Source organism: Elaeis guineensis, chromosome 4, assembly GCF_000442705.2.
Source record: "Elaeis guineensis isolate ETL-2024a chromosome 4, EG11, whole genome shotgun sequence".
In the NCBI taxonomy this organism is placed as follows: domain Eukaryota; kingdom Viridiplantae; phylum Streptophyta; class Magnoliopsida; order Arecales; family Arecaceae; genus Elaeis; species Elaeis guineensis.
The window spans coordinates 118,231,530-118,298,161 of NC_025996.2; the positions used below are offsets into that span (position 1 = coordinate 118,231,530).

General features: G+C 36.1%; 1 protein-coding gene across 3 annotated transcripts; it reads left to right on the forward strand.

Annotated features, from left to right (window-relative positions):
* The first annotated feature begins 24,146 nt into the window (after nt 1-24,146).
* On the forward strand, nt 24,147-50,483 carry LOC105042748 (serine/threonine-protein kinase/endoribonuclease IRE1). 3 transcript variants are annotated; one of them, XM_073256741.1, is made up of 7 exons: nt 24,147-24,788; nt 28,550-28,757; nt 28,845-30,508; nt 40,121-40,293; nt 40,398-40,653; nt 40,742-41,045; nt 50,155-50,483. In XM_073256741.1, exons 1-7 carry the CDS (start codon nt 24,487-24,489, stop codon nt 50,299-50,301), a joined length of 3,054 nt encoding a protein of 1,017 aa, XP_073112842.1. In that variant the 5' UTR covers nt 24,147-24,486; the 3' UTR covers nt 50,302-50,483. The 3 variants fall into 3 exon arrangements, with proteins under 3 accessions (XP_073112842.1, XP_073112843.1, XP_010918355.2); XM_073256742.1 differs by having other exon boundaries at nt 24,150-24,788; nt 28,497-28,757; nt 40,407-40,653; XM_010920053.4 differs by having other exon boundaries at nt 24,150-24,788; nt 40,407-40,653.
* Nucleotides 50,484-66,632: the final 16,149 nt, after the last annotated feature.

The following is a 66,632-nucleotide window of genomic DNA, read 5'->3' on the forward strand; positions in this document are numbered from 1 at the left end:
TGGCCTACAATGACCTATGCTCGATAGAAGCTGTTGTCCTTATTAACAGCTTATCATTTGGTCGTGAACAGTTTTAAGGACTAATCGATAAATCCTCTCTTTATCGAACTTAAATAGTCCTAAAGACTTCATCATAACAACAGAGTTTATTAGAAGATGAAAGTTTATGATGAAAATGCCAAAAATATATTTTATTTATTAACAAATCAATTACAATACTTGGTCGCTCAACCGTCAACAGCTTGACGATTGGCTTATGGGACATATTTTCCAACAATGGTCTCACTAGAAACCCATGCACATCCTAAGGTATTTTTACTTCATTCATGATATGATCATAAGGTGAGTTGATACAAAGAACTGCATAATGGACCTGTTCACTAAGCCTTATCACAATAGCAGTGTGATTGCCATCTTGATAGCATGGGCATCGGGTTCAGGGGTGATTGGCTTTAGTGCAAGTGGAAGATTGAAAGAATAGTATCCTGCAAGCTAATTATATGGGTGATGCGATGGGACTATTTTGTATAATTTTTTTATTCATTTGCATGACATTCATTATTTTATATTTATGAGATATTATATTTCATCATTTGCTGTATCATATTATTATATAATTATAATTATGATGAATCCCATAGATTAGGATAATAATTTTAGGGCCATGATGAGATCATGCCAGTGAGATTTAAAATCTTGATAGCTTCAATCTAAAATATTTTTAGTTGTAAGATTATTGAGTCGAAGATCAATGATGCTGATAAGACTGGTACATCCTTTGTATGCTCGATGGAGAGGGTAACTGATCTCACAATCACTTATGTGGTGACACTAATATAAGAATATAGGTGCTCATTAGAGAATGAGTTTACTGAACTGATCCACAAAGAGAATATCTGATGGAGCCTCACAGCATGTCAGAAGATGGTTCTCCAGTAGGAGTGGTGCAAGTGATCTTTAGACCTGAGATCATCATGGTACCTTATATATGTGAATCCATACTTTGGTTTATACCCTAACATGACTCTTCGAGACATATGTGAGATGTTCTGAGTTTGATGAAGTATGCATGAAAGTTGTGAGTGATCAATAAGGAATGGATCACTCCTTGTGAGAAGAGAGAATATCATATGTGATCTCATAGGATGATGACTCAGAGAGTCTCTGACTAGAGTAAAGATGAACAGCAGAAAATTTTTTATTGATTCATCAATCGAGTCATCGTCATCAGATCGAGATACATATAAATAGGTATTTAGGCTTGACATGATTCCATACCCATAGCCTGTCTGGGGTGTTGAATGATAGAAGGATTGAATTGCACGGTAACTCACCACAGAAGGATATTTTTGATATTTCTATCAAATTTCACGTCTTCTAGATAGTCATGATATATTGTGAGATATCAATTTTGACTTGCAAACTCATATGAATTAAAAGAGTTTAATTCAAAAATTAATTAAAAAATATTCTGATTAATTGATGCATTTAGGCTGACCTAATCTAATCAGATTGGTTTAGGTCATGAGCCTAAGTCCACTGCTGGTTAGATATGGAACCCAATGGGTCACACATATTAGGATTTAATCCTGATCTAATCTAATTAGATTTATTGTAAATTTTATGGGTTAATTAAATTACTAGTACAAGAATTAACCCAAGTTTCTAATTGGATTTGGTGCAAAGGTATTTGTGCTAACCCTAATCCTATTGCCTTGAACCTAATTAGACTAGGTTTGGTTTTTTGGTTTCTTATCTGATCACATGGAAGAGTTTCATGTGAACAAGAAGTCCTCCATGCCACCACCATTTATCTCACACCATTTATGGTTAACGCCTCATTTATTCTTGCGTTAAGAAGGAAGAGTCCTTGACTAAGACTCTTAGTTTCCCTCACCACATCATATCCCATGCCACTCTTTTTATTTTTTGCACCCTCAGATGGTGTTTTGGAATGTGTGGGCACAGAAGAGGAGTCCTTCTGTATGAAGGCTCTTCCACGCCCATTTAAATCACACAGTGAATTAAATCACTGCATGAGAAAGTCTAGTGCCATGGGTTGTTTTAGTGCCCCTTCCTTTCCTATTTAAAGGAGGTGCTACATTAGGTTGGCATGCACATTCCTTGGTTGCTTAGGTGTGGGATCATGTAAGGAAAAGAAGGAAAAAAATCAAAAACAAAGGCAAGGAAAAAAGTGAGAAAAAAATAAAAAGAGGAAAGACAAGAGAGAAAAAGGAAAGGCAATTGTTGCTTGTCCTAGGGTTTAGAATATCCAAGAGTTGAGTTTTTAAATCATTCTTGGGTGGTGAGATCTTTTGAGAAAAGGTCTCTGGTGTGGCTTTTGTGGAGGATTGAAAGCAATTAGGTGGTGGTGCAAACCATTTTTGAAAAGGAAAATGTTAGCAGTGCAGTTGAGAATAAGGTTGTAGCACTACTTCATGTTAGGAAAGATCCTGATCAATCCTATGTGGATCATCATTAGAGAATGCCTACCTTGGTGTCTTGTGGAGATCGTTCTGTCACCAGATCATCATCTTTGGAAGGTATATTATCTGCCTTATTGCATGCTTAATTTGTTTGATTGAAGTCTACAAGGTGTTCCTAGGATTTGTGTTCCAGTTGTCTTATTTTAATATGCATGTAAATTTTTTTGAAAATCACTTTCCGCTACGTGATCGGAATCCAATAGGTTGCTCGTACCTATCCTCCCAATGTATAACCTCACCCATTGATGGAACTTGTACACTACTGAATTTCTGAGAGAGAATAGGTTATGTATAATCTATATTTACTCTTTATTTTTTACATTATCAGTATAGACTAAATATTTATACAAGATATGTCATATTGTTTATTTTATATGGTAGACATATTCCGATATTGGTAGAGCCGCACGATCCTCTCAGTTGATGCCCCACACATTGAGTTTCAAGAGTTGCGTGAGGTGCAAAACTGAATTTGTATATTACAAACTCCTAATACTTCTTAATGAAATTACATGTCATATACATAATAAGTCAATTGAGCCCAAATTCTGTCAATTGAAAAGACATAATGAGTTCAATATGAGCCCAAATTCTGTCAATTGAAAAGACATAATAAGTCAGCTAAAATTAGAATTCAACACTATTGAACTCATTATGTCTTATTATGACATAATAAGTTAGTCTTATTATGACTAACAGTTGTATTCCCATATATGCTATATCCTCTATTATAAGATCAGGCAGCTGACATAAATGAATAATCGCTGTTATTCATATTCACGTGCCAATGAGACATGAGAGGAGTATATCTACGTTGTGTGGACCAATATGTTGGTGGGAGGCAGGAGACATGCATTTAGAATGAACATACAACAGGCATGTACACTAAGCTGAATATAAAATGAGATCAGGAATAGATAAATTGAGTGCATGACATGAAGCTCAAGACTACAAGCACTGGGAGATAAGTGTTATATGATTAAGATGATCAAATTATAACCATTGACAACTGAAAGCAGACTCTGCATCATGCTACTTTCTAAGTTGAGCATTTTCAAAGAGGAGACAACTTGGAAAATCTAAATGGAGGTTGCAGTCTAGAATATGATGGAGATTGCCATGACTGTATTACTATGTAAATTATCTCTCTTTTCAATTGAATATATTTAATGACTTACAGAAATGGAATTCATCAGATAAATATCCTCAGGTTGGCATGATTGCAATATTACACTACTAGATATCATGCTGATTCTGCACTATGTGCTTGGATTTCAAAGTGAAATTTTTTCTCTAAATTTCAGCATTGGGATCAGAATTGGTGCTTAATTTTTTATTTTCTAGTAGTCAAGGGAGCTATAAAACTGATAGTGCCACCAATATGAATACACTATTGCTTGCCATGTTCTGGACTATGAGTTGGATTTGGTCATACTCTGATGAAGCTTCAGATTGAAATTCTGAATTAGATTAGAGATTCCAATGGCAAAAGATGGATTATGGGAAGATTCATATTGTTTAACATTATGTACTCAATAACTGTATTGATTGTCTCTGTCCTACACCTCTTTCGTTCTAATTAGACATATTAGTCAGTCTGTATGCAATTTAAATCTTTCACTTTCAGAGAAAAGTGCAACCCACATATGACAAAAGTAATTTACCCATTCCTATTAGTAATTTTTCCTTCTACAAGACCTCCGGCATCCATTGAATAAGTGCATGCTGCCATGGTGACCAGTAAATGTCCCAATGCTTAGGTGACGTTGGGTCACTGCCCAATTGGTGTAATTCGACATCCATTGAATATTTACCAGGTCCATTTTATCCAACTAAATCTTCTTTGAGATGTTTGTGGCATGGTCTTTCAGCCTCAACTTGACATTTTATAGATGAAACAGAGTTTAGCCCAATATATTAGTATATGAATCCTGAGTTTCGAAATTCCTAATGTTTTCTTGAGCGAAAAAAGTTCATTTTACATTCAAAAATATTTTTGAGTTAGAAGTTATAAAATTGTAAAGCTATAGTAGGTTTGTCAAAATAATAGACTTGAGCAAATTAAAAGAACTTCAGATATGAACAGCTTGATCACAACAATGTCATTTTCTATGAAAAGTCACTAAAAATTGTTAGAAGGATTAATAACAACCATTACATTGGAGTAACATGTCCATTCATAATACGTTTTTATGATATTTTGGGCTTTATAACTCTCCACCGCAACCATGATAACAATTTGTGGTGGCTGCTGGATATGGCAGTTTTATGCCATTCACAACTATTGTGATCCTACTGTTTAATCTAATCTTACGACTATTCAAATAGCAGGAACAACTGAAAAAGAGTTGATCATCTAAATTGACCTGCATCCATTTCTTAGTCATGAAAATTTAAGCAACAAGCTGCAGAGAGAGAGATGGAGAGTAGAGATAATTTAAAGTTTGTGTGATGTGGTTGATTTGGTGATTCAGTAAATTATTTTATCACAATCATTGTCTGCATTCCTTATGTGTTGACATATATATGTACCTGGTTGCTATTAAACTTTGTGGTGAGTGACATGCGAAGGATGACCGAGATGAAGGTATCAAAAAATTCATAGTAGACCTATTTCCCTAACATTTTTATGGACTACATTTCGGTAGCGTTGTACCTTGATTTTCCTTCATATTCATATTCTGCAGAAATTTTGTAACCATTTTAGTAGCGTTAACAGACAAAATTTCTTCTCTGTCAGTAATCAGTATGCTTTTGGTTTCACTCATAGCACAAACTTGGTCTTGTTTGTTTAAGGAGTTTCATTGCTCACACACTCCTTTAGTCATGTTGTTTTTGAACCTTAGCATCAGTTATTGTCCAGGACGGTACCAAATATTTAGCCTTTCCAGTTGGTTTGTAGCCAGCTTCTCATCCACATGAGTGTCTAAATATATTTCTCTGTGTCTGAAAAAGCTCCATTCTTATTGACCGCCCAGTATTACGGTCTGGTTTGCAATTTTTTAGCATACAATAATATAAAATTACTATCTAATATGTGTCTGTTTCTTTTTTTTCTTTTAACTTTTGAGAATGTGATATAATAAGTGTTGTGTTACAAATAACATAGATGAAACTGAATTGTATGGCATTATTTGTCAGAAAGATAATACAAAGAACTTAGATCTAGTTTCCTTATATCTTAATGTATAGTTATGCTTTCATCTATTAAGTTTTCAAGGACATTTCCATGAAGATAGTGTTTGTAGCTGAATGATATTTCTACATATTTGATAATAAAAGAATATAATGCATTAATACGCTGCAATGTGTATACTTTTTTCTGTAGATCATGTATAATGATATATCTTGTATCATATATCATATATGATGGACCATACATCATGTAACATATACATTTTTCTGTAGATAGAAGAGCATGGGAAGGAGCATGGTGAGGTTGAGTTATATAGGATAACTCATACCCACTAAGATGACGGCTTTGTACAAGAAGAGTCTAGAGATCTAATAGTATGTATTGATCTATTTGTTGAATGGTTTATATTATCATTTTTTAATCATTAATATGTAGGTCTTTTCTTAAATATATAGGATAAGGCAATAACATTTATTGCTGAGCATATCGGCGAGTCATAATCATCATTTGTGGAGTGCAGTTATGTTGAGGCTCAAGTTTTTATTGAGCTTATGGGACTAGAGTGTTATGGTCAAGTGAGAGGTTATACAGATAGAGTCACCCCTACTCAATTGTTTGTAGTAAACAAATACACTTAGAAGTGTAGACAAAGCAGCAGTATTACAGAGATTCATAGGTTAGAGACATTGGTACAAGACATGAGGCAAAGATATAAAATATAGTTACAAGAGATGAATTAGAGATATGATTTATAGATAGAGGAGATGAGGCAGAGCTATCAGATAGATATAGTGTTATTGAAGACTTAGGTTGATCAGATTACATGTTTTTTATGAGATTTTGTCTTGCATGAATTAGCTACATGAAATTTCTAGATTTTATATAGTTTTCATGTATATTTTTATTGTATAAGCTTTATGAGTTGTACATACTAATTTCTATATTCTCAACTTATAAACTTTTTTTCTATTTCTTATAGGATCCCAATACTTCTGGTGGTTGCTGAGATGATTATGATGATACCATGCACGAATGATAGCCCTCTCTTTTTTTGGTGTTTTATATATGATGTATCTTTTTGTATTTTCTTTATAACTTCCTTCAGCTGTAGTGGACATTCATTTATCTTACATAACTAGCACTCAACCTTCACATTGTGGGGATTTAATTGATAATAATAATAACATGTTATATTAAAGGTTGCTCTCACTAATTAATCTCATGATGAGATTAAAAGAGTCTCTGAAAATTCTTCTTTTTAAAGATAGCCTCCTAAACTAGTGAAGATTGCTGCATTTGGTATTTTTTTATCATACTATTTATATTTTTATTTCTTATTTAAAAAATATAAAAAATAAAATAAAATAAAATTTGATATGTGGTGTTGTGGGAGATTATCCTATAATCTTACGTATTAATACGGAATGCCATCCCTAATACCTGTATATTGCTTTACTATTATTATATAAATAGATAGATAGATTTAAAATATTCTTTATTTTTTATCATACTATTTATATTTTTATTTTTAATTTAAAAAATATAAAAAATAAAAAATAAAACTTGACACATGGTATTGTGGAAGATTATCCTATAATCTTACGTGTCAACATGGAATGCCACCCCTAATACCCATGTATCGCTACACTATTATTATATAGATATAGATAGATAGATTTAAAATATTCTTTATTTTTTTATCATACTATTTATGCTTTTATTTCTTATTTTAAAAATAAAAATAAAAAAACTTGACACATGGTATTGCAGGAAATTATTTTATAATCTTATGTGTCAATACGGAATACCATCCCTAATACCAATGTATTGCTTTACTATTATTATATAGATAGAAAAAAAACTTGTCACTTTGATATGCAATACAAATATTTTTTTTGAAGTTCCGATGTTGTGTATATGGGCGATTTTATTGTTTTTATATGATATATCTTAACATGAATTTTCTAAAGAAATGTTATGTTATTTTTCCAACAATGAGATAATGTAAAATAGATTCTTCTTTACTCGTATATTGGTCAACAGGATCATCAAAGCTTGTGAAAACATATTCCTTCACCGAGGAAGGAACTACTAATATAACTGGTACAACTATCAAGTGGCAGGAGGGAATGGTAAGCTAACGGTAATCTTTGGTGAGCATGGTTTTGTATCATTATATACCTGACCTTTTTTCTTGTTCTTTGTTTTTATTTTTTGATGCAGTTTCTTTAGTTGTTTTGGTGAAACTAAGCAAAACTGAGCTGAAAAATTTCTCAGATGGAGTAACAGATGATGTAATAATTCATAGTTACATTGGAAAGACTGATTATTTTGGAGTTTGGACTATTCCAAATCTTTCAAATCAACTTTTGTTCCAAAACTTGCTGGGACCAGTGATTTGTCAAGCAATTCCGAGAGAACGAAGAATGCAGATGATGCATCTGGAAGTGGCATCTCTAGTATTGGTAGTCAGCATCCAGATGAGCCGTTGGAACTTCTGGTGCAAGCAGACATCCGGCTTGGACGTGCAGAGCTTCTTCAGAGTCTATTGGGATCAGGAATTATTGCTCCTCTCGATGATATTGCTGATCAAGAATCTTCAGCCCGTCTACGTGACGGACTAATTTAGATGAGCAGTACAGGATGACTGCATATACTCATAAAAAGTGCAAGGTAGCTGTGCATTTTAACCAGGGTGAAACAGTCACATATTATTTTGTTCATGTTCTCCTGGTTGGTTTATGTAGTGAATAATTTTTCAATTTTCAGGTCGATGCTTTCCCCGTTTGGAATGCATGGGGTCATGTCTTGATTCGGATGGAACACTATGCTCAAGCTCGCATCAAATTCAAGTGGCCTTGCTCTCTTGCAGTCAATAGGACAGCTCCATCAGTTCTTTCAATTAAGTCAAAAGAGAAGTGTTCTTCCCAGGATAGAAGAAATCTGGAGGTTGGTAAAAGAAGTCCACTTTGTGCTGAAATTGCACACTGCAGGACCATCTTAGAGTTAGGTCGAATGTTTTTTTGTTCTATTAGCAGTGGATATACTTCTTGTTTCTTGATACTTGGCTTTCGGTTCACCCAAAGAACGAAACAAACGGTGTTTTGAATTCCACGCCTTCCTTCCAAACCATGTTCGCAGGCAAATTATGAAGCTTTTCATATTATGGACCGCCCAAACAAACCAGGAAGACTCTGCCGTTCAGAAATTCAGAAATAGGCTTTCAGAGTTACTTTAGCCTGGTGACTCTCCCTTAAATTTTGAGGCCAAATAATGATACCAAATTCATATGAAAGCAAGCATTCTAGAGTCTAGACCAGGAACAGAAAATCTCCCTAAAAAATTTGGAGATCAAAATCTGAAACAAGCCGAAACCAAGAGAACCTGTAAGGGTGCTTGGTCTGCAAACTATTTTATTACAGAGTCAGGAAACCTGTATGAAACTATCACGCCCCTAGCCCGAGATCGCGAGCAGGGGGTCGCAGCAACCACCGCATACTTATGAAAAACTCTCTCCATAAGCATGCAAGGCATCTCATCACGATATCAATGTATCACAGCGGAATAAATTCAAATAATTATTATTCAATTTTAATTCAAGTAATTAAAATAAATATCTTACATCCAATAAAAATTTTACTAAAAATAAAATAATAGATCTAGGTTCAATGAAGTTGACAATGTCAAATATCGCCTCTAAAAGCTCTGTCCCAATATTTCTTCCCACGCTCGAAATTAATTATCTGAATCTGAAAAATAGAAAGAAAGGTAATGAGCTAGACAGCCCAGTAAGTAACAAATATCTCAACTAGATATTTCAGATATTATATAAATTTTCAAGAACAATGTTGCAAATAAACATAAAAATATATTTCATGCTGATTTAATGCAAATCCAATATTTTCAAATATTCACATATAATATAATAATAAATCCGATTCGATTCAAAACACTCGTAACTCAACAGCCTCGACTATGACCAACTTTTAACCCCCATTGGCGGGGTCCATAGAATACCAGCGCACAACCTCCACTGGCAGGGTCCACTGAGTACCAATGAATAATCCCCATTGACAGGGCCCACTGAAACATAGTTAGGCTGAGAGCATAAATCCGATTCTGTATCAAACACTTTGTATCATAATATATTATAATTTTTCACTGAACGTGTGCATAATCGACATACTATAATATTTCAAAAGCACTTTTCTTTCAAAACATAATTTCATAAATCATGCATAATTTCAGAGAATAATTATTTATTTTCAGAATAAATATGAAATATCTCGAGAAGATGGTTCATTACTTACCTTTCACGGAGCACTGAATGAATGGATCGACTAACTTCTAGGAGATTCTTCAGTGCCTATTATCCAAAATTATATTTTTACATTAATTTTAATTCAAAATTAAATCTAAACAAGTCCTAAATCAAAACCTCACTTAAAATCAGACTCTTCCCTAAACTCGATCAAAATCATCAAATGAAGCCTTTCACTACGCTAATCTTAGAAGGATAACTTTAGAGAGAGACAAATCCATCAAGAGAGAGAAACAATCTAGAGAGAGAATTCTAGAGAGAGAAAGTGGAGAGAGAAAGTCCAATTTTAGAGAGAGAAAGTAAGGGTTCAGACTGAAAGAAGAGAGAGGAGAGAGAGAAACTCTCTCTCTCATCATTTTTTTTATTTTATTATTTATTTATTTATTTATATAATATATATATATATTTTTCTTTTCTTTTCTTTTCTCTTTTTTTTCTTCTTTTTCCTTTTTTTTTCTTTTCTTTTTCTTTTTTTTTTCTTCTTTTTCTTTTCTTTTCTTTTCTTTTCTTTTCTTTTCTTTTCTTTTCTTCTTTTTCTTCTTTTTCTCTTTTCTTTTTCTTCTTCTCTCGGGCTCCTTCCAGGCCGAACAGAGGACCGGTGGTTCTCCGGCCTTGACCGACCGTTCAGGCCGCGGCCGCCACGATGGAGGCCGGCAGCAGAGGGGGGCCACTCCCCCGGTCACGAAAGAACATGGCCGGTGGTCGATTGCGATCGCCGACGTCGGAAAATCCACGGGAAAAAGAGACCAAAACAGAGGTCCCTTTTTCCGACCGAAAATCGACGACTCCCGTCGCCGGCAGCCGCACACAAATGCACGGGAGGAAGGGGAAAGAAGAGAGGAAGAAGAGGAAGACTCACCTCGGCCTCCGGTGACCCTACCGGCGAGCAATCACAGTGAGAACGAAGCAAGGATCCGTGGCTCTAATTTGAGAAAATCGGAGAGGAAAAGAGGGAAAGAAGACCGATGATCGGCTTCAAGGGAGGGAAAGGTCCTTTTATAGAGAACCCTAGGACTCCGAGAGGTCCTAGGATTCCAATCTCTCTCGGGTCTCGCCGGGGAAGAAGACTCCTATCGGGAGTCTTCTTCCCGATTTTTCCTCTGTTTTTTTTTTTTTTTTTTGGGCTTGGGTCTCGACGGTATGGGCTTGGGCTTGGGCTAGGTTTTGGGCTATGACATTCTTCACCCCTAAAAAGAAATTTCGTCCTCGAAATTTTTCATACATGTCACCAGTGTATTGGAAACCTGTGCATTCTGTTGAGTAAACGCATAAACTCTTCTCTGGGTTTTAGAAATCTGTCCACCACCCTTATGTTGTCCTTCATGAGTTCTTTGACCAACTTGATTTTCAGTATTTAGCGGGCAGCTAGCAATTTTATGATCCATCTGACCACATTTGAAACAAGCACCTGTATTCCAATAGCAATCCTTGTCTGCATGATTTTTGCCACATCTGGAGCACGGCTAACCATCAATCTGTTGAGTCTTATTGTCTACTGCTCCCTTAGCTGATCTTTTGATGTTTTTATTATTCTGCCCTTGTGTATCATTTGATTTTGCTCTCTTTTTTTGCTTTCTTTCCCTTTCCATGCGTTCTTCATTAACTTCCCTTTCAATTATCAGTGCTTTGTTTACCACATCGGCATAAGTTGTCAATTCATATGGAACCACTTATTTTCGAATCTCAGTTCTCAGTCCCATCTCAAACTTGTGAACACGTTCTTGCTCACCATCCACTAATCTCGGAGCAAATTTTGCTAACTCTGTAAATTTTGCTTCATATTCAGTCATACTCATACCCTTTTGCTTCAAATAAATAAACTCTTGCTCTTTCTGGATCCTTATACTCCGAGAAAAATACTGATCATAGAATGCAATCCGAAATCTTTTCCAGGTAAGTATTTCGCCGTCTTGTTCATGCTTACGCTGTAGTCACTGACACCAGTTGTATGCTTCTCCTTGTAGTAAATAAGCTGCATATCGAATCTTTTCTTCATCAAGACACACTCTTGGACAGCGAAGGCCTTCTCCATCTCCATTATCCAGTTTTCAGCCTCCAAAGGTTCAGTAGTCCCTTTGAAAGCTGGAGGAGCAAGCTTTTTAAATTCTGAAATATTGTTCCGTTGTACTGGTTGCTCTCCATGTTGTGGTGGTGGATGCTGATGTTGTTGTGTATCTCGTTGTATCTGCTGTTGTTCAAATATTTGCTGCTGTATTTGTTGTTGTGCTTGTACCATTCTGATTAGGGTCTGCATTAACTGAGCCATATCTGGTTCTTGACGTGCTCTCGAAGTACTCCCATTAGGATCTACGACTCCCTCCTCCTGAGGGGTGCCACTGATCAGATGGGGAGTGCTACCATCCAGTGGTTGTGATGTCTCCCTTGCAATTCCTTGAGTAGTTCTTGTCTTTCTACGGGGAGGCATGATAACCTTGTAATAGTAAAACCTTATTAGATTCATTTATCTATTTGTTAGGATGGGTTTATTATGATGCTCATACTTTATCGTCCCAATATTTCTAATGTTTACCCACCTACACTCATACTATGTCTAATTCTATGTGTCTTAATTTATCCACTTATGCTCTGATACCATATTAATTGTCACGCCCCCGACCCGAGATCGCGAGCAGGGGGTCGCGGCAACTGCCGCATACTTATGAAAAACTCTCTCCATAAGCATGCAAGGCATCTCATCACGATATCAGTGCATCACAGCAGAATAAATTCAAATAATTATTATTCAACTTTAATTCAAGTAATTAAAATAAATATCTTACATCCAATAAAAATTTTACTAAAAATAAAATAATAGATCTAGGTTCAATGAAGTTGACAATGCCAAATCTCGCCTCTAAAAGCTCTGTCCTAATATTTCTTCTCACGCTCGAAATTAATTATCTGAATCTGAAAAATAGAAAGAAAGGTAATGAGCTAGACAGCCCAGTAAGTAACAAATATCTCAACTAGATATTTCAGATATTATATAAATTTTCAAGAACAATGTTGCAAATAAACATAAAAATATATTTCATGCTGATTTAATGCAAATCCAAAATTTTCAAATATTCACATATAATATAATAATAAATCCGATTCGATTCAAAACACTCGTAACTCAACAGCCTCGACTATGACCAACGTTTAACCCCCATTGGCGGGGTCCACAGAATACCAGCGCACAACCCCCACTGGAAGGGTCCACTGAGTACCAACGAATAATCTCTATTGACGGAGCCCACTGAAACATAGTTAGGCTGAGAGCATAAATCTGATTCTGTATCAAACACTTTGTATCATAATATATCATAATTTTTCACTGAACGTGTGCATAATCGACATACCATAATATTTCAAAAGCACTTTTCTTTCAAAACATAATTTCATAAATCATGCATAATTTCAGAGAATAATTATTTATTTTCAGAATAAATATGAAATATCTCGAGAAGATGGTTCATTACTTACCTTTCACGGAGCACTGAATGAATGGATCGACTAACTTCTAAGAGATTCTTCAGTGCCTATTATCCAAAATTATATTTTTACATTAATTTTAATTCAAAATTAAATCAAAACAAGTCCTAAATCAAAACCTCACTTAAAATCAGACTCTTCCCTAAACTCGATCAAAATCATCAAATGAAGCCTTCCACTACGCTAATCTTAGAAGAATAACTTTAGAGAGAGAGAAATCCATCAAGAGAGAGAAACAATCTAGAGAGAAAAAATTCTAGAGAGAGAAAGTGGAGAGAGAAAATCCAATTCTAGAGAGAGAAAGTAAGGGTTCAGATTGAAAGAAGAGAGAGGAGAGAGAGAAACTCTCTCTCTCATCATTTTTTTTATTTTATTATTTATTTATTTATTTATTTATTTATATATAATATATATATATTTTTTCTTTTCTTTTCTTTTCTCTTTTTTTTCTTCTTTTTCTTCTTTTTCCTTTTTTTTCTTTTCTTTTCTTTTTCTCTTTTTTTTTCTTCTTTTTCTTTTCTTTTCTTTTCTTTTCTTTTCTCTTTTTTTCTTCTTTTTCTTCTTTTTCTCTTTTCTTTTTCTTCTTCTCTCGGGCTCCTTCCAAGCCGAACAGAGGACCAGTGGTTCTCCGGCCTTGACCGGCCGTTCAGGCCGTGGCCGCCACGACGGAGGCCGGCGGCAGAGGGGGGCCACTCCCCCGATCATGAAAGAGCATGGCCGACGGTCGATTGCGATCGCCGGTGCCGGAAAATCCACGGGAAAAAGAGACCAAAACAGTGGTCCCTTTTTCCGATCGAAAATCGGCGACGGGGACTCCCGTCGCCGGCAACCGCGCACAAATGCATGGGAGGAAGGGGAAAGAAGAGAGGAAGAAGAGGAAGACTCACCTCGGCCTCCGGTGACCCTACCAGCGAGCAATCACGGTGAGAACGAAGCAAGGATCCGCGGCTCTAATTCGAAAAAATCGGAGAGGAAAAGAGGGAAAGAAGACCGATGATTGGCTTCAAGGGAGGGAAAGGTCCTTTTATAGAGAACCCTAGGACTCCGAGAGGTCCTAGGATTCCGATCTCTCCCGGGTCTCACCGGAGAAGAAGACTCCTATCGGAAGTCTTCTTCCCGATTTTTCTTCTATTTTTTTTTTTTTTTTTTGGGTTTGGGTCTCGACGGTATGGGCTTGGGCTTGGGCTAGGTTTTGGGCTATGACAGAAACCCATCCCCAAATCACAGTTTGAAGAAGAGAGGAAGCTTGTCTCATTGGCAGTCCATTACTATGTTAAAGATCATGACACTTCAGTGCAGGAGGCATGTGAGAAACTACTGGGAATGATTGAAGATGAATGGAAATTTCCGAACCAGGAGTGTACTTATATAGCTGCCAAGTACAGAAAGTATGATTCGTACACACACTCTCAAGCTACAACGAAAGATCCTATCACATCGCTGCTGGTCGAGCCTATTTCCTTCTGAAAAGGATATTTTAAAGATCATATCAGCTTTCTGCAATTAAAGTACAGTTCCTGTAAATCAGACTTGCAGACTCTGTTAACCAGAATACAGATTTCTGCAAACCGGAAAACTTTCTAATTACATTTGTAAACAGCTTCAATTCTCGAGCTCTTTTTCTAAATAATACAAAAAAAAAATTTATTTACAAAAATAATTTAAAACTTAACTTTTTTATCAAAGTAATGCAAAAGAAAAAAACACCATTTTGAATGACGTTTTCTCCCTTCCACGTCATCCCTATTTTTTTCCACGATGGCATCACCCGGATGAAAAAAAAAAAAAAAAAAAGAAACGCCATTTAGAATGGCGTTTTTAGAAATGCCATTCAAAATGGCGTTTCTAAAAACGCCATTTTGAATGGCGTATTTAAAAACGACATTCAAAATGGCGTTTTCTATTTTTCCCACCAAAAAAAAAAAAAAAAAAGAAAAGTATGGGAAAAAAATAATTTTTAAAATTTTAAATTAATAAATAAATTAAAATTTTAATTTTGATTGAAATTTAAAATATAAAAATTTGAATTTGTAATTCAAATAAAAAAATTAATTTAAGATGATTTTTTTTAGAATTATTGTTTTTTAAAAATGTCTAAAAAATTTTAAAAAATTAAAAAATTAAAAATATCATAGAGAAAGAAAAAAAAGAGAAAGAAATACGAAAGAAATAAAAATTTTAAATTTAATTGAAAAACATCATTTCAAATTCTTGTCCAAAAAATTCAAAAAATAAATTAAAAAAAATAGAAAGTGTCATTATAAAATCAAAATTTTAAATAAATCGAAAAAAATAAGAATTATAATTTGAAATTTAAAAAAAATAAAAATTTTAAAATTAATTGAAATAAAAATATCATTTCAAATTATTTTCCCAAATTAAAATTAATTTATTTAAAAAATATTCGAAAAACATAAAAAAAGTAAGTTGAAATGATTTTTTTTATTTCAATTAAAATTAGATTTTTTTTTTAAATTCAAAATTATTCCTTATATTTTTTTACCGACCTTCTGACACCGGTGGCCAACGAAAAAGAGGGAGAGAGAGAGAGTAAGAGGGAGAGAGAGGAGGCAGCTCACCGCCGTGCCGCTGTGCCGTCGGAGAGATGCTGGAAAAGAGAGAAGAGGGAGAAGAGGGAGAAGGGAGAAGGGAGAAGAGGGAGAAGGGGAGAAGAAGGGGGGGGAAGGAGAAAACGCCATTCCCTTCGGTGTTTTTTTTTTTTCTCTTTTTTTTAATTTTTTTAAATTTTTTCCATAATTTGTTTAATTATTTCTTTATAATTTTTTAATAAATAAATTTAATTAAAATTTATTTATTAAATTTTTTAATGATGATAGTAATTTGAATGATAATTTTTAATTTAAATTAAAGTTAATTTTTTTAATTTATAATTATAATTTCTATTTTATTACCATTTTTTCTCTTTTATTTACTTCTTTTATGATATTTTTTTTAAATTTAATTTATAATATTTATAATTTGAAATTATAATTTTACTTTTCTTCCATTTTTATCTTTTTGATATTCTATTACGTATTTTTTTTCTTTATTTAAAATATTTTTTAAACAATTATATTTAAATTAATTTACTTATTTAAAATATATTTTTTATTTCAATTAAAATTATAATTTTTATTTCTTAAAATTGAAAATTATAAATTTTGTTTTTCAATTAGAATTATAATTTCTATTTTTTTTCAATTCTATTTTTTTTCTTTTTTTCTTTTTTAGGGTATTTTTTATTTTTTTACAATATTTTTTTCTTTTTCTTGAGATAATTTTTTAAAAAATATTTTGAAATGGACAACGTAATTTGAAATTATATTTTTTATTTGAATTAAAGTTAAAATTATTATTTTTTAAAAAATTTAATTTTTAAATTTCTTTTTTTCACATTTTTTCCTTATTTTTTCACTTTTTTATGCATTTATATTTTTATCAAATTTTATTTCAAATTAAAAATTTATTTTTTTTATTCATATTTACAATTATATAACTTTTTTATTTTTTCATTTCTTTCTATTTTTATGAAATTTTTTTAGGCTTTTTTTATTTATTTCAAATATTTTTTAAATAAATTAATTTTAATTTGAGAAAGTAATTTGAAATGATATTTTTATTTTAATTAATTTTAAAAAATTTATTTCTTTTAAATTTCAAATTATAATTCTTATTTTTCTTGATTTTTTTAAAATTTTAATTTTTTAATGGCACTTTTTATTTTTAAAATTTTTTTCGATTTGTTATTAAAAACAATAATTCGAAAAAAAATCATCTTAAATTAATTTTTTTATATGAATTACAAATTCAAATTTTTATATTTTAAATTTCAATCAAAATTAAAATTTTAATTTATTTATTAATTTAAAATTTTAAAAATTATTTTTTTCCCATACTTTTTCGATTTTTTTCTTTTTTTTGGGTGGAAAAAATGGAAAACGCCATTTTGAATGGCGTTTTTAGAAACGCCAATTTGAATGGCATTTTTAGAAACGCCATTCAAAATGGCGTTTCTAAAAATGCCATTTTAAATGGTATTTTATTTTCTTTTTTTTTTTTTTGGACAATGCCATCGTGGAAAAAAATAGGAGTGACGTGGAAGGAGAAAACGTCATTTTGAATGGCGTTTTCTCCTTTTGCATTACTTTGGTAAAAAAAGTTAAGTTTTGAATTATTTTTGTAAATAAATTTTTTTTTTGTATTATTAAGAAAAAGAGCTCTTCAATTCTCATTCCCTACTTACTAATATGTCATCACATATTAATATATTAATGAAACTTTTGCTGAGTTAAACTTTCTTTAACTCAATTCCATCAAAATATATATATATATATATATATATATATATATATATATATATATATATATATATATATATATATATATATATATATATATATATATTTTGAATTAAAGATGCCTGGAAAAGGTGAATCATGCACTGCTGGCGTATTGGGTAGTCTGAAGAGTACCAAAGCAAAAAGTGAGGACAGAAGGAGCGAATATATTGAGGTAAAATAAGGACAAGTCTGGAAGTGACTGTGGAAAGGAAGTCTAGGATGTGCAATAGTAGTGACTGAAATATTCACACATGCAGAACGTAGGCAAAAGATGACAGTTATCATTATGTCTTGAAGCTACTCTGAAAGGACAAGCAAGGAATCCAAAAGAGTTTTGGTTTGAACTGTAATATCCCAGCCATTAAAACGATCAAAAGATCTGCACAGCTAAGCAGAGCAAAAAAAAAGAAAAGAAAAAGAAAATAGAGAGAAGACTCCAAGCGGAGTCTTCCCCTCCGTTGATCCACTCCCGATAGACTCCCGATCAGAGTCGAATTTTGAAGCCGGGAGAAAGTCTAAGACCTCCCCCTTCCACCTCTATTTGAAGGAACGAAGTCCCTTGTGGAATCCATCACCGATCAACCGCCAAATCTCACCGGAAAAGTCTCCATCTTCTTCAGCGCACCGTCTTCGTGTCGGCTTTGAAACCTCGCCGGAGACGAGGTATGAAACTCCCACTTCTTTTAATTTTTTTCCCTAGGTTTTCTCCCACTCCAGCGAGCCACCGCCGGCTGGATTCCATTGGGAACCGCCGGAAAAATTTGATTGGAAACTCTCCCCTGTTTTTGTGCGTTTTATTTTCGATTTTCAGCCGCCGGTTGCCGTCACCGTGGCCTGCTCCTTCGGCCACGAGCATTGCAGGATGGGAGGAGGGCCTCCGATGTTACAGGAACAAGGGGAACAAGGATTCCCCTGTTCCGTTAAGAAAAGAGGAAGAAGAAGAGGACGCAGGTCCTCGCCTCTCTTCCGAGACAAAAAAAAAAAAAACAAAGAAAGAAAGAGAAAAGAGAAATAAAAAAGAAAAATAAAAGAAAAGAAAAAGAGAAAAGAAAAGAAAAGAAAAGAGAAGAGTGAGATATTCTTCTCTCTTCCAAATCTCCTTTCTCTCTTTCTAGACTTTTATTTTCTTTCTCTAAAAAATTCAATTTTTTCTATCCGCTTTTTCTCTCTAAAATTTTCTTTTGACTATTTATTTTTTTCATAAATTTTTCTCTCTAAAAGTTTATCTCTGGGATTGATCTAGTAAAGAACTTTGTGTTAACTAGTTTGACTGATTTTGATAAAAGAGTTCTGATCTGTAGTCGCCAGGCAATATGCCAATATCCATCTTTAGAGTTAATTATCCATGATTTTATTTTAAATCATATGTGTACTATTTTAATCATAACTTGATTAGATCTTATTGATCAGATTGATCGAGATGTTGGGCTATATCGATTGATCAACTCTATTATACCTTATTAATTTTCTCTCTCATTTAAACTTTTCTCTCCAATGATTTATGAACTTAATGAAGGATTTTCGGCTCTATCATTTCGAATCTGATTTAACCCAAATAAATCAGACTCTGAACCACCTATGTCCTAATTGAATTTTGATCAAATGAAATTAGATGATTGAACCGATCCAGACCATTAAATATGGCTATCTGTCAATCCTATCCTTTTTAATTATTTATATCCTTTCTGATTTTTGAACTTGATCCTATATAGGGTTGTAGATGCTCGATAATGGGATACTGTCATGTGATCTATGAACTGAAGATTTTAGAAAAAAATTTCTAAAATTATATGGATTTATTGGAATGCATATGAGGTAAGTAATGTGACTCTTTTTCTAGATTTATTAGTAAATTATATAGTATTTACATTATTAAATTTTGGATCGTATTGTTTATGATTTGCAAATATAAAGCATGATATTTATTGGTTAAATCTATTATAGATACTATTGATGCATTATCAAAAGCATTGATTGTGATCAATTGACTTTGATTTTGGATGGTTTTATGTATTTGTTCGAATGAAATACGAAATTAAATTTATCGAAAAGAAAGATTTAAATCGAAATAGATTTTGAGCCTGACTATGTATTGAAACTCTGCCAATAGAGATTATATGTTGGCATATCGATACCCTATCAGTGGAGGTTATATGCTGGTTCATCGATCCCCTATCAGTAGGGATATATATACTGGTATATTGACATCATGTTAGTAAGGATTATGTACTGATATATCGACACCTTATCAATAGGACTTATGCGTTGGTTCATTGATATCTTGTCAGTGAAAGTTATGCACTAGTTCATCGATATCTTGCTAGTGAAGGTTATATAGTGATATATCGATATTCTGCCAGTGGGGGTTATATATTGATACCATGATTAGTTCATGGCTATCGAGGTGAATTGGATATTTTTGAAAGAAATCGATTTATAAATTTGAAAATGAATTTTGAAAAGATTGAATTTGAATGATCTTACTTTGATTAGTGTTGTATGTCTAAATTGATGCACCTTGCATGTTTATTTTTAGTATATTATTATTACTAAATTTATCTGATCAAAAAGTATATTGCTTACTAAGCTGTCTAGCTCATTACTCTATGTTTCACTTTTTTTACAGATTTAGAGAACTAGTTTGACTTTGAGATTCAGTATAGAAAAGTAAATTAGAAGAAGACTTTGATATTTTGTTTTAGATTACGATTTATTGAGATTTGATGCAAGTTCATGAAATTTTATTTTGTAAGATATTTGATTTTATTATTTGAAACAAAGTTGAATATAAATTATTTTAAATTTTATTTCATTGTTGTTTTATAATATCGTGATGAGATGTCTTATATACTTGTGGAAAGAATTTTTCATATATATGCAGTGGTTGCCATGACCCCTAGCTCGTGATTTTGGGTTGGGGGCGTGACATGAATAGTGACAAGGAATTTATAGAACTTGCCCTTTGGCAGGACTTGGCCTTGGAGAAGAATCAACTGGTAGTAGGAGTAAGCTAATCTAAACAAGTTAGATTATGTTGCTGTGTGGGTTTATGCTTATATTCTTGCTTGGTTTAACTTATTTGCATATTTAAGTTATATATGTGTCTTTGTTGGTTTATGCTTAACACTTGTATCCAGGCAAGCTCTTCAATTACATAAAGGTGATCCCACACCAGTAATCCTTGAGATTATTGGTGCAGTGGAAGGAGGTCAAGGAGAATGTGTGAGAAGCTCTGGCAATTCTAGGGACTATGGGAGGTGGGAGAAGCTCCGGTGATTCTAGAAAGAGAAACTTGCACATCTCCTTCCATTGCCCACACCAACAACCAAACCCATTCTTTCCTTCCTTTTTAAACCTCACTTTACCCAAACAGTATCATAGGAAAAAAAACTCATACTCGTCGGAACCTTAAGACCTCTCCAAGGTCTCTTGTCAAAGATCAACCTTTCACTGTAGATGTTCTAAACAGTGGCCACGACCTTTCTCGACGAGGCTCCATTGCCACTGGGGCAGATATCATTCCATTGGGATGGAGGCTTAACTCACAGATCTCTCCCCACCTGGGACAACGACCACCTCTGGCAGCGAGACGTCAATCGTCCACTGCTATGGGGCTTTTGGGCCCACCATCTCGACCAACTCCTCTATATGCCTATCATGTCATGGATCATGTATCAATGATTGAGCACCTGTCTTCTACTTTGTACCTAGAACTTGGGTTGCCATATCTCTCACTTGATTTTCCCACTTCCTCGAGCTCAGAGTCGCCGTCTGTATCACCATCCGGCCGTCTACCTCTCACTTCTCAGATGTCAAATATACTCCATGAGGATCGAATAAAACGACCAGCTCTTTTCGAGGGAAAACATATCTTCACGAGGTCAAGATGGCAATGGTGCCGTCAACCGCAAGCATCCGTCATGCCGTCGCAAAGGACCTTAGCAACGGTGCCAAAGGCTACAATCCCCACTCGCTCAATAATAGCAACTTACCCAATCCCATCTCTTCTATCCCGATCCATCTAGAAAACTCGAAATATAAATCATACGCTGAAGCAGTGCAACTTGGTTCACATCACTGTAAATCAATCCTGCTGTCGCCTCAGAAAGCCAAGCACCGATAGCTAAACACTCCTTGCCACCCTATGCTGTCCCCCAAGGGAAGGTGTTTTCAATCTAGTGATAAAGACCACCCAAGAGAGCATTGCCGCAACTCTATAAAATACTTTGCATGTATGAATGACCAATGACCTCAAGGAAACCAATGACCAACCCAAATATACCCCATCACACTTCATCTAGTTCCAGCTATGTGGCATGCAAAGCTTTCGTTTTTGTCACTCCACAAATGGAGGATACAAAATTATATTTAGAACAAGCAGCTTATGTTGAAGTTTACAAAAGGCAGGTTAAGAAAGATGATATTCAGAATGCTTTGATTCATAAAGCAAACACTGTTGGAGTTTGGACAGCAAAGAAATTAGTTGAATAAAACACTTTCTTTGTTGCATGTCTATCATCTGCTAATGACAGGAGGTCGAATCATTCAAGGGAGCACTCCCACAACAACTCAAACTTACGGTCGGTGCAAGTATAATTAATCTCCTTGCATTTGTTTTCAGATGAGAAGGAAGAAATTCAGATTTGATTTTGTGACTCTACATCTATCTTATCAGCCTGTGCTGATTTTTAGATGCTGGAACTTGGCAAAGTTGGGCATGGTTGTTTCGTTAGAAATAATTTTGAATCGGTTGGAAGAAGTTGAGGTCTGAAATTGAAATGGGGATGAATGATTCTAATTCCAACCATATGGTTGGAAGGAGTCCCACTCCATTTTTTATTTCGGGATAGAATGGGAATGATCTAGTCTATCTAAAACTCAATCTTTATTTTTTCTTAAAAATTTAAATTTTTATTTCAATTTTAATTTCAATCATAAATTAAATATTTTGAAAGATTTGATTATACTAATTTTAATCTATTTTGATTCTGATTCCCGTTCCGATTTCGATTTTGACCGTAAACCAAACATCCTTTTCGTAGTTATTACAAATACCCTCGTAGGTTTTTGTTTAAGTTTTGGAGAGATTTGATATCAGGGAACACGTTGATTTCGGCATATGCATGGTACGGTCTGAGTGGGGAGGCCTTGGAAAATTTTCTATTGGATGCAGCCGGAGAGTGTGCCTCCAGACATGGTCCCCCGGAATTTAGTTATTTTCAGTTTTCTACTGAATGGACAGGTCAGTGAGGCCAAATATACGTTCTCACAGTTGCAATTCAATGGGACGCATCCCAACCTAATTACATTGACTACGTTAGTTCTTGGGCTAGGTAACAATGCATATGGTTATGAAGCAATTAAACTATATGAGCAAATGCAAGCAATGGGCCTCAGTCCTCGTCCTATGAGTGCTGCAGGAGCTATTGTGACTATACTGCAGCAGACTGTACTCCATGTTCGTGCTGTACCTTTCATTTCGTTACTATCAGAAAAATATTAATAGGCTGCATTACGGCGTCTCTAAGAAAAATACGGATATATGAAATAGAAAAATAAAAATATATATACATATATATGATAATTTTTTTTAAAAAAAAATAATTTCGACTTCAAATCAAATCCTATGCGGATCTGCACTGAAATTGTTCGAATCAAGATGGATTTACATAAGGACTTGATTTGATCCGAATAATTCATTGAATATAATTTTTGACCATATGACCTGATTCAATATTTATTGGATTGGATTTAGATCTCATTAAGACAAAATCAAAAAATTGAATTGAATCAAAATTACTTATAATTTGTTCCGACTCATTTACACTCCCCTCTCTTTTCTTCTCTTTCTCTCTCTATATATATATATATATAAGGATCTGATTTGATCCAAATAATTCATCGAATATAATTTTTGATCATGTAACCTGATTCAACATTTATTGGGTTAGATTTAGATCTCATTAAGGTAAAATCAAAAAATTGGATTGAATCAAAATTACTTATAATTTGTTCCGAGTCATTTACACTCCCCTCTCTCTCTCTCTCTCTCTCTCTCTCTCTATATATATATATATATATATATATATATATATATATATATATGTTGAGTATCTAAGCGGCGCCTTAAAATCAATCTCATAGGAGATTGAAATTTCAAAGTAGGATAGATTACGAGTCAAATAAGTAAGACTGGATCAGGATAACGTGGATTGCAACGTGTCAAAGGTTCGAATATCAGCTCACGTTGATCGGTCTCGTGTCAGACCTGAGCCAACCTGGACTTGGCCACCTATGAACGTACGACCCAAACCAAGCCGCGTGCACCGTGGCTCCATAGCCCAAGCCTTCGCGGTGAAGCAGCAGCGACAGCACCAATCACGGGATAGATTTGAGGTCGGAGATCCAGCGAGCCACCGAACTAGTCTTCGTTACCGTGCGCCGCGAGCGTTGCCAGGACGAGAAGAAAAATCCCAATTGGGCGCCGACAAACGACGAGGGGAATTCTTCTTCCAACGGCGAGAAGAAGACGAGAAAGCGGGCGAGGAAGAAACCAAGCGAGCAAGCAAGCGAGGCATCTCTTCTTCCCCGACTCCTGCCTTCCTTCTCTCTTCTCCCCCAATCCACCCCTCCGTTCTTCTCTAGGATTTCTCCGCCCCCGAATTAAATCCCTCTCCGATCCATGCCTTCGGACGTTTCCCTCCGCTTCCTCCTCCTCCGCCGCCGATGAGGCCACAGCCGTCGTCGTTCCCCGCCGTTCTTCTCTTCTTCCTGGTCCTCGCTGGGTCCCTCTTCGCTGGCGTCCTCCCACCGCTGGTATCCCTTCCGGCGGCGGATGGCGATGGCTTGGGGGCTTCTTCTTTTCCGCCTCCCCTCCTTTCTCTTCCTCCCGGCGATTCTGGCATCCAAGCTCCGGTGATCCCGGAATTGGAGCGAGAGGTGCAAGAGCTGGATGGTTCTGTGGAGCTGAAGTCACCTTATTCTGGCACAAGAGCTGGGTCCAGAACTCTATTACGTTCTGATGCCGGGTGAGTTCCCAATCTTCCATTTTTGAGGTGAAACTTAACTAATTCGTGCCCAGGTTCTGGCTTTTGGGTTGTTTTCTTTGTGTTTGCTTTAAAGGATGCACCTTTCGTCCTTTAGTTCTCTAATTTGTACTGAATTATTGCGGTATTTCATGCTATACGAGCATTTTGGACTTTTGATTTGTTTGTGGTGCTGCATTTGATGCATTATCGAACTACTTATCGTGAGCAGCGCAAGGCTGCATGCGTGCAAGTGGGATAGTCAGCTTGGAGTCTCTTGATTTTTATATGCTTAGTTACATAGACACCATAAAGTCAACTCTGTCTTCTCAGTACCTTAGGATATTGTCAGTGGTTTTACCTTTTATGAGTCCATGGTTAACTAGCAATTTCCTGTGATGCACCATGAGATTTCGGGGTCTCAACGAACAGATGTAGCGGATGACTAATAGTGAGGTGATCTAGTTTTCCCTTAGTTTGAGAGGAGATGGATGGGACATCAAGCGAACTATTATCTTTTCTACTTCCCAAACAGTAACCACCAGAACTTATTCAAGCTGTATCTAAAGGCATCTAACAGCTCTTTAGACCTTTTTGAAGTAAAACCAGCGGATAGACTTCTTCTAGCTACCAAATTTGTCTCACTTGGCAATAAACATATCGGCTTGCATTGTTTGCCTACATAAAGGTATGTAGAACAAATGAAAAACAAAATGAGTGGGGTGTTTCTACTTATGCATAACTAAGGCGTTTGAACAATTTAGCTATCATTTATTTATAATATATAAATAATGACTAGTAAGAGATTTTTCTTTTGTGATGTACCAATAATGAATGGTAGGAGATTTTTCTTTTCAATAAAATCTTGTATTCTCAAGAATATCATATCTAGAATTTATTAGTAAGTGGATTTGGACAAATTTCACTTATAAATTTTTCTATGACATGTAAAGTTTTACTTTTATCCATTGAAAGAAAAATAGCTCTTTGTAGCCCATGCAGAGTTTTCCTAATATTCCAGATTTATTTTTCTTAATGCTTGAATTCAGATACTAATTATGATTAAAATATGCATACAAAAATTAGAATCCATTATGGGGTTAGTGGATCATCTGTCACACAACTATGTCCTGAGTACACCCTTGTGGATGTGTTTAAATCATTTATGAAAAAAGAAAATCTGTTATGCCTGGGAATCCTGTTATCAATGTACATATACTTAATCTTGCTTCCAGCAAATGATGGGTCTTGGAATCCATCAAAGTATCCATGTAAATATGGTTGTTAAACAAGTTTGAATGATGTGGAAAAAGATGGCATCTCCAAAGCATATGTGTATTATGTATGTATTATTATCTTAATATATTATATGATAAAAGTTTCAATTAAGAGTTGATTCATTATGTGATCCTCGCTTCATGCATTGGTTTATCATATATTATATGATAAAAGTCAGTTCAGCAACTTTTCTGGAAATGTAAAACAACTTAAGATTACAGCCTAGCTGTGTTTTTTGAAACCTACTTGAGTTGTTCCCCATTTGCTATTCTGGTGATAAGACAGTCATCATATCATTTACATATGTTGGCCATCTTGCAGTTATACATTCTTTTTTTAAACTTATTCTATCCAAATAAAACTGGTACCATTTTACTGTACTTAGTTATTCTTGTTCAATACATTTGGAAGAATTTTTGCCAAACCTCTTTGAAACGAATAACTCAAAGGTACATGTAGAAGCTCGGACATACTCCAAACCTGTAATACATCCTCATCTTTGGCTAATGTTCTGTTTCCAATGAACTGTTAAGAGAGGGAGCTTCTCCAGTTTCATTAACATGTATTAACTGCAGTATAATTTTTCATACATGTTGCCTAATATATATTGATACATGTACAGTCAGACTCCTTGAAAACACAGTGTGGTGTGTTTACAAAATAGTATATTTGCTTACATCTCTTGTCCTGATGATATGTTCTTCCGTTGGGTGGTGCACTTTGTATTTCCTCCCTTATTTGGCTATGCTTTTGTCTCCCTTATTTGCTATGCTTTCTTCTGGTGGCTATATAGTAATAACTCTTCTGAATAGATTTAGATTTGTATCATTGAGGAAATTGTTTACTGAGTGTGAACATTGGGCTGCCTATCATCCTTCAATTAACTTGATGTGCAATGTATGCATATTCACATATGTGTCAGCTATACACTGCGAATGCCAGTCATGAACCCAGATGAAAAGGGTAAAATGCTGATGCTAGTTTGACAGCCAGTTGTAAAATGCATGTTAAACTTTGAAATAAATCCCCCTTATATAAGAATAAACAGTGAATGAGGATTCACAAGGCCAACTGCAAATAATTAGCAAAAGGCTTGATGGTCATATTTAACTAGCATAAAATCCATGCAATACGCGGGACACGTCTTTTATTTAAAAAATATAACATCCTTAGAATATTATTTTTATCAACTACATAATTTTTTTAAAATAATTCATATTTTATTAATAAATTTTTTATTAGTTTTATTAATATATCATTTTATCAATACATTAATCTATTCTTAAACATTATTAATCTTCTAAAAATATTATTTTTCTAAAATATTTTTTTATTAAAATGCTATTTTTATTATCAACATTATTAATATTATGCCATTAAGATTATAACAAAACCAACTATACAAATGCTTGGAGAGTTGCAAGATCCTAAATTGAAATGCTCTTCTTTTTTCTACTGCACTAAAAAAATATCTTTCAGAAACTCTTTCGTGTGTGAGTACTTAGTCGTTGACATGGTGTAGGAAGGCTTTGCCAACACCATCTCTTTTATTTAGAAAATATAGCTTCTCTAAAATATTTTTACTAATTACATAGTTATTTAAGAAATAATATATATTTCATTAATATATAAAAATATTTATTTTATTAATAATTATTTTAATTAGAAAGTTTGAGTAGAAGTCTCCATCTCGGAAGTTCCACCTCTCTTCCCTTTTTGATTACCTAGGCTTTTGATGATCTTTCAATGATATTAGCACCATTATTTGTTTACCTTCCACCAAATATTAATGGAATTGATAATCACTGCTTTAAAAGACTTTAATACATGGTGGATGGAGATTTACACATGGCGGACGGAGGCTCTGCATTGGCAATGCCTCCGTTTTAATATATCTTATCTATATCTATATCTATATATATATATATATATATATATATATATATATATATATATATATATATATATAGATATTATATATATATAGATATAAGATATAAGATGTATGTATATGCTTGGCTTGCTATGCTGGTTTCCAGAACGTAAACTGCAGATATTGCATTGAATAAATTAAGTTCCATATCTTGAAATTACTTGCTGAGTACAAAAGTCATACCAAAGTCATTTTTTCATATCATTGTTCATTTGTTAAAATTTATTCTCCTGTGGATCCTGTCATTTTGATGTTTGTTCCTACAATGTTCTTGAATAATATGATAGACTTCTGTTGCATTCGATCATTCTTTTTCCTGACATAAAATTTACAGCTTTTACGACACGTAATGAATCATGTTGCTATTTGATGGACCTTGAATCACATTGTGATTTCTACTGGTTGTACATTTTAGGGCCGCACTTGTGATTAGCGATATCAAGATAGGACCTACTAAGTGAGCATAATTTGTTAGAGTACAAATGTGTCTGTGTATGCAGGCCTCTATATGCTTATTAGGTAAACCTCTTACATCAGTTCTGTTTTGGACCAGTGGGCATAACAGAGCCCTTCTTGTACATGTCGATGGCACCATCTATTTGATGGACACTAAATCAAGGACAATGCAGTGGAAACTTTCTACAGGTTCCCCAATTCTATACTCAGAGCAAGCTCTTTCAAGTAGTGGTCTTTCAGAATATTTTATGGATTTTGATGAAGACTGGAACTTCTATGAATATAGCAAGCACACTGGTAAAAGGGTATGCCTAATGTATCATCAGAAGCACTTTTCTCTATATTGACTTATTTCGACTCGTTTCTTACTTTTTTCCCCTCTTGTGACCCAGAAATTTGACTTGACGTTTGAAGACTATGTCACCAAAATGGCCAGAAAACCAAAAGTAAATAAGTCTGTGGTTACTGTTGGGGCAATAACGACAAATATGTATATTCTTGAAGCTGATAGTGGGATGGTTGTTTATACAGATCAGGTGTCAGGTAGTAAGACCACAGCTGAGATGCCTTGGGTTGAAGGGAAGTCTGTTTCATACCAAGGTGCTAAAACTTCTGACTATATAATCGTGATGAGGACAAATTACTTTCTGAACTCTTCAGTTCTTGGTACACCTTTGTGGAGTTTGAAGAAATCTGATATCACCGCTTACATGACATTTGGAAGCGCACGGGAGCATGAGCTACCTTCTAATATGGATAATAAGTTAGAGTTGCCACCCATGGACCGAAAAGATGTTCCTGTCATCTTGCTTAGCAGTGATGGCAAACTAAAAGGGGCAAGTCATGATAATTATATGCTCCCCTTAGCAGCTCATTTGAAAAGTGCTATCACTTTGTATGAAGAACATGGAAAGAAACCATCTGGTAGTCTGCCACTGAGTGTGTGCAGTACTGCTGATAGTTGCTCACAGGCGCTTGTTGCTGCTCCTGAACAGATTTCTGTGGAGTCTTGTCCCAATTTAGAATGCCATTTAGAAACTGAACGGTTACTAAAATCACCAGATAACAAGCTTGTACCTGTTAGTAGTTTAAAAGACTCACCTGAAACTGCAAATGGATCTCTAGGAAACAAGGATATTGCTGAACCGAATACCAACAAAATGTTTTTGTGGAGATCTCAATTCCAAAACCCTGTACCAATGCCATATGACAATACAAATAATTTGAAAACTTTAGAAAAATCATGTGAAGGGCTGAATAATGGTTCAGAGGTAAAATATTATGCCGATGAACGGACTTTCTCCATTATATTTTCTAAGGTTAGTTTTGGAGTTATGGCATTGTTATTGATCCTATTAGTGTCTACCTTTACTGTGCTGTGTTATTTAAAACTGAGAGTCTCAGTCAAATATGATAAAAATGTGACTGATTTGAGGGGGCGACAGTCCGCAGTTCCAAAGAAAAGAAAAGCTCGAAAGGCTGGAAATGTTAAAAATGGTGTTATCAGTAACAATGACAGGGAACCTTCATCTGAAAGTGACAACTATGAAACTGACAGTTTCATACACATCCAAAACAATGAGAGACACTCATTTGTAAATCTCAGAGCTGATGATGTTGTTAATGGTCGTTGGGTTGGCAGACTTTTTGTTTCAAATTCTGAAATTGGCAGGGGGAGCAATGGAACTGTTGTTTTTGAAGGGGTTTATGATGGTCGTCCAGTTGCTGTCAAACGCCTTCTGCTTGCGCATCATGATGTGGCCTTTAAGGAGATTCAGAATCTTATTGCTTCTGATAGGCACCCAAATATTGTTCGATGGTATGGAGTAGAGCAAGATCTTGATTTTGTTTATATCTCACTGGAGCGCTGTGCTTGCAGCCTAAGTGATCTAATTCAAGCATACTCAGATTCCTCTCCGACATTGTCAGAGAGTCAAACTTCAAACTCTGTAACCGAGCATAAAGTCCAGTTGAACTATTGGAAAAGTAGTGAAAAGGATGTTGAACTGTGGAAGGAAAATGGGCTTCCTTCATCCCAACTCTTAAAACTGATGAGGTTAGTGAAGTCACATTCTTTTGTTCCTGCTTCTATCTTTTATTTATTGTTTGTGGATAATTATATCATTTTCCTTTTTAATTACTGGACCCTGCCATAACTTTGATAAATTCCTCGATTTATCACTCTCCTTGTTTCTTCAAGGATTTGAATCCAGCCTGCATTGCTTGACAAGATACTATTCAGACCAAATGTTGCTGATTCTTTATGCTGTAATCTTCACTCATTGTGGTCATGGATCTTTTGCAATTTGTTTTGCATCCAACAAATTACTAAAAATATCTATAAGAAAAACAAATTACTAATAAGAGAACTTGTACTTAATTAAAGGAGTAGCAAAAACCTCTCTTGGAAAGTTGATGAGATATTCTACAAATTTCAGGTTCCCCTTTCGTTCCATTCTATTTTAAGTGTATTATCTAAAGCACTAATTTAATGTTATGGTACCCCATGCTGACACAATCAAAATTTTTACATACTTCCATGTGTTATTTTATCAATGAGATGGTTATGTTTTCAATAAATAAATGAAGAAGGCCTTCACTGAAGGGTTTGGCAAAAAGAAAAATCTATGAATTTAATAATTGAAGCTGTTGATTTAGAGTGATAGTAAAACTTCTAAGTTTAATGCACTCCGTTAACAAGGCAAAATTTATTATTACTTGGAGTCTAGGATTAATTAGAGTAATTCGCTAGTTTTAGAATTGACAAGGTCCTAATCTCAATTGATTGGGGAAGAAGGGTACTCTTTGGTGTCTCGAGGTCTCTTCAAGTTCAGTAAGGTTTCACTTGATATTTGGGGGCAGCATTATTCTTTTCAGTCTTTGAAGGACGTAAATGATGACTAGAGAATTGACTGAGATGTTGTTTCTGGCTTTCTTCTAGATGGAACTTTGGAAATGGCACTATTGAGGATAGAGTAGGTGCTACTAGTATTGAAGGCCATTTTGATTTCCAAGATGGTATGGACATTCCAAATGAAAAAGAAACAACATAACTTTAGTCCAAAATTCTTAAATTTAAAATAAGTAACATGCAGTGTTCAACACATTTATCTAATCATATGCAGCATAGATCTTGGAATATATCGAAGGAGTTGATGATTGTATGTTCAAATTAATGAACATCCCTTTACTTATCTATTTCTTTGTTTATTTACTTGCTTCTTTTTTTTTTGTTTTTTTGGAGGAGGGGGTTGGGTTCCCAATTCCTGGATGAAAATCAAAATATCACCTCCATGCAAGGGTATAAATACCATGTACCATGTACCATGCCTTTGCTAACTAGAGTTAGTGTGATGTGGTGTACCAACAAGGACTAATATGCACAAACATGAAAAGCTATATGATGCAACAATTTTTCCCAAAGACATGCTAAACCATGATAAGGGTTTTTCTTTTTTATTTTTATTATTGGCTTGTTTATATTGCTGTTGTACACATGGTCTTTCAGACAGAATCTTGACTTTTCTAACGCACATGGCAATGAGGATGCCCTAACATGTGGCATCATATCCCTAAAGGGATCTATCCTGCAAAATAGCATGAACTAGCATTGCACTAGATTGAACAAAAAAAATTTCAAAGATAAATTGTCCAGAGTACATCATGACATATTACTGACTATAAATAATGATTTTCTTTTATGGATATATAAGTGTCTCTCCCTCTCTCCACATGAATTCTTGAGCCAAGGTTATTGTTTGACAGTACCTTGTAGTTGTCTTTCAAAATTATAATGCTGATAATTGGTCTATCACATGTGCTAGCTGGACCACTCCTTGTATTGTCTGGAGAAATTTATAATACTTACCATTGGAAACCGCTAATAGTAATAATTGGAATAGGTTGTTTCTTATGGTGTATGGTTATTGTATGCTAAAACTGTGTAGTGATAATGTTCTGGATATAGTGATTATGCAGGCTCAGCTGATCATGGTTTAGATTGAACACCAGATCATATGCAATCATCAGATATTCTTGAAATCAAAAGTACTAAAATGATACCTAAGACCCTAGGATATAAATCTACTCTGTATGTGAACTATCCACATTTCTCATCCCCATAATGTGCATTTCAAAGCCTTCTCAAACATTCCTTTCCTTGAGGATGTCTCATGTTGGACCAGAATATGGTAGATCTCATGAGTTGTGATTGTCTTGGGAACTATTTCTTCTTGCTGCCACATATCCTTGGTTGTCTAATAGATAGGCCATGATAGGTGATTGTATGATCTTGAGGATCATGATAATCATCTTCTTTGAGGTGGTCAGAACCAGTCTCCGAGCTGCAGTGGATTGGTGAAAAGCCATATCCACTTTTGAATAAGGCATACTGCATTATTATGGTTTAATAAGTATTAATGTCCTCAGTGTCCACGTATCATATGGTGAGTGTTTTCTGAGCCAAACGCCCATATGGTGCCTCAGCATGCCACATACCAAAGCCAATCCTCTTGAGCAAGGTTGGCGGAACCAGTACCGGTGGCCGGATCGGCCGACCGGCGGTACGGTACGGCACGCCTCTCTTCCGTTCCAAACCGAGGCGAACCGACGAAGGAAAACACGGATGAATCGGGGAAGAAAAAGAGAGAAAGAGAGAGAAATAGAGAGAGAGAAGGAGGGAGGAAGAAAAAGAGGGAGGAAAATCCGCCGGAGGGCAACCGTGGCCGTCAGATGGCGGAAAGCGCTCCCGTGGCTCCGCGCGGGGAACAGGGGCGATCCGCCCCTATTTCTCGGGGCTTTTTTTTAAAAAATCCTTTTCAAAGTGAAGCCGGCAAAACCCATGCCGACTTCACTTTGAAAAGGCTTTTTTAAAAAAAGTTCCGAGAAATAGGGGCGGATCGCCCCTGTTCCCCGTGTGGAGCAGCGAGAGCGCTTTCCGCCGCCCGACGGCCACAACTGCCCTTCGGCGGATTCTCCTCCCTCTTTTTCTTCCTCCCTCCCTCTCTCTCTATTTCTCTCTCTTTTTCTCTTTTTCTTCTCCGGCACCGGCATGTGCCGGGACGTTCCGCATGCCCCGTACCGGGCGGTTCAACCCGGTACGGCAATCCTTGCTCTTGAGTCCATCCCTCAGACAAACATATAAATGTGCAATAGTCTAGCCATATAGCTAAACATGCATCTCTACACCTCTGCTTAGCAACTTCATTATACTGAACACATGCAACACCCTTAAGTGTTTGCAAGCAACTCGACCTCACAAATCAGGTATGATGCTCAAGCGCACACCTTTGTTCCAAAGCATAGACTTTTCTCAAGAGTGCTCCGCAACTTGCCACCTTTGTGCCAAGTCAAGTACTGCTCACCCAAGATGTCCTGATTTTTAGCTAAGCACTTTCATGTTATGATAACCATCGTGTCACCAATTCGTAAGCCACCATACTACCCTTCAGATAGAGTTAATCATGAGTCAGGCTTGGGCATAGAAAACGACAAATTTTAAATAGGCCTAGTGCAAAGCCTAACTAAAAATAAATATAGTTTATGCTGGAGGCCAGGCCACATGATATGCTCTACCGTCAGTAATATATAGACCAAATCCACATGACATGGCCATGCGGTTCCATCGCTTGCATGAAGCTTAGGCAAATCCATCTCCAGTGTCACTCAGTCGAATCGCCTAGCTAACATGATTCGAAACTAGGGATGATCATGCACGTGAGGGCTCACCTGGATTCCACTATCCAAGCTCTACTACAAGCTCTTGTACCACAATCTCGATCTTGTATCCTTGGCATGTATTCTTATTCATGGTTATATTGCTTGACAATGTTCATGGCCTATTTGCATATAAGGCTGGAAGTGGCCTCGAGCCGGCTCGATGGGCTTTGGGCCGGCTCGACTTAGGGTCGGGCTATGGGCTGGGCTTGAAAAAATCAGGCCGGGTTTTGGGCTCCAATATATAACCCACTTATCTTCCGGGCCGAGCTCGGCCCGAGCCCGATCCAATTAGAGGCCCGTTACTTGGCCCATTCCATTCTTCTTTCCCTCCCCCTCTTCCTCTCCCACCCCTTTGATGCCACCGCCATTACATTGTCTGCAGATGGAGACGGAGACGGAGATGGAGATGGAGATGGAGCCATCGACGGAGGGGTCTCGGATGAGGAGATCAAGAGATCTGGAGATGGAGACATCGACGAATCGTCCGATGATGGAGATCAAGAGAGGGGTCGACGGATTAGGAGATTAGGGTCGTCTGGAGATAAAGAGAGGGGTTGACGGAGATCAAGACAAAGAGCCGGCTAATTCAGAGATGGCAAGCGTTCTAACCCCAACAGGGAAGTCGGTGGGGGCAGAAGCAGTGCCACCGCCATCGGCGAGGGCACCAGCGACGACTGTCCGACCCCGCTGTTATGGAGGTGGTGCATGTAGGTGAAGATGGACGACTCTGCGGCCACGCTAACAGTGGGGAAGGGTGGGAGCAGGGAGAGGGGAGGCCACATCCAGACGTCGACGGTGGCAGAGGCTGACAGTGGAGGCTCAGTGGTGAGGGTGGGGACGAAGGGGCAAGTGGGTGAGGGGTGGTAGGCGGATGCGATGGAGGTAGGAGGTTGTGGCCGGGGCGACGACAGGAGGGGGGACCGTCGGACGGGGTTGGTGGTGGGTGGGGGATCTGGTGAGCTTCTGGACGACATTGCGGATGAAGATGGAGGGGTCCCTGGCAGCACATCGTGATGAAGATAGATCATCAGGTGGGGATATGCGCCTAATCTCTTTTGCATTGGGTTGGCCCAATCGGGCTCGGGCCAGGCTTGGACTGATTTTTTCCAAAAAAATTGGGCCTAAGCCCGGCCCAAAGCCCGACAAATTATTTCGGGCCAGACTCGGGCAAAAATATAGCCCGACCCAGTTCTAGCCCTACTCGCACATCGCTGCACTCTACCATAGTTCTGAAGGTCCACAACCCTACCACCTAACATTCTATGTCCACGGCTTGCTTGCACACCATTGTGCATTGCCATGACATTGGCATCTAAGTCAATCCATCAAGGAAATATATATCCGATGGATCAATCTTTGTTTTCAGCTGTCCGCTTCTCGACACGACCCTCTTAGCCGTCTTGGTCCTTGGTAAGCTACAAGGCACATAGTCCAACTGATTTTCCATGAGCCAGACTTGTACTCTATGGATGACCATCTCTCATGGATCCTTGTGAGACATCACCCCATGATGCTTACAATCAAGGTCCGCAGAATCAATACCGATACTGAGATCCCTACCATTTGGCCGGCGGTATGAATTAGTGTAGATTCGTGCCAGACTTGATCGGTGCAAACTGACACAGAAGCAAAGAAAGGATCCGGCGAGGAGAAAAAGAGGGAAAGAAGGGAGGGGCGGAGGGGGAGGGACAAGAAGGGAGGGAGGGAGGGTGGCTGGAGGAGACGCTAGCAGTGGCCACAAGTGGGCTGCGGGCGCACTTGGAGGGCTGCCAAGGCTTTCGCTTTCTCCGCCAATCCGTAGTCGAGAGAGAAAAAGAGATAGAGGAGAGAGGGAAAGAAAAGAAGGGAGGAGAAGTCGGCGAAGAGGCCATCGAAGGGTCTCCGACTGGCTGCCGTGGCTATCAGGCGACGAAATCGTGGCCCATGGTTCCACGAGCATGAAACAGGGGCGATCATCTCCTTTCATGAGATTTTTTAAAAATTCCAACCACGGTGAAGTTGGCAATGGGTTTATCAACTTTACTTAAATGAAGCTGATACACCTATTGCCTGTTTCATTATTTCTCTAATTTTTTTTTAAAAAAAATTCTGAAATAGTGAAGCTGACAATGGGTTTGCCGGCTTCACTTAATGGGCAAATGCTACAATCCATTGCCAGCATCATTGTTTATTATCATTTAAAAAAAAAAAGCAATGAACTGGGATGGTCACCCCTGTTTTGCAACCACGGCTTCCCCATGCCTTTTTCACAGTCCGATGGCCATGACGGCCAGCTGGCGCCCTCCGACGGCCTCTTCACTTGCTGTGCCTTCCTCTAGCATCTTCGCTCCCCTTCTTTTAAGTGAAGCTGACAAACTCATTGTCGGCATCACTGTTCATCATCATTTAAAAAAAAAACGTAATGAACAGGGGTGGTCGCACCCTTGTCCTACAATCATGCCAAAGCAGGCTCGTGCCCTATGGGCTTGGGAGAGTCAGGGATGCGACCAAAGCTTCGCACCCTTCTCAACCAAGAGTAATCCTCAAGTATCCACCAATATCTTGGTGGTTTGCTACTATGGCGAATATCATGCTTCTTGAGTCCCCTAATATCATGCCATGGCAATACTGTGCCTTGGCTGTCTGTTGCCCCCCCCTTAATACCCCACTAAGGCATCCATCCAATCTTGACCCCGGATGTTCCAAAGTATCGAGGAGCATTGCAACTTTTGGTATATGCCAAACTCTATATAGCGCTGTGCCATGCCCATGCTGGCACCTCCTGCGACAAGCCTATAGTCTGTGATAATTCTCTCCTACTCCAACTGTCGACATCCTCATTGACCTAAAATATTACCTGCACCAAGCCAAAGTACCCTAGCCTTGGTGTCCTTGATCGTTTTTTCACCATTGAGAATTCATCATCCACACTACACTAACTCTTCCATGGAATCCCAAACTATCCCAAATCCTGACTTCGGCCTGTGCCTTTGTTATACCATTATGGTCCTCTGACCCTACAATGCATGGCACTCCTTAGACTATTCCAAGGCTCGACTCTCAATTGCCCTAATTTGTGAGTGGTTACTGCATCTTTTGAGCTTTTTGTAGCCCTTTAACCATCAACTTTAACTGAAAACCAGGTGGCACCCGTTGAACTCTTCCAAGGGTACTTTTGACTGCCCAATTTGAGAACTGCCACTGCTTTTGCCAAAGCATCCTTGGTCCTCTAATCCTTGAAATCCATGTATCTACAACTAGACATACCTCATCACACTCCTATGCTAAAGGCAGATGCATGCTTCTGTTGTCTCTTGTAGCATAAGCCAACAACAAGCACAGTGTCGACTATCGACTTAGCAAACCTAGCTTCAATACCACTTGTCACGGGTGAGTGTTATCTTGACCCCACATGCATATAAACATGCAACAATCCAGCTACAAAGCAAGCATGCACCTCTATGCTCATGCTCAGCGACTTTGTCAAGCTGAACCTATGCTACATGCTCAAATGCCTACAAGCAACCCAAACCCTCGGGTCAATTGTGATGCTCATGCACACCTTCGTGCTGTAGTATAAGATTCTTCCCAAGAGTGCTCTGCAACTCGGTATCTTTATGCCAACTCTATGGCTTTGGCCTCTCAAGTACTACTCACCCAAGATATCCTAATTCTCAATTGAGTACTTTCATATCACAATATAACTACTATACCACCAATCCACAAGCGATCATGCTGCCCTTTAGGAATATGAAGACTAAATCTACGTGACACGACCATGCAACATGACCGCTATGCATGAGGCTTAGGCAAACCAATCTCTAGTGTTGCTCGGTTGAACTATCAAGCTGACATGCCCTATAGCCGCTTGAAGCTATAGTTGATCATACATGCCCGAGCCCTCTTGAGTTCCACCATCCAAGCTCCCCCACAAGCTCTTATGCTATGATCCTGGTCTTGCATTCCCGGCATGCCTTCCCATTCGTGACCACACCGCTTGATAATGTTCATGGCCTGTTTGCATATCACGATACTCTGTTATGGCGCCGAAGGTCCATAGCCATACCATCCAACATTATGTGTCCATAGCTTGCCTGCACACCATTGTGCATTGCCTTGACATTGGCATCCAAGTTAGCCCATCAAGTAAATATATATCCGATGGGTCAATCTTTCCATCCAGCTATCCTCTCCTCAGTGTGACTCCCTTAGCCATCCTTGATCCTTGGCCCAATTCTAAAGCACATAATCCAATCGATATTCTATAAGCCACGTATGTACTCCATGGCCGACTAGCTTCTATGGATCCCCATAGGACATCACTCTGCAATAATCATGAGACTTGCCTATTAGGGTATGCCAAACTATCGCCCAACTAGTCCCCTATTGCCTCATCACTCTATCATAGAGATCAAGAATGTATAAGGTAGCTCGAACAATTCCTCAAGAACCAACCTCTCGGAGATCCCATCCATGCATTGTGGCTAGCTTGTCCGACCAACATTGAACTCCATGCGAGACCATCCCAGCATGGCACCACCTTGCCCCACAATTGTGCCATGGTGGGCCCATGTCCTATGGGCCCAGGGGAGTCGCAAACATGACCAAAGCTCTGCACCCCTTCTTCACCAAAAGAAATCCTCAAGTATGCACATGTCTTGGTAGTCCACCAGCATGCCAAATATCATGCTTTCTGAGTCCCGTGATATCATGCCATGGCCATGCTCCACCTTGGCTGTCCATTGCTCCCCTCAACATCTCAACAAGACATCCACCCAATGTGGACCCGAGGGTTCCAAAGCATCGAGAAGCATTGTATGTAACTCCTGGTATGTGACAAAGCCTCCACAGCAGTGTGCCACACCCATGCTGACACCCCTTGCAACAAGCTTGTGGCTAAGACCATAACACGTGGGCTCATTATATTGCAATATTTTGAGTTTCTGCTGTTCCACTGATGAATTTGTAGTCCTCAAGAATCTCTACCATCAATCTTGCCTCCTCACTTCTCTAGGATCCATTGTTGGTTCACACTCGTCATCATAGACACTGTTGCAAGTGAAACCATCAGATTCTCTTCGTTCTGGCTTTTAGGGCTTCTTTTGTGCTCTGCTTACTCATCTAGATTTGCAGCCTTTGCCCTTGTAACCAAGAGTCTTCATCATTCAATGGCTTATGCACCTTATCTAATCAAGATCTTTTTAAATTGTCATGCTTGACATCCATCTGACCATCAAATCTTATGTTGCAGAGGCTAGTAGTAGCAATAGCCATCCTCTTGGATGTAGCTGAGATATAAATTCATGTGCCTGGATAGAAAGGTGCAGAAAAACAACACCAATATTATGCTTATTTTGTTCTCTTTTGCTATCGGAGGAAAAACAGAGAAGTTTTAATAATTACTTTCTGCTTTTGGAGGTTTAATCATAAGTTTATAAGTGCTTGACCTAATGGTTTGGACTGAAAATTAATGGTGGATTGTTTTTTTCTTTTAATTTGGTTATAATTTGTAAAGCTTTTGGTTCTACAGCTGATCCTGTGATCCATATAAGAAAACCTGATAGCTCCTTGCATATTGGGGACATCCCCACTGTAATGAGAAATTTTAAGTGCTGTACTTAGTTCTTTATCAACTCATGGTCAATAGTAGATCCTCATTTACCAAGGATTCCTATTGCAGGGCCATCTTTGATGTTATTTCAAGTTATATAGAAATTCAGCTTCATTGAAGAATATATTCTTCAGCATAATATTAGAGATATATTCTCTATAAGCAGATCAATAAGGAGCATCATATTATCTCTCATTTTGAGGTCAATCATAATCTGTCTATTGGTTGAATAATAAGTTCGATATCAGCTGTCTTTTTCACTTTGCACTTTGTTTACATGATTTCTAGTTTTAGGTTGCTTTTGGTTTCAAATAATGTAGATCTTTGCACTTTTCTAATATATGCTCTTGTTTGTGATAGAGATGTTGTTTCTGGTCTCGCACATTTGCATGAACTGGGAATCATACATCGGGATTTAAAGCCTCAAAATGTGTTAATAAGCACTGATAGGTCCCTCAATGCAAAACTTTCTGATATGGGTATCAGCAAACGCCTTCTTGAGGACATGTCTTCCTTAAGCCGTCATGCTACTGGTGAGGATACATCAACCATTCTAGTCTATGTAACATCCAAAATGTCTCTTTATGATGCATCCTATCTTGAAATTCGAATGAATTAAGATCAAATTTTTGATGAGGTGTTGTAGGGTACGGTAGCTCTGGCTGGCAAGCACCCGAGCAGCTTCTCCATGGGCGTCAAACTCGTGCAGTGGACTTATTCAGTTTGGGGTGCATTCTTTTCTATTGTATTACAAAAGGCAAACATCCATTTGGAAATTATTTTGAAAGGGATTCGAACATTATCAACAATCGCGTCGACCTTTTTTTGGTGGATCATATACCAGAAGTTGTACATCTTCTTTCTCACCTTTTAGACCCTGACCCGAAAATGAGGTGAGAAGACCTTTCTATGCTTTCAGAAGTTTAAATTATCATTTTACCCTTTGATCTTGCTTTGCTTATGTCTCTCAATTTTTGTCAGGCCAAATGCAATAGAAGTACTGCATCACCCTTTCTTCTGGAGTTCTGAAATGCGACTTTCATTTCTTCGAGACACAAGTGACAGGATTGAATTAGAAGATAGGGAAAATAAATCCGAACTTATGGAAGCTATAGAAAATGCTACATCAGCGGCATTTGGTGGGAAATGGAATGAAAAATTGGATGCTGCATTTATCACAGACATGGGTCGTTATAGAAAATATAAATTTGACTGCATGCGCGATCTTCTTCGAGTAATAAGAAACAAGTTTAATCATTATAGAGAACTTCCAAAAGAGCTTCAGGTTTGCCTTATCATATTGCAATAATGTTTTTTTTCTTCTTAAAACTTCCATGCAAATGCTACTTTCAGTAGAAATCTGATTTTCAATTGGATTGGAATATTGGACAAGTTCGTATTCACCAACTGCAGATATGCCCTATTTAATTCTGTCTTATTTCAGTGGTCATTTTATGTAGCATTTTTCTTCTGTAAAAATGATTTGTTTACAACCACCTACATCCTTTTGGCCTTTGGACAAAAAATTGTATTGTGAAGCAAAACATTATTTGTTTGCTCTCCTATGTCACATTAAAGATACCTTAGTTCTTTGATACTAGATAAATATGGCTTGTGGTCACTTGAAAGTCAGACTTGCTTATCCACTTACGAAATGCTAGTCTTTGAAGATTTCTAGAACTGGAAAGGCTAAGTAGTTTAGGTTATGAGAGATTTTATTTTTTGTTGGAGCTTCATTTTATGAGTCATATTTCAAGGCTGCTTTAATCTTTCTTGGTCTATTTTATTTTGTAGAAATATTTGTAAGTTCTGGTGCATGACATTTGCTTATGTTTTTGCTTTTTTCATTATCACTTCAATCAAAAGATTATGAAGCGAGTGCTTGCAAGATATGCCAAAACTTTGACAATAATTTTCAAATAATTAAGGGCTAAATGAATATAAAGATAAAAACAGAAAAATTTACTGTGGTACCCATATAGTCATTTATGTAATAATGAACATCAATGAGGCACCAAAAACAATCAATAAGAGCAAGGCCACTGATAAAAGATGACACCTTAATCTCTCATTTCTCTTTAAACATCATTAATCTCCCATTCATGGAGTATCTTGTAAAAGACCTGAGCTCCTGCTTGGAATTATCTTTAGAATCATTTTTCTGGATATAAGTTTGTGAAAGAATCAAGAATCATTTAATAATTGATTTTTTTTTAATTCTTTTTTTTTTAGTTGACTTGTTCCTCTCACCACCTTGATAAACTACAATTATCATAATCGTTGTTTCTAGGTGCTGGTTGTGTCAGTCTGTGCTGGCCAGCCCATACTACGTCGGGGCAGCACTTGCACTGGGTTGGCATGTCTACTGTTTAATTTTTTCTAATTTTGGAAATAAATTAGGGTCTTTTTTTTTCCTGATTTGCTTTGCTTCAGTGGAGCATGTGGCTATTCACTCTGTGCTAGCTGCATCGGAACCCATTGCCTTCCCAATGAAGTTAACTTTAGGAAGGAGGGATGCTTATTATTAAGCCTAAAATATTAGGAGATTTACGTTGATGCTTGCAGTAGCTCATACAACCAATTGGCATGGAATGAATCTAAATGGAAAGATGAGAAGGTTTGATTTAACAAGATTTTAAAGAAAGATAAGAACTTCTTTTTGTATTTTCTGTTGTTTATTCATCTTTTCATGCTCACTATGTTTCTCTTGAAAATCATTATATTAGGACAAGTATTAAGGAAAATTCTCTCTCTTATTATTGGTTTTTAATATTCTGATTAAAGATTTTGCTACATCTTGCAAATGCAAAAGTAAGAATACGGGGAAAAGAAAAGCACTCCAAGATGTTGAACCAAGATAAATTGTCTCGGTACTAGGCCCCATGCTGGGGTCATGTCACTATATAGATACGCTCAATATAGGAGCCAATTCAGTATACCAAATGTCAATACACCCTACATACCACCAGTACCAAATCAATATGGTACGGTAAGCCCTATATTGCCCACTGTGGTACAGTATGGTGTACCTAGATGAACCAATTGATATAAGGGAAAAGAGGCTTGATTTGTGTGTTTAGCTTGTAAAAGAGAAGTAAGGAAATTAATGTAAATGTTGGTGAGTACTTTTGAACATTTTATTGATAAAGAATTTACCAATCAACAGAAAGAAGAGGCATGGATCTTTAAGATTGATAAGATTCTTGTTAATGATTATAGTGATAAGATTCTTGTTAATGATTATAGTTCTAACCACTTTTGTTGAGTATGCAAAACTTGTCTCTTATGCAACTTAGTGATTCAACATGGGTTCCTTGTCCTTTTCTTTTACAATTGCCATTGTGCCTACTATTTTGTTGTTAGAGATATAGGCTATGAGAATCATGTCTCCAAACTTCTTGGAGCAAGCCATGACATGCTATAATATGATGGATTTACAAATGACCTATGTAGCTTTTGTTTTGTTTGCTGAGATGTTTAATTGCTGGTTGGTATGTTTTACTCATCATCTAGATCTTGGTGTGAAAGCATAAAAGTCATCACTGCAATTAATCAAACAGCATTTAAAAGCTTTAGCATCAGCTATTATAAATTACACAACATGAATGAAAATAGTTTTTCCATTTTTAGGGAATGGTTGGGTGCACCACTGGTTCAAATTGGTGCACACAATAGGAACTAACCCCACCAAGAAGGATCCAGTAACAAAAGTTGTGGCAACAATCTAAAATGTGACACAAGCAGATGACGAAAGACTAACTTCTTGACCAACATTTCAAATACTGATAGCTGGCACAATGTTGTCGAAAAGTTAGAGCAGAGGCAGCAAACAAGGGAATTTGACCCCTAACCTGTTCATGTAGTAGAATGGAGAGTGATGAAATTTCACTTTATTGGGTCTTGAGGGTATATTTTTTTTGGATGGGATAAGAAAATGCGAAAGAGGTGCTTACACCACTGACATTGACAAGAGCTCTTGGATCATTGGAAATGCATGTGACAAGCTAAGGCTATAAAATCAGCTGCTTAGGCCCTCCAACAGTCACTTAAGGGACTATCTAGATGCTGGTTATGTGATCGTTATGGGTGGCTGAGCAGTTTAACCAGCCAAACAAGAGCCCATCAATACCTCAAAAAGCTGTTTAAGCCAGTTAACTTTATTTCATCAAGGAAGGTGAAATAAAGTTAAACTACTGAGGCTCTCTCTCTCTCTCTCTCTCTCTCTCTCTCTACTTTTTCACTTTTTGAGAAACTTATCTCACTAACCCTCAGAATGTCAACCAAACAGTGAATATTTCTAACCCATGGCTATCTGATCTGGGAGTAGTTACCAACGGTTTAATTTATTTAGCATGTGGTTAAGTATTTGGTACGGAACTTATTACCAATGGTTAACTTATTTTCCCCTTGGTTAAGTATTCGGTGTCAAAACTCAGCCTAAATATCTATACAGTGATTTCCCATTTGTGGTTAAATGTTTAACAGCTGATTTATTTGCCAAGCTGCTTAGATAGTTGTCCCGCATTTGTTTCAAAAAGTTTCCATGTGCAACGTTAAAATGTATATGTGATTATTTGTTTGTTGTTAGAACAAAATATCCTATGTAGTACTGCACCTGATTTAAAAAATATAACATGTTCATATCTTATTTAGTTTGTTCAAACGTAATGCATGAAATAGTCCATTACATGTAAATGGATCTGTGTTTGCTTAGATTAGGAAGAAGTAATGATTCACTTGCAAAGCAATCTTAGCATTTATGTTCTTGCAATAAGCAAGGAACTGTAATAACCTCATTGATAGGGCAAGCGTTCATTAACAATCACAATTTCTAAATGTTTTTTTTTTTTTTTCACTTTTTTTGTACTCTTTTATTTTCCAACGATCACAATAATTTCGGTTTTCTTTTCCATTTTTGCTTGTCTTCTTCAACTACTAGGTTTGCACCACTACCAATATTTTTGCATATTCATACCTGGTGACATTTATCTACTTTGGTTTTACTTCTAGAGTTGGTAACAAGGTTAACCAGTATTGATTCATAAATAAATTGCAATTGGTTTAGTTGTTGCTTTTAATGGCTTATATTTGCATGTAGAGCCCTTTTAATTGCCCAACGTGGGAAGTGTTGTTTAGATGCGATTACATACATGTGACCATAATTACAGTATTGGCAGCTATTTATTAATCGTATGTTATCTTGGGTACATTTGCAATAAATTAAGGATATTGTTTGGCTAGATATAATTAGGAGATGTAACTCTAATAAGATAATTCTTTATGTTCTATAATCTTGTTGCCTATAATAATATAGCATTTCTCGGTATTATTAGAAAACGTTATTTATAATAATTATATTAAAGGATAATAATCAATATATTACATTATAAAATAATATAATAAAAATTATTATTATCACTATTATAAGATACAGTATATCTAGAATGTTTTGTTAATATAAGATATTAAATTATTAAGTTATTATAGAGTACATATATTATAACTAGCTTCTGCTAAGGTATAATAGTTGTTTCAATTGTAATCCAAATAATACATTATTGTATTCTTATTATATACTATGTCATGTTAATGTATTATCATGTATTTTGTGCTACTATAATTCTAACCACTATATACAATATTTAATATATGACATTGTCCTAAATTAGTAATACAGTACATTATAATACCAATGATTATATCATTGTAATATAAATTTAATATTATAGCAATAGACTATAATATTAGTATCACTTAATAGAGTATCTAATAAATTTTGGCATACCACTATAGCATGCATTATAAATGATGTTAGAATATAATATTTAACGCAACAAGATGATTATAATTGGTATATCACCTTGCAACATTATTAAAGCATAATCATGTTACATTATAATGTTACTAATCAAGGATCCTGGTCTCAGTGCATCTTAATGATACCATACTAGTCTGATGAGATGATGGGACCTGAGATGCTCTTAAGACATCTGTCCTCTTATGGATTGGGATGTATTAGCATGGTTGGTTTGGGTCAATACCAGCTAGTTTACTGATTGATTTTGTTAGTATAGACTTGGTCCTCTACAGACTAGGGCGCTCATGTTGGTGATGCAAATAAGGGTGTTGAGGTCCTGGTACATGAAGCAGAGTTGGGCGTTAGCAGCACGGGTGGGGGATGTGAGCTTGTTGAGGGTGGGGAAATAGATAGATGGTGTTGTCAATGGTGAGGATCTTGGGACTCGTTTAGTTCGTGGGAAGAACTTTTCTTCTCAGGAAGTTACTTCTTGGAAATAGGATTTTGGTATGTTTGGTTGACCATGGGAAGATGATTTATTATAAAGTAGCTTATGTTTGGATGAGCATCTATTTTTCTGAGAAAACTGTGTAAAGTACCTATTATACTCTTAATAGATATAAAACCATATATTTTTACTCATAAATTTTATATAAATATTAATATTATATTTATATTAATATAAATATAACATTAATATATTATAATATAACATTAGATCATAATAATTTATTGTGTTAATATAATACTAATATATTAATATTATATTAATATAATATGAATATTTTAATATAATAAATTTATTAATATAGATATAAATATAATATTATATTAATATAAATATTATATTAATATTAATAAAAATATTATATTAATGTAAATATTACAATAATATTAAAATATAATAAATATTAATATTATGTTTATATAAATATTGTGATAATATAATATTATATTAATATAAATATTATATTAATATTAATAAAAATATTATATTAATGTAAATATTACAATAATATTAAAATATAATAAATATTAATATTATATTTATATAAATATTAGAATAATATTAAAAGAGTATTTTAAGAAAGAAAAAAGAACTATCACTTTTCATGTCACAGGAAGTGCCAAAACCCACCTCCCCTATGGGTTTTCACTTTCCATGAAATGTGGGAAGTGACTTCTCATAGGAAGTGCTTTTTTCACTTTCTCTCCTCTTAAAATTCCAACCAAACAAGAGACTCTTTCTTCACTTTCCAGGAAGTACCTTTTTTCCCCTCCACTTTCCGTCAACCAAACGAGTCTTTGGTGTTATTACTGACATAGGTGAGTAGGTTGTCTAGGGCGATGTGGTTTTCAAAATTGATGAGGTTGAAGAGGGTGGCAAGTGACATGGGTTCATCCAGGAGGCAGAGTTCTCACACTTGATCTTGCAGGATTGGGTGGAAGGACTTGCTGGAGTCTGTCTCAAAGGAGGCAGTGGCAAAGGTGGCTTGGGCTCGGAGAGGAGTCTTTTGAGAGTGCATGGGAAATAGGAGGTTCATTGGGGATGGAAGGTGTTGTCATGGGGCATCGAGTTTGGGTGTGGGACACGAGCAGAGTTGGGAGTGACATGTGAGATTTGCGAGGATATGCAATGTTGCTCCCTCTCTTTACATTTCTTTTTTTATTTCTTTAGTAGGAGATTATCCCAGTTTTTCATTGAGACAACACCCCTTTTTGGAAGTTTAGATGTGGGCATTTTGGGTGCTGTCTTGGCCTGGGCCTGGACCAATATGCGTGCCAGCACCATGATTAAGTTTTTTTTTTCTTTCAAGAAAGGGAGGGGGACCCACCCATATTATAATTACCTAGGTCCAAATTCTCAAGGATGCACCACTCAGGATTCTAACCAAGAACCTCCTGTTCGAAATGTAGCAATATTACCACTGAGGTAATCCTCAGCTCATGGAATTCAACTTCATGCTTCTCATTCTGTGTTATTTAATACTATGATACTTCTATTATGTTAAATTGTATAACACATTAACAAATTATCAGATATGTCATAGTATTTTATATTAAGGTTTATGTTATAAACAATTATATCTTTGTAATTTTATTATCACATTAGGTTGACTATTTTTCATAATATTATTATTTTGTACAATTTAATTTTATTTATAACTTCTTATTATAATATTGTAATACTAAAATGAAGTAATGAACTAATTGCCATTAATAAAGACTTCGGACATGAAAACATGGAGACAAAGTGCTCATTTCTGAATAAGAAAAAGAATGGATCTACATGTCCCAAATGAATTGGGCTTAGTCAAGAAAAGCCTTTTTCTCTGGAAGATTATATTATGTTTGTTATTTCATTGTCCCATAATGATATTATAATCCTATGCCCTGTGCCTTATTACTGATTTTTGACCTATGGTCGTTGACCATAGTTCAAAGTATGTAGTTGCACTTACATGTTGGATATTGAACTACATGCAACTAAGCAATCTGCAGTATTTTTGCACTACTTGTAAATGGCATAGGTTCAATTACATGCAACTAAACATGCCCTTAAATAATCTGTTAGATTTGGCAGTTACTTTTATGTAAATAACTTTTGGAATTGTGTCATTACTTCAGCCGGTTAGCATTTAATCATCTATTTGTATAAATAGAACCATTTAGGTCCTGAACGGCTGGAAGCATCGAATGATTATTCAACCAATTTGAGAAGGAAAACGTAGTTACTGCTAAAAACGTGCAGTCGAAATGGTGTTCCTCTTTTCTGGGAAAGGTGGAATAGTTCAAGAAGTTAATGAACCATCAAATGGCAAATGCAAGAGTATAAAATAGTGCTATATAACTGTAAAATAGTGCAACTAAGTAATGATATATTTTAATTGTTGGATGGTCTAGACGGTCTTTTTTCTCAACAACCAACTTTTAATTATACCTTCCGATTGGCAGTCTACCATCCCTTATGTTAGGGATATCAAATTTCAGAAGCTAGAGGAATGTGGTCTGGAGTTGCTAATTGAAAAGTTTTTTGCGGGTTGTATTGTGCTTAGGTATGATTTTGTGTAAAGGTCCTGATCATGGTTTGGGCAAGGTGATCTCTATGGGTCTATGGTTGATTCACAACATGACTTCAGTAAGGAAGATGGCATTTGGCTCCTTGGTGATGTTGTTACTAGGGGTTGAAGCTTATTGGGGAATTTGCTGTAGGAATTAAGAAATGGTATACTTTGTAGTGATGGTGTAGGCTTGAGTACGGTGGAATGTGGGTGAGAGATAGGAGGTTGTCCAAATTCTTAGCTGGGGTTCTCTTACAGATGTTCACAGGTAAGGAGAGACCTTTCTATTGAGAAAATTGAGTTGGTAGAAAGTTTAATAGCAAGGATTTGCTGGAAACAGATTTTGGAAGCTCTATTTAAGATAAGGAATTTTTGTTAAAAAGACGTTAAATGTGCCGGGAGTGTGAAGTGGCTCTTCCTACACCACCACGTTTGCACGGGCACTTCAGCAATGCAGACTTAAAGGCTTAGCATGGATGCAAGTGTTTCCATGTCCTCAATTTTTTGATACTTTGATCTTTAGATAATCCAGCAATGCGAATATGCGATACTCCAATACAATGTATAAAAAATAAAAAAAAAATTTAAATATTGTTATTCTGATAATTATCATAAGGTGACTACTTTATAGCACTTCTAATTAAAGAATATTGAAAACCTACATCTGTTCCATGATGACATTACATTACTAGAATTGTAGGTGTAGACATGATCTATTTAGCATGGATTCATTCCTTATTTTGCTAATGGATCCAGATCATCCATTCATGCTGATTCTCAGGACTGTCTAACTTGAGTTTGAATATCATCTTGTTGAATCTTGAGTGGCTACAAGTTTGGAACCACCATCATCAATCTGGTTTGATTTATGTTTGGATCTCAACCATCTGATCAATATATTTTTGTTTGATAGTGTATTAAACTAATAACTGATTTCCTGGCAGATATCAAGCAAGTAGATTTGAATTCCCAATTTTTGTTTTCTAAGCAAGCCTGTGATCCTTACTGATAGTGTTTGCTTGAATGAGGGTATAAGGTTAAGTACAAGGGGTTGCAGAGGAAAGAATTAGATTGAAACAAGGATGTTTCTTGTATCGCACTTGTAAGATTTATTCTCAGTGAAATAAATGAGTTGGGACTGAATTGTAGAACCGAGGCAGTCTCAGGTTGGACATGGCTCAATCAAACCTTTATCTCACCTGACTTTATATCTTTAAATCTTTCTTCATGGAGCTTTCTAGATGTTTTGTGGTCTGGAACAACAACATGCAAGCACATGAGAATTTTTTCGACCCCAGTGAAAAAGCAATAGGAAAAGAGAAGCAGGTCATCATTCCATCCAAGCTTAATGATACGAGTTCCATTCTCCCTTTTGTGAGGGACACTCATAAAATTCTTTCATTTTTATGTCTCATACTTCTAAAGAGTGTTATTAAAGTTTGACGCTTTCCTAGCAAAGACATGCATTAATATTGTGCTTGTCATGCTGAACTTTTACTTTTCTTTTTCTGCAATCTGAATTCCTCGTGCTACAGGAAATACTCGGGCCAGTACCTGAAGGATTTGATCGGTACTTCTCAAGTCGATTCCCAAATCTGCTGATTGAAGTATACAAAGTGGTTTGCACATACTGCAGGGAAGAGGACTCCTTCAGCAAATATTTTAAGAGAAGTCTAATATAAATTTGTACGTTGTGTTGTATAATCTTGTTCAATTACCTCCATCTACACAGTCTGGTCGATAATCTTTGTAAAGTTAACTATATGTTGTAATGCTAATTCTAAATGATGCCGTAATGTACTTGACATATGAAAGGGTGTATTCCCATTATTTGTTCTCGTGAAAATTCTTTCCATGACTTGCAGATTGTGGTGTCACCTGGTAATAACTGGACTTTTCTGGCTGCGCTTCTGTGGTTCATTAAAGCAGTCATCATTGTGTTGCTGCTGTTTGTGGTTTGAGCTGGACTATCTTCCAGTGTTATTCCATTCGTCATAAGACAGCAGTTCTGTGGCTGGACTGGAACACGGTAGTTGAGCTTAAGCTTGTCTGAGAGATTCTGACATGAGCTCTATGCGATCAAGTTTTCGGAGGTTCTGTAGGGATTTATCACCTCTTTAGAATTTCTCTGTCTCTGAATCACATCTTAAAGTTGTGATGATGAGATTATTTCCAATACCATGGAGTAGGATTTTGATTAGGTCCTCAAGCCCTTGGTTCTTCGATGTTTGAGGTATATGATCCAGGTTTTGGAGGCAGTATGGTTGACGGGAAGACTTTGAAGGACATAAGCATTTCAGCACCAATTCACTTCCAGATCGATTGAGTCAATGCGGGATGGATGCAGGTGCAGGCTGATATGGTTGTGTGTACGTTTGCTGCTTTGTCCCCCTTCAACTGCAGGTTCATCCAACTGACTTGGTTGTCCAATGTCAGTCAAGGATAAGGGTTATCAATTGAGAAACTAGATTTTTTAGCTCAATAAGTGATCGTTAAAGTACATGCAACTACTTCAAGTAACTTGCTTCATCTCAGGTGAAGCATTCCACCTATCTAATGAACGGTCTGTTGATTTACCGCTTATACGAATGTGTCACCAGGTCGAAATCAATTCCATGCCCAATGTGGAGAGAGGGATTTCGTTAATTCAAACCGGACCATACCACCAAAAGACAACATTAACTTTAGTATGCATTACAAACTGCAAATGCCCAACGATCATTCAATATTTTTGTGAAGTGGTAGCAAACATACTGTCATCATCAGTTCATACAAACACCTAGCTTCTCATTCAGATGATCAAATGAAATTTCAGTCCAAGAGGGGATTGATAGCAAACCAGTCTGATGTAAGAATAACATGATTGCTCCATCTACCAGCATGCACCAAAAATTATGAGCATTAAAATCAGAATTCCCATCAGAGATGTTCAAACAGGTAAATCAGCCCAAATTCTGAATTTCCAATTGCAGATATGCTGTCAACAGTAATTGCTATCATGTTCAACAGATAACCACATCACAGGCCATGAGGAACCCATCAAATCTAGAATCTGCAACCGTCTTGCTGCTCTGCAGGTTGAATGCAAACCTTCACAAGCAAAGAATGAATCTGAATATTCCTGTTTTGAGGAGCAATGCAAGATATTCTGCTGTCAACTTGTCAAGGTCTTGCAGAAAAGGCATGTTGAGACCCATGGAAAAGACTTGACAATTTTGGTCTCCAAATTATTTGATCATTACCAACCAGGAGAGCACCAGGGTTGCCCACTGCAGTTGAGGAACAACTATGGCTGCAACAACAACTTACAAGATATCATTGGATTAGATAAGCTGTGGTTTTCTGACTACAATACATGTAAACTCAAGATGATCAGCAAACATTAGAAATCCTATTTTCATTTAGTTCAGCATAAGCAAGCATAAAAACAAGAAATTCAGGTTAGATGGTGAAATAGGAGGGACAAATTTTTCATGAACACACTGTCCTATGTTAGCTGTGCAGTAAGAAAACTCTGCAGAAATAGCAGCGACCTTCCAATAGTGGGGCCAACCGTCTCAATGTATACCTTTGAGTAGATATACCCATCCACATTCACTCCAAATGACCAAGAAAGACAAAAGAAACACGAGATTAAAAGGAAGACGTATGTATCAAAGGATATAGTCAACGTTGCGAAAGAAGATCTATCGTTCTTTCGTGTGAAAGCTACAACCCATACACATTGCATCTAGGTCATTTGTAAAGTTATCTGTGGCTTCTGGTGTGACCTTAGGCTAGGCTTTTTCTACAACCACTGGTGCCAAGTGTGCCGTCGAGCTAGGATTATCGAATAACTCTCGGTATCAAGAATGATATGTGAGTATGGGCAACATGGTAGCGATCCAAGCACACAACGCACTGCTCTCTATGGTGCAAAAGATGCACGGTAGCGGATCCGATCTACATTAGATTCATGGAGGCTCATGATTCTCAATCCCCCAGGTCAAAAGGCTTTTAGGCCTACCCCTTTATGCTAACTTGAGAGGTGTATGACTATAATTATAGCCTTGTTATGCAAGAATAAGTGTCAAACTTGATCTGTCGAAACCAATATATCTTGGTACAAAGGTTGCGGTAAATAATTCTGCCATATGGCAAGAATTCATTTACGTGGGCCTTCTTGATGTTTGTTACCGCTATGGTTGTCTGTGGTTGTTCAGAGGTAGGGGAACTAGCTATACATCTAAGCTCCTACGGGTCCTTAGATTAAGGCATTAAGGGTCCCTGTTGTTGCTTCAACATCTTAGTCTACCGACAAATGTAGATCCCCAACGCCACCCTTTGAGGCTTCTCCTCATTCCTCAAATTGGACTCAATCCAAAAGACCGTTAAGGAAGAAGTCTCCTCCCTCTCCCGGATCGGCTCATATCGGGCCAGCTGTTGCATCTGATTCCAGATTTGGTCCTCTTGCCACTGTAGAGCAGCAAGATTCTCAACCTATGGATGTTGCTGTCAAATCTTCCGGTGCATCCCAAAAAGAGAAACATAACTCCTAAATCCCCGGGATCAGAGTCCCCTCAATACAAGGTTGTTATCCTAGAAGAATCTAAAATCTTTGCAACCTAAGCAACAATCCAAATCTTTAACTCTAATCTCTATATCTTTGGCCTCAAATTGCAAGAAGGTGGTTTGGAGAGTGGTCTCTTCTAGCTCCAAAATCTCATCCTCCTCCAAGGTTATCCTCTTCTACTCCTACTGAAACCAAAGGCCCTCCACATGATCAAGGTACTTTTGCTTTTGCCTTTGCTCATCAAGCTTGCTTACTTGATCTCCATCATCAATTGGTTGTGCCTCTTGTTGAACATAGGTCCTCAACTCTTTATGCTCCTCAAGTGGTAGATGTATTTGGGCATCTAAAAGCGGGCTTGTCTCGCAGGAAGCTATTGTGTCATCCGATAGGAAGTTGGAGAATGTAACTTCTTCTCTTCCATCTTCTCTTTCTAAATAAATATCCTTTTCTAGAATTGTAGAGGTGCGGCTAAACCCCTTTTACTGAATATGCAAAGTATTAATTAGCCAATATGACCCTATAATTTGTACTTTTGTTGAAACTAGGCTTTCTTTCTAGGACTTGCCATGCATCAATTGTATTTCGGGTCTCTCTTGGGATCTATATATGGTGCCATCCATATGGCTCTTAGGAGGTATTATTGTTGTTTGACGAAAGGCGTTGGTTCAGATTACTTTCTTTCTTGTTGATGGACAAGTCTGCTTTGGTTTTATTACCCCCACCCAAGGCCTCTCGTGGATCATTGCTATAGATTATGCTAATACTAGTGGAGTTCAAAGACAGATTATGTGGGACTCAATTTCTAAAGCCATTCAAGTTCATCTCCCTCTTTTCTTACTGATAATTTTAATATCATCCTTCTACTGATGATAAGAAGGGAGGCAAACTTTTTATTGCTAATCGGGACATCAAAAAATTTAAATCTTTCATATACCACACTAGCCTCATCGACCTTGGCTTCAAGGGGCCAAAATATACCTGGTGTAATAACCAACTTGGTTTGGCCAGAATTTGAAAAAGGCTTGACCGGATGTTTGCAACTGACACTTGGTATGACCTTTTTCTGAAGTCGTAGGTAGCTCACTTGGCTAGATTTTCTTCAGTCCATTGTCCTCTTCTTCTTACCATCACTCATAGGAGGCAGCATTATAAATCTCCATTCAGATTTAAAAAATTTTGGCTCCTTTGTGATATAATTAGGGATATAGTTAAAAATGCTTGGCACTCCAAGTACAATGGTCCTCCCACGGACTGTCTCTTTTTGTTGTTAAATAATATTAGAAAGCAAGTTGGCCCTTAGAATAAAAAAAGATTGGCAATATTTTCCACACAGTAGATCACATCTATTCCTATATCCTTTCTCTCCAAGAGCTTAAAGCCAAACAAGATGGTTTGCCTCCAAACCAACATCTTTCTTTATTGTCATATTTGTGGGCCTTTCACAAAAACTTATGCATGCAAGAGATTTTCTGGAGGTAAAAATCCAGAGTCTTTTGGTTAAAAGATGGTGATGCAAACATCTGCTATTTTCATCGATCCATTATTCTAAGACATTATTGAAATCTGATTTTACATCTTCAATCGGATACTAAAATATGGGTAGAAGTTGAAGAAGATATTTGTATCTTACTCCATCATTTTAAAGATCGGTGGGGTCTCAATATGCAATCTGAAGAGTTAGAGATTGCTCACATAGCTCATTCTCTCACAATTCCTCATAATGAAACCTTAACTTCTAAAATTACTCTAGCTAAAATTGAGAATGCTGTATTTTCTCTTTATCCGAATAAGGCCTCAGGATCCAATGGTTTTCAGTCCTTCTTTTTGGTCTTTTGGGATCTTATCAAAACTGATGTTATTGCGACTATTTTATATTTTTTCTAGACTTCCACAATGCTAGTTATATGGAAACAAACTTATATAGCTCTTCTCTCAAAGATTTCTAATCCTTTGGCTACTAAGCACTTCCGGCCTATTAGCCTTTGGAACACTATATACAAAATTACAGATAAAATTCTTGCAATTCATTTGTCTAAGGTCATATATCACCTCATTTCCTCTTTCCAGGCTACATTTGTTCAAGGTCAGAGCATTATTGATAATACCTTACTGGCATAAGAAATTATGCACTTTCTACATTTCGCATCTTCTAAATGTAGCCTTATGCTTCTCAAGCTTGATATGGAGAAAGCTTTTGATAGAGTTCAGTGGGATATTCTGAGTATGCTCTTTAAGATTTTCAATTTTTATAACAAGTTTATTTCATGGGTACTCACTTGCATCACACATCTTCAATTTGCTCTTCTAATAAATAGCTCTCTGACACAATTGTTATCTTCTACGTGTGGGCTTTGGTAAGATTATCCCCTTTCATCTTATCTATTCATTCTCAATTATGACTTATTTTCTTCATATATGCATAGTGCTATTTAAGCTAAATTACTTTGGACATTTCAACCAAGACCTCAAGATTCTATAATTTTTCATATTTTCTATGCCGACGAGTGTCTCCTAGTCACAAGGGCTACTGTCGAGATGCTATCATCATGAAATCCATCATCGATGCTTATTGCTCTGCTTCTGGATAAGTCATCAACTTATCTAAATCTCATATTCTTTTCAGTTCATCTATTGCTTCCTCTATCAAAGAGCAGAATTTTCACCCTTTTCAGGTGGTAGCCAAAAGAAGGGTTTGGAACTATTTAGGTGTTCCTTTACCCAGCTCTTCTCCATTACCATCTAATTTTTGCTATCTCACAAGAAATTGGAGAGCAAAATTGTTGGATGGAAATAGAAAAATTTTTCTTTTGCTGGTAGAACCACCCTTCTCCGCTTGCTGCTGGCTTCCATTCCTCTCTACACCATGGCCTCCATTCATGTGCCGATTTTGGTTCTCAATTCTTTGAAAAAAGAATTCTATGCCTTCTTATGGGGTCATGCTTCTAACAAACGAGATCTTCATCTTCTTTCTTGGAGTAAGATCTACAATCCTAAAAGTAAAGGTGGTCTCGATTTGCAATCCTTGCACATCAAACAATTGGTCTTAGTAGAAAAAATTGCTGTCAATCTCATCCTCCATCCAACTTCATGTTGGGTCCAATTGGTTTATTCAAAATACAAATTGAAGGCACATGGATGGGCTATCATGGACCTCATCACTTTTCTATTAATTAGACCAAAATCAGAATTATTGTGGCCTAATTGCAATAAAGCTTAATTTGGATCTTGGGCCCTAGCACCTCTGTTATTGTGTGTCATGAAGACTTTCAATTTTTATAACAAGTTTATTTCATGAGTACTTGCTTGCATCACTCATCTTCAATTTGCTCTTCTAATAAATAGCTCTTTGACACAATTGTTATCTTCTATGTGTGGGCTTCGGCAAGATTATCCCCTTTCATCTTATCTATTCATTTTCAATTATAACTTATTTTCTTCATATATGCATAGTACTATTTAAGCTAAATTACTTTGGGTATTTCAATCAAGACCTCAAGATCCTATAATTTTTCATATTTTCTATACCGATGACTGTCTCCTAGTCACGAAGGCTACTGTCAGAGATGCTATCACCTTGAAATCCATTATCGATGCTTATTACTCTACTTCTGGGCAAGCCATCAACTTATCTAAATCTCATATTCTTTTCAGTCCATCTATTGCTTCCTCTATCAAAGAGCAGATTTTTCACTCTTTTCAGGTGGTAGCCAAAAGAAGGGTTTGAAACTATTTAGGTGCTCCTTTACCCAGCTCTCCCCCATCCCCATCTAATTTTTGCTACCTCACAAGAAATTGGAGAGCAAAATTGTTGGATGGAAATAGAAAAATCTCTCTTTTACTGGTAGAACCACCCTTCTCCGCTCGATACTAGCTTTCATTCCTCTCTACACCATGGCCTCCATTCATGTGCCTATTTTGATTCTCAATTCTTTGGAAAAAAAATTCTATGCCTCCTTGTGGGGTAATGCTTCTAACAGACAAGGTCTTCATCTTCTCTCTTGAAGTAAGATCTACAATCCTAAAAGCAAAGGTGGTCTCGATTTGCAATCCTTGCGCATCAAACAATTGGCCTTAGTAGAAAAAATTACTGTCAATATCATCCTCCATCCAACTTCATAATGGGTCCAATTGGTTTATTCAAAATATAAATTGAAGGCACATGGATGGGCTATCGTGGACCTCATCGATTTTCTATTAATTGGACCAAAATCAGAATTATTGTGGCTTAATTGCAACAAAGTTTAATCTGGATGTTGGGCACCAGCACCTCTGTTAATATGTATCATGATCCTGGGCTCTCCAATGTGTCCATATCCAGATCCCCTACCTTTGTGAATGAAGAAATTGATTTGTCTTCCTTTCAAGTTGCTGATTTCATAACTCTAGATCGCAAATGAGATGTACATGCCCTTGCAACTTACTTTAATGCAGATATGATGTCTGCCATTATGCAAATACCTTTTCCCTGCATCCATGGCGTGATTAGCTTATTTGGGTTCGTACAAATTCTCCAAAGGTTATTGTGTCATTCAGTAATCTCCACATAAGACCTTAACCACCAACCTCAACATTTTCAATGGATTTGGAAGCTTTCAATTTAGATGAGGGTGAAATGCTTTCTCTAGAAATTGATGTGGGATTGTTTGCCCTACAAATTTGCACTTAATAAAAGGGGCATTCTCCATGATAAAATGGCTTGTTGTGACCTTTGTGTCGATGTGGTGGAAGATCTTAACATGTCATTATATTATGTCCTTTTACTAAGTTAGACATATCTTGCATGACATCTAAGCAACATTTCGTTCCTCCTTCCTTGTCGGCTTTGACATCCTTATCAGCTAATGCCCAGGTAGAGAAGAGGATGAAAGCAATGATGAGTTATATGGCCTAGTTAATCTAAAAATGGAAGGATCTTTTAACAGCTTTCTACCTCTTCCAACCAATTGGTTAGGCAATTACTTTCTTATTTCATAAGCATCAATGAAGTTTTTGTTTTAAACTATTAACCAAAGTCCTGGAGCAGCTTTCGAGTGCAACTTCGGCACACTTTTTTCTCAAACATACTTGATCAGCTGCTCCCTCCCTCTGGCAAACTACTTTTAAACTTTGATGCTTCTATGCAACCTAACAAAATTGGGATTGCTTATATTATAAGAGATGCTTATGGCTCTCTTTTACTTGCTCAAGGCAAATATCTCCCTCACTGCTCTATGGCTCATGCTGAACTCTTGGCAGCTTGAATGGGCTTAAAAGTTGTAACTCAGTATATCTCTGACAAAGAATTCTTATTGAAAGAAGATTCTTTAATGGTAATTTATTGGATTACCAACCTATCTTCATGTGAAATTGTTGATCTCTCAATTTATAAGGACTTATAGCCCTAAAAAATGTTCTCCTAGCTTACTTTATTTCACATATTAAAAGGGAACAAAATCAAGCTACAGGCTGACTTTCTAAATATGCTCTAGTTGGTGGTTTTTTCTTAACCTTGGGAGATTTGATAGCATCTCACTTGATATAAATTTTGCCAAATGATAAACTCCAAAATGTTTATATCATTTTATAAAACCATGAATGTACTTCCACTTATCCATCGCCATCTATGTAGATGGCTGTTTACTCCTAGGAGATTCATATCATGATATGTAATATGGCACATCATGGGGTTGGTAGTGGGCATCTTTGAGTCTTTAATTGGATAATATTGAAATTTTACTCTACTTTCACTTAAAATATCTTTATGACCCATCAATTACTGGGAAGATCTTCATACTCGATAGTTTATACTTTCTATATAATGGTGACTAGTAGGCTATTATTCTTTCAAAATTTATCCATCTATGATTACTCCTCTATTGTTATTCACATGCATACAAAGGAAAGAGTTAACCTACCTTTCTTCAAGCTTATTATAAAAATTATAGTTACTCTCTATGATGGCAAATTGTCACCAAGAATATACTCCTTGCTAACTCAACTTAATATATTGCTAACCTAGCTTTATTTGCTTTGCACTTCTAGTATTTATATCTTGAAACAGGTCTCTCAGGGCCTCTACTACAACACTACAACTATATTCAACTATCACAAGTTTAGCAGTTCTCCTATCAAGACTCCTGGATCCTCCTTACATACACTCAATGGCGTAGTGCTGCATCAAAAGCTCAAATCCTGTCAGGATACTTGCTATTCTCCATATTGTCATTCCATCTCTAAAAGTTTCGATGGCATGCCTAGATATACTATAGTCCCTATGAGGCTAAATGCTAAAGCTACAAGTCTCATCCACAGCTTTTATCTGCAGCAGCCTCTTACACAACTATATTAGCTTATCTATTACCTATGTGTCTATCTCATACTATATATTTCTAGCTTGTTTTCATTTTTTAAAATTTTATCATACTCTTTGCTCTTGTGGCCTACTTTTGGTCTTCTCAGTTCGTAAACAGGGTCACTCGAGTATACTGTATCTATCCTTTCCTTTTATATCCAAGTCAATGCCCTTACCAAAAAAAAAAAAAACTATAGTCTCGTTCAAAAAATCCCAAATATTGATGGATGTATGAGTTCATTTGATGTCATAATTTTCAGCAAGATTTTAACGAAGAATTCTGATACACAAGACTAATTGGTCTAGGAACCTTTTAAGACCACTCTCTATTTTATAGATAGGAGATTCTAATAGATTGGGACCTTCCTACTTGCCCTAACTTTGAGAAGCACTTGAACCTGTCTCTCTCTCTCTCTCTCTTTCAAAAAATAAATAAATAAAATAATATATATAATTATGAAACAACACACCCATCTTATATACTAGGTAAGTTTTATGATATGTTATCAACAACAATGCTCCATCAACCAGTAGAATGGTATCCAATCAATCCTAACTTTATAAAACGGCCTAATTGCTCAAAAAATTTTATATTTTCTTCCTTTTCAATTTTAGTATATCCTTTAAATTCTTTCAATAGGATATATGTACTTTATAAGTTGTTGTAATATTGGCCTACCGTCAACCACTATCTAACTTCTCCATTTAACTACAGACATAGAAATAATATATCAAATTTGGATAAAAAGACTAAGAATGTGTTGGAAAATAAGTCAGCTTGATAGAAGGGGCCGGGAAGGAGAGATTAAGGGGGATAGAGATTTATTTTTAGGGTTTCATTTGTTTGGTGATTGGTGAGAGGCCGAGATTAGGGTTCTTAGAAGATTTCCAATGGATGTGCTTGGAAGCTTGGATATATCAAGGGAATAACTATCTCAACCAATTCAATAGTACACAAAGATAAAATGCAATGTCATCATCAAGTTAAAGCTAGGTTATATACTTCATGGAGTAAAAGGAACCCAGAAGGGAGGTTTCTATAATGCCCATTTTAGATGGTATTCTTTTTTCAAATGCTTAGCTGAAATTGAAAGCTATTACCTATTGGTTGAACTATAGTTTTGTAGGATAATGAATGTGATTTTTTTTCAATGGGTGGAACCTAATATGTGTGATTATGGGAAGGAGATGGCTGCCATATTGACTAATTAGAGAGAGGGGCTTAAGGAGAAGCTTCAGCTGGTGGAGATGAAAGAAATCATTGGAGAGAAGGTGCAAATGTTGGAAGAGAAGACTGTCAAATTAAAGATTTTGAAGGTAAAATAAAAGATGAGTTTGGAAAAATTAAAATTGATAATGCAAAGTTGCAGAAAGAGAATAAGTACTTAAGAGTTAAGATTTAAGGCAAAAAAGAAGAGAAAAAATTTATGTTAGGGCCCTTGCATTCTCATGGATGACAATGCTACTCATGTACTGACTATTGCTGAGGATGAATTGGAAACAACCTCAATAGTATTTGCCTTAGTTTTTGATTTTTTATGTGAAGCAGTGGTTGAAAATTGATGTTTCATGTTTTGATGTTAGGATATATTGATATTAGGAGAATGATGTTAATTATGATCAATGAATCATATTATGCTATGTTAATATCCATTTGTCTTAGTATGAAGTTTTAGTATGTGTATGTAATCATCATTGAATTGTAGTGGACCTATATTTTTAATGTTTTAGAGTGATTGATACTACTGAGTGTTTTAGTAGTTTTAGCTGTTATATATTCCAAACAATGCACTGCAGTTACAAGCGATGGCAGAAGCACTCTAGTTTGAATAACATATATTTAAAGCCTTCTATTCATATGATACAAGCACTATATCATCAATAAAACAAATCTGAATAGATGAAAGTTTTAATTTTCGAAGAAATATGTGCACTGGAGTAAAAGCATTAACAAGAAAGTTTCAAACAAAATTTCATTTCATGTCAACCCATACAAATTTATAATGGCTGTTTAAAAGGACACTGTCCAAAATAAAACAACTGCAACACTTATGTATGACATATTCCAGATGCAAAAAAAATTACAAAGTCATTTAAAAATAGTCCAGAACAATTGGAATAACCTATTGTAATAAACACTCTACTAACTCTTCTTTTCTCTTCGATGTGATTGAGTCTGAGTTAATGATGAGCTTTGGCTACCTACAAAGATCTCTATGATTGAAGCATTTCTAAGTGATGGTTTGATTGTATTACCTCCAAGTGCAGGTCTGATGTTAATACCTCCAAAGATTTGAGTGGCACTACTTTGAAGCATCTTTAAATCATAAATATTGACAATAATTAGGATCAACATTACATATAGGCTTAGTATGCAACAATGATAAATGACATTACCTTAACATAATTTAGTCCAATCTTAGGAGATTGATAGACACCATAATCTTGCATGATCTGTGATAAAGATTATATGCAATTTTAGCATTTTAGTACATTGAATTGTAATTAAAAAGAACTAACATTTATACTGAAGTAAATATGAAACAATATTACTCTTTGTCTGTCACTTGCAATTAGATTTTGCCCTCTTTGCCTTTGTGATACTCTTGGCCTCCTTGCACTCATTGGCATTTGAGAAGTGACTTTTGCATATTGATCCTTTCATAGTCTACTTCTTCCCCTAACCTTCAAGTAGCATAAAATTTTACATAGTCATTATGACTCATGTAGGACTATATGGCATCATACATTATATTCTTTATATATACTAGAAGCTTCTTAGGTCTAGATCCTTTATATTGGTCCTTGTGCTTGCATGTTCTTTTGTTATAGCCACATTGGCCACAGGCCTCATATTGCTTTTTTAGTCCAATTCTAGCTAGCTTGTTGCTATTTTTGGGTTCCTTCATCATTATCCTTCCTTCTATTCTTTTTAAGCCTTTCAGGCATCTTCTTGATGGGAGGGGGCATGATACTCTCATTGTTATCTTAGGGCCACATCCTTTGGCCATTCAATGGGTGCAATGCATATTGATAAGCCATCAAGAATTCTTTCTTCTTGTGGCACTCATCAACATACAAATCTGCATCTTGTTTCATCTAATTGATGCATAAGATTGCATGGATGTACGATATGCCGGTTAAGTCCCATTGCTTACATGAGCAAGACTTCTCACTAAGGTCTACAATATATCTATCATCTAAAACTCTAACTTTAACTCTCCATTAGGCCTAGGAGTGTATACCCTGGACCCCACTTTAGCATTTTTCAACTTTTTCCTTATTCTTGGACATATGTTGCCATCTAAATTTACCATCATTTGTTTCTTCTCAAATGTCCTCTCCATCAATGCAACTCATATATCTTCTAACATATCTATTATATGTTTGTGCTTTGCTTGAACAATGTAACCATTAAAAGTCTCTGCTCGGTTATTGTCAATTATGTCATACTTTGAAAAGATACTAATAAATGCCTTATAGAAGTAGACTGGATCTTGGTTCATAAAGTCTTTAATAGCCTTGGCTGATAATTCTTACATCTCCTTAATGGCATCCTTAACATCCACCTAATTTATTGCCTATACAGCTATCCAAAATCATTTTTTAAGTGCATGGCCAGTGCTAGATTTTCTCCAAGTGACATATATGTGCCTCGCATGTTTTTGTGCTCTATATATGGAATCAATTTTCTAACTGCATTAAGAAGGCCCTGCGGCAAACAAGGTTGCATGTTAAGTTATACAAGGAAAAGCATTCTCACCCTTAATAATTGTCTAAGCTATTAGAAGCATCTGATTATTCTCATCTCTTCCTACAATACAAAGAAGTTCACCTCTTAAAAATATCTTTAAGAAACAACCATCCAATCTAATGATTGGTCTGCATCTTATTTGCCAACCTCTCTTCAGAGCATCAAATCCGACATAAAATCTATGAAATATAGCTTCCCCCTAGTAGTTGGCCTATCAACTTCAATCTTAAAAATTTTATTCTTATTTATCCTTCTTAGCTCTAAAATATAGGACCACAACTTGTTGTAATGCTCCTCCAATATACCTATAATTATTATCAATGCCTTCCACATGGCTCTATAATACTATATCCTAGTTAGAGTCAAGGCATATTTTTCTTTTACCTCTTCTTCCATCTCTTTCACACTCCAATTAAGGTTAATCCTGAACTTATTACCATATTCTTGGCAAAGCCATTCAAAATTAGCTTGTTTATTTCTCAAACTTCTGCAATACTTACATTTATTTTCAAGTGATTTTATAACAAATAACTTCTAATCCATATTTTTCTCATCACTCCTTTCTCATCTAATATTATATTCATTTACTATAGCATATCTCTGAATAGCATCCTTAAACTATTTAGGGCCCTCGAACTTCATCTCCAATTCAAACTTTACATCCCCATTATCGCAATTTGGATTGTAATGAGTGTACCTTACCCTCCTCTTACTTCTGAATTCCAATTGATTATTTTTACCACTATCTGGAGTTAAGACTTTAGCATCTGAAACTTCATAGTCACTATGATAACCATGAATTTATATAAAAAGGAAGCTTTATTACCTTCAGCCATTCTAAAATCTGGCCCAATAGTATCTAATCTTTGTGCATCGGGTCCACTTACATGAGATCCAACATCATCTACTCCAAGTGTATCTGATTCAATAGCACATGATCCAACATCATCAGCTCTACTTTCAAGTCCACCTACTCCAAATCCAAGATCATGAACTCTAGTACTGTCCTTTTGCTTCACATCTTTCTTTTTATTCCTAGCTTCTAGATATTCTTCATCATCTATCATGAGCTCATCATCACTCACAGTCTCTTCAGAGTCACTTAGCTCCATTGGCACATAGTCAAAATCATGATCTTCATCAGTACACTTGTTACTACCATAAGTATTACAATATGACTATTTCCATCAATTTCATTTAGTATATCAATGACTATAGCCTTAGCATCAAACTCCTTAACTTCAATTATAGTTTTACCCTTCAAGTTTTGAACAGTTACAACTTTTATATACATCACAATAGTCTCATTTTGAAGTGCAATGGGCACTATTTTCATCACTTTATTGTCCTTCTTACTTTTTCTAACACCCTCACTTATATTCATGTCTGGAACTCTATACCAAATTCTTGATATCTTTTTATACCCTAAGTCCTTAACCATGTCTACCAACTCAAAGTATGAAATGAAATCTAGATCATAGTTATCCCATATATCAACTTTCCTTTCTACAAATGTTATTTTCGAATGTCTTTGTAAAGTACCTCCATGATGCATTTGCATATTAAACATATCTTTCATTTTATATAATAAAATCATATTATTACCTACTGTTAGTAAACAAACTAATATAAAATTTATTAAAATAATTCATATATAACCTTGCATCATTTTATTCAAGTATTCCAAATAGCATATCTGACATACACTATGTAATGCATGTAATATTAGGCAAAATTATAGTCTTTGTACTTATTTGTCATCCTAATACAGTACAAAACTATAGTTAATTAATCAAAGGAATGGCCTACTAAATATAATATGAAACTTAGTTTTATCTTTTATTGCAAAAAGATCACAGATTTTTTTTCAAATAACTTGATAAGGGACCATTGAGGGGGAGTTCGATGAGAGACCACTCAGAGAGAAGGAAATAGTGCTCTGTTGCTGAGTTGATTATCCACTCCACTATATCAAAACTTCCAAGGCCCTTTAACTTATTATTTTTTAATTTCAAACCCTAATCTAGCCCTTCACCCTTTTAAGCACATACAAATGAGGGGCATTCAAGAACAAGTTTCCAAATGCAAAGCCTAAACCCAACTCTCACCCCATTCAACCAGTCTCCTCTCTCTATCTCTCTATCTCGATATTTCTCTCATTTTTCCACCTATATTTTGGACTTAACACCACATGTCATCCTAATAGTATTGACATATCATTTTCATGTCTCAATTAAATGAGAAGTTGGATGGCGGTTGACAGCAGGCAAACATTGCAACAATTTATAAAGTACACATATCTGGTTGCAAAAAATTTAAAAGATGTGCTAAAATTGAAAAGGAGAAAAAGTATAAAATTTTTTAAGCAATTAAGCCTTTATAAAAATAAACAACCAGTTCTGTGAACATTTTTTTGCCAGAAAATCTGCAAAGAGAAAAAAAAAAAAAGAAATAAAAACTATAGAAAGCTTGTAAGAAAGAGAATAGAACAACCATAAAGGAAGAGGATTTCATGCACTTTGACGGAAGAGACCTACTTTTCTTTCAAAAGATATTACTCATACAAATAATTTTAGGCCATCTTTAATAAATTTTGACCTCCCATTTGTTTGTAACAAGTTTTCCCTTGAAATTATTCAAATGAAAGCCAAATATTGGAATAGAAGAATATTACTACTGATCACCTATCATAGAGAAATTATTGGTCAGAACAAACCTACCACGTATATCTTGCACTATCCAATAATAAACCAACACGCCATCTTAAAAGGTTAAAAAATGTACTGTTATCTATACTCGTTTGAAATTTTTAAATGAAAAATTATTTTTATTGTTTTGAACGAAAAAAATTCACTTTTCTGGATGGTACGCAGGTTTGTTATTAGGTGATGCAAGATATACGATAGACTTGCTCTAATCAATAATTTCTTCCTATCACACCACCACTCCATTCACCAGGCTGATGTAGCAGCAAGGGATTGGTGTATTGCTGACTTCCATTCCTTAACAAAATACCATTTTTTTTTACTTACTTGGCAATTAAACAGAGAGTACAATGCTTGATAAAAGTTTAAGCAACTAGATATCGAGAAATGGAAAGCCTAAGACAGCCAAAGTAGATTCTCAACGTTACAACTCAAAGCCACTCGAGGCATCTCCCAGGAGAAAACCGTTTAGATGTGCAACAGTTACATTGCAACCAGATAACATTATAATATTGAAAAGCCACAAATTTTATAACGCTTAGAATTTTAACAAAAAAAAAAAAAAAAAATGAAGACCCCATGATAATTGGTGTGGCATTTCTTACGAAAGAACTATGAATTTGATTCTCATATGCAATGTTCCAGTATACAAAACAGTTATCATTTCATTT

Coding starts and splice junctions, on each gene's coding strand:
- LOC105042748 (XM_073256741.1), top strand. CDS start 24,487: ATGAGGCCACAGCCGTCGTCGTTCCCCGCCGTTCTTCTCTTCTTCCTG. Junction 28,758..28,844: donor GCAAGCACACTGGTAAAAGG/GTATGCCTAATG, acceptor CTTGTGACCCAG/AAATTTGACTTGACGTTTGA. Junction 30,509..40,120: donor CAACTCTTAAAACTGATGAG/GTTAGTGAAGTC, acceptor TGTTTGTGATAG/AGATGTTGTTTCTGGTCTCG.